Here is a 60,948-nt window from a genome sequence, read left to right on the forward strand (position 1 = left end):
GACGCATTCAATCGAAAACTGACCTATTCAACCAAAAAAAACCTCAACTTAATTTCAGTTTGTCTCTTTGAATTTCGAACTTTTTTCAATTAGAAATTCGACCCTTGAAAAATATGCCCCTTAAAACATGAGATGGGTAGAATAATGAATGTGGATAGTACAGGTATGGGACCTGTTTTTCCATAATTTGGATCTTCATACCTTAAGTCTACTAGAAAATCATGTAAATATTAAATAAACCCAATAGACTGGTTTTGCTTCCAATAAGGATTAATTATATCTTAGTTGGGATCAAGTACAAGTTACTGTTTTATTATTACAGAGAAAAGGGTAACAATTTAAAAAAAAATTTAAAATTATTTACATAAAATGCAGTCTATGGGAGACGGCCTTTCTGTAATTCTGAGCTTCCTGGATAACGGGTTTTCAGATAACGAATCCCATACCTGTAGTCGTTTAGCTTGTTTTTTTTACCAATAAGAAGCCACTGAAACACTGTTTACACTGTAGAAATCATTCCAAAAACATCTAACATGAATACAGTTTTAGAAACTAAGGCTCTGCCTGCCCCCAAGAGAAGTAAAGCAGTGAACTGTTGTGTTATACAGAAAACTCCTAATATTTAAGCACTCATGAGCACTCAAGTATTTAGCTGTATTTAAAAGGGTTCACTATGAGGTTAAGAACTTTTCAATTTGCTTACTGATGACGTGAGCCTGGGAAAGTAATTATCAATATTTCAAACTATGAATCGTTAATAAAAAATAACGTTACGATAATGTATTTTGCTTTAGGAGGAATTTGGATAAGCTGGAAAACCTTAAAGTACAGTCCAATTATATCTTGTTATTCAAAAGTGGTAATGCAAGTTAAGTAATAATAAAACCTTGGATTTAGGCACCGCCACCTGAAACTAGATGGAACTATAAAACAATACTGAAAGCAGAACACAACTATAATGTAGTGTTGTACAACAATACAGGTCGAGAGGGCTAGTTATCCTACTTAAAGGGGAAATAAAGTCTAAAATAGAATAAGGCTAGAAATGCTGTATTTTATATACTAAACATAAACATGAAATTACTGCACCACAAGCCTAATCAAACAAATGATTTATGCTTTCAAAGTTGGCCACAGGGGGTCACCATCTTGTAACTTTGTTAAACATCTTTGCAAGACTAAGACTGTGCACATGCTCAGTGTGGTCTGGGCTGCTTAGGGTTTGTCATAAATTATTAAAACATAAGTCAAATAATATGTGCCAGAAGCCAATACAGCAAGAATGATTAATAATCAGAATATACAGACTGCACTGGGTCCTGTGTTGTCATGTAATCTAATGTGGATTTTACAGATTTTGTATTGTTTAATACAAAATTTCTCCAACTCTGCAGAACCAGTGGCTGCAGCAAAATAATCCTCCAAATAGAATCCCAGTTTATTTGTTTAAATCTGGCTCCATGATCTTTGTCCCTGCAGCTGGAGTTGGAAACAGTAAAGGGGATGTAAAGGCAAAAATAAAATCCAATACAAATCTCTACACAGACGCCGACTGCTCTACAGAGAAACAAACAAAGCTGCTTGAGTTCTGCATGGCTGGGAAGTAAGGTGGGGGCTCCCTCTGCTGTTCATAAGTATGATTGTTTCCCTGCAGAGCAGTTAGGGACCGTCTGACAATTCCTATCCACAGCAGTAAATGAAGGGGGAGTTTCTTATAAAAACGGTACACTTTTGTTAATTAAAGTATATTGGACATTTTCTTTTTTAAAGTATATTGGAGGTTTCTTTTTCATTAAAGAAAGTAAAAATTGGATTTAATTTTTTTGCCTTTACATGTCCTTTAAGACGTCTGCTAACAGGATCATGTTTAATTATGATTTCATAAACAGAAATATTCAATACCCTTTCAATAGTTGGGGGCCCAGATGCTTGGAGTTCTGCTTCTGGCTGAGGTGGGTTTGTGTCCTAAATGCAACCTGGAGTTTGGGTACTGCTTTTATGGTTACAGAGTAAAAGCAAATCAGTAAAAAATAAGGTCGAATAAAAACACTAAACTACCCTCATCCATACTCCCCAAATAGCATCCCTGCTTCCACATATAGAGATATAAATAATTCAGAGTTGCACTTGGTGGCTGCCACTTGATTCCCGATCTTCTGCTCTCTTCTTGTGGCGATCACCAACTTTGGATTTAGAGAATCTGTTCAGGGGAGAAGAGCCATCAAGGGGCAATGAAAATGGAAAGAGGAAAGGGAGCCAATTGCTAAGGTTTGCCTTTTGGCCCTGCAGAGTCCTGAGCCAAAGTTTGTGCTTTAGTACAGGGAGCTAAGGTCAGATTAGGGGTGCTCTGTAGGGTCTTTTATAAGAGGCAATTTACAGTGCTGGTGTTGCATCTAGAGAAAGGCTCCTCTGTTTTCATTGCATTTGCCAAAATACACAGTCTGCGAAGCAGTGTCGGACTGGGACACCAGGGGCCCACCCAAAAACCTTTAGACCAGGGGCCCACTCTATGTATTATTTTCTTCCTCTCCTCACTCAACCTCTATTCTCCTATTTTCTTTTCTTTACATACTATAACCTATTATTCCATCTATTTAGACTCTTTATTCTCATAGAAATAGGGAATGACCATGAAATAAGTCAAATGTTTAGAAGCAGGAGGGCCCACTGACACCTGGGCCCACCGGGAGTTTTCCTGGTATCACTATGAGCCAGTCTGACACTGCTGCGAAGACTAGGCATCACTAACATAATGGATTATGTATTAAATAACACATAGCCTCTTTGTCTACGAAGCACTGCAGCGTTTTTTTGTTTATCGTCATTAAGGTAAATGCTAACAGGGGTGGCATCGCTTATCTTCTAGCTAGTCTGTGGTTTACATGGCCTTGAACCTCTTTAAAGGTATACAGAGCATCTATAAAAAGAAAAATAAATAGTGCTTATGGATGGGGGATGGAGGGCACACGTGGTCGCTCATCTCCGGTAGCCTCACAACTCACAAAGATACAATATGCACATAAACTCTCCAAATTTGCTCTCACCAGAGAAACTTCACTGTGACCGCTCTGAGAAAGTGCCGGTATGTAAGAGCACGAAACGCGTAAGCTTGAATGCACTTCATTTGCCATGATATCACTATGTGTGCTTGAATAAAGTCAGAATTGGGAGAAGATAGTGGTCTCTATGAAGTTTGTCTGGTGAGTGCAGATTCTGAGAGCTTATGTGCATATTTACTCTATAAATGAGGCTTCCATTATCTGTCGCTAGAGACATTACACTGAGGTTTTATGGGATTTTTTTCCAGGAGATTTCGAACGCTTAAACTTCCTGAGCAGATGATTAATGTCAGGGAGGGAGTATGGAGTCTGCCTTTCCCTTGGCAGCTTTCATGAGAAATGGCCCAACTGGGACACAGATCTGTAGATTTCCAGATCTTTTATGGATTTTAATTATTAATTTATGGCCTGTTGGCTGCTTTGTTGCCATATAACTTGAAATGGGGCTTATAGGTTACACATTCCATAGTAAATAACAGTTAGCTGTGTGGCACACATGGGTTTCATCTTTACATGGGAATTTATAAACAGGGGTCAAATATCATGTAAAGTATATTAATAATGTTCAAAGAAATATCACAGCAACCAAGTATCTTCCACAAAGACAGATCGAGGACTAATGCTGTGAGGCTCTTGTTTTCCTGTGCGTTGTGTCAGTCCCCCTTCCAGCCCATCATAATCGACAGCCTCCTTGTCTTTGACACTACACCTGACATGTCTTTTCACTGACCCAAACAAACAGCCATCATTTATCTCGTTACTCCAATGTTTCATCTTTTATTTGACTTTCCCTATTTCCTATGAAGCTCAAAGAGAGGTAAGAGCATTCCCTCGGGATTCCTTTTTTTGTATTTTGGGGTAAAAAAAAAAGAAACGATGGAATTGATGAAAACACAAGCAGAACTTGGAAAAGGTTGGAACAAGTTCATGCTCAGTTCTCCAGAAAGTGAGAGAGGACCCATCAGGAATTTTCCCGGTCTCCTGACAGGCCAGTACTGGTGGTTTTCCTGTTGATGCTCTGCTTGCCTTATCATTTTAAAGGAGAACTAACCCTAGAAATTAATATGGCAAAAAATTCCATATTTTATATCGTGAACTTATTGCACCAGCCTAAAGTTTCAGCTTGTCAATAGCAGCAATGATCCAGGACTTCAAACTTGTCACAGGGGGTCGCCATCTTGGAAAGTGTCTGTGACATTCACATGCTCAGTGGGCTCTGATTGGCTGTTGAGAAGCTAAGCTTAGGGGTCGTCACTAATTATGCAGCAGAGAATGAGGTTGGTCTGTAATATAGGCTGATGCTACAGGGCTAATTATTACATTCTGATGCTAATTGCACTGGTTTCTGTGCTCCCATGTAGTAATTATGTGTATTAATTACTAATCAGCCTTATACTGTGACATTTCTATTCTATGTGTACTGTATATTGTGAGTGGGTCCCTAAGCTCAGTAAGTGACAGCAGCACAGAGCATGTGCAGTGAATCTGCAGAAAAGAAGATGTGGAGCTACTGGGGCATCTTTGGAGACACAGATCTTTACTGCTAAAGGGCTGTGGTTGCCTTGGGCTGGTACAGAAGCACAAAACATCATGTACAACATTTCTGCCCTACTTCTTTAGTTAGGCTTTAGCTCTCCTGGTTTCAAGAGGAATCCCATACTGAAAGGAAGGTTTTGTGAGGGGATATGTGGGATTATGGGAATCCAGCTCCGATACTGTATATGAAACCAGCAAAATAAATCAATAAATCAAAAAAGGAATATCAGGAATACACTTAAAAAAAGATCATTATTATTATTATTACTGTTAATAATAATAATCTTAAGGAAATTCCTTGAAAATGTGGTTCACCTTTAACTTTTAGTGTGTTATTGAATGGCTAATTCTATATTGCCTCTCCTAAAACTAAAAACGGAATTAAATGCAATAAACTGAAAAATAAACTGAAAAGTAAGCTACGTCATCAAAATTATTTTCACAACATTTTTGCATGTAAAGTACAACTTACACTGATGAAGCATTTAGCCTTTATGCCCTTGTGTAATTAGTTATGCTGTAAACCAAATGGTGCTTAAATCCTTTATTAAATTGTATGGCTAGGGATTAGCTAAAGCACAGTTATATTATTCTCCGACACCAATAATAAAGTTAGAAATTTCATTTAATGCTCAGTGTGAAATTAATTTCTTCCATAATTCACAACAAATGACTCACGTTCTAAACATTTCAAGTTTAAAAAAAGATTTTTAAGTGTTTTCTTTATTAGGAAATGAAAATGTTTATGATGAGCTTAAATCATTTATTCTTTTTATAAAGAGGAAGTGTCCCTCTGGGAAAGCACGAAAAAAAGGCCAGTACAAACACCCCTATAAAGCACCTTTACCTCTGACAGCAAGATGCAAACTGCTATGCAATGTGAATGCCCATAAGGCAGATTGTGATCTAACAGGAGATCTTCAGCTGGTGAGTACTAGATTTAAAGGAGCCCAACTGTTCCATTTGATGGGGATTTCCAATAAACCAGATATTCTGTAAAATAGTTTAGAAGATGGGTGTTCTTCTTTTGAATACAAATATATATGATTCATTTTGGTATAAAGCTTACAAAAAAACTTGTATGCAAAATGACTGGGAGAAAATTCTAACAATCAAGTTCATGTCCCGAAAAAATTAGAATCGATTGAATGTGTGTCCCGAAAACTCAAATTGATTGAGTTTTTGGATAAAAAAAAAATCAAACTTTTTACATTCGAATGTTCAAATTTTATTTTCTTATTAATTCACAGACATTCGAGTTTTTGAAAATATAACTCAAATGTGTGAGTTTAGGTGCAAACAAAAAATGTGAATCTTGGGAAAAAAATCACATGACCAGCAAACACGCAATTTCCCACAATAGGGGTCATTAACCAAGATCAGGAGAAGGGAATGCAAGAGAATGCCCCTTAATCTCAGTTTCGTACGATTTTCGAGCTGTGTGTGGAGTGTCCCGAAATTTTTCGTGCCATGGTGATCAGTCATTGAGATGATTGGAGAGGTTAGAAAATTTCTGTTGGCTACCGATAACGCTGCACGTATTGCCGATCTCACGATATCAGTGGGAGACCGTCACCAGCTTTTGTCGGACATAATTTACGCATGATTGCTGTCAGGGGCAGAACATCATCTGATCTGTTCTTTTACTACTTTATTGGATCTGAATGGTTAGTAGCAGGTCGGGAGATGGCACTGAATCAGAAGGAAGGTAAATCTACATGTTTATGGCCAGCTTTAGTGCTCATTTAGGTGCAGCCAATTGCAACCTCCCTCCTCTACTGCTCCTTCACTTGTGTGTTTGAATGACCTGCAAGTTTGGGGATGGGTGGGTGGGGGGATCATGTCTCCATTCGTCGCCCCTCATGCAGGCAGCATTATATTTACTGGACACCTGGGCCCACTGGCCTAACTGTTAATTTTATTAGTGAAATGCGAATTCAAATTTAAATTCGAAAAGAGTTTGGATAATTCACAATTCTATTTTGAGAGTTTTGACCATAAAATAAATTCAAAAATTCAAATTTGAATTTTCAATTCGACCCTTAATAAATCTGCCTCTAAGTGTATGCCTTATATCATCATCATCATCATCATTTATTTATATAGCACCAGCAAGACACACAGTGCTTTACCTTAGTTATAACAAACAGGGAATAAATGGAGGATAACAAACATGGGTTACAGAGTACAATAGGATTAGAGGGCCCTACAAATTAGAGTTTACAAAGTAAAGGTTAGGGTACAATTGAGACATTAGGATTTTAGAAACAATTTTGTGATTTATGATACAGCAATGATTGATTAATTAAGGTACATTGAATAAGCTTCTTTAAACAGGTGGGTCTTTTAGGAGCGCTTGAAAGTTTGGAAAGAAGGAGAAAGTCTCACAGCTTGTGGCAGAGAGTTCCAGAGAAAAGCGGAAGCCCGAGAGAAGTCTTGTAGACGAGAATGGGCAGAAGTGATGAGGGGAGAAGGGAGGTGAAGATCAGAAGCAGAGCGTAGGTTTCGTGAAGGAGTGTATTTGGAGATCAGAGATTTAATATAGGGAGGGGCTTTATTATTAAGGGCCTTAAAAGTGAGTGTAAGTAATTTGAATTTGATTCTAGAGGAGATTGGGAGCCAGTGAAGGGACATACATATGGGAGCAGCTGATGTTGAGCGGCGAGCTAGATGAATGAGTCTAGCGGCCGCGTTTAGAACAGATTGGAGTTGTGAAAGAAGACTTGTTGGAATACCTGGGAGGAGTAGGTTGCAGTAATCAAGGTGGGAGATGATGAGAGCCTGAATCAGTGTTTTAGTTTATTCTGAACTGAGATATGGTTGTATTCGGGCAATGTTGTGCAGCTGAATACGGCAAGATTTTGCAGGTGTTTGAATGTGAGGTGAAAAAGACAGATGAGAGTCTAAGATAACTCCTAGGCAGCGTACCTGTGTGGTGGAATGAAAGGTGGTGTTGCTTACGGTGAGTGATATCGAGGGACAGGGGAAGATCTTGGAGGAAATATAATGAGTTCTGTTTTAGAAAGGTTCAGTTTCAGGTGGCGCTGTGACATTCAGGAGGAGACAGCAGAGAGACAGTCTGTGACTTGGGAAAGGACAGAATTAGAAAGATCAGGAGTAGACAAGTAGAGTTGGGTGTCATCAGCATAAAGGTGATACTGAAGTCCAAATGACTGAATAAGTTTTCCTAGTGAAGTTGTATAGAGCGAGAATGGCAGAGGGCATAGAACAGAGCCTTGAGGAACTCCAACAGAGAGAGGGAACGTAGTAGAAGTAGAGTTAGAGAAGGAAACTTTAAAGGAACGGTCAGACAAATAAGATGTAAACCATGAAAGAGCAGTGTCACGGATGCCAGCTGAGTGTAGAATGTCAAGTAGGAGTGGGTGGTCAACTGTGTCAAAGGCTGCAGAGAGATCTAGATTAGGATTAGAATGGAATAGTGACCTTTAGACTTTGCCAGTAGAAGATCATTGGTTACTTTGGTGAGTGCAGTTTCAGTCAAGTGTGTTGGGTGGAAGCCAGATTGCAGGGGGTCGAGAATAGAGTTGTGAGTGAGATGCTGGATCAGGCGTTTGTAAACAAGCCTTTCTAGTAATTTGGATGTGAATGGAAGAAGTGAAACCAGACAATAGTTAGCAGGAGAGCTGGGATCAAGGGAAGGTTTTTTTGAGGATAGAAGTGATTAGTGCTTGTTTATATAAGGGTTAAAAAATACCAGTAGAGAGTGAAAGGTTAATAGGTGGGTAAGTGCAGGAGAGAGTGTATCAGAGATTGGATAGAGTATTTGACTATCCTGATACCTGGGGTACACGAGGGTAGCTGCATTTAAATATTTAACTAATAACAATAAACTAGTTTTCCCAACCTAATAAATGTTAGTCATTCTTCATATCAAGTGGGAAAGGACGGGGGGGGGGGGGTATTCCTTGAATCATTTCTATCCCTGGAGCTGATTTACATTGCACTGTGGGTTTCCAGGATGTCTGACCACATTTCTGGTGGAAGGGGCTGTATATCTTGCGTTCATTTTGCAAAGAGTTTTGGTAAAATTGGGCTCCCTGGTTTATTTCGGAGGCTCTGATTGATTCCTGCCTGAAAGGCTTTACAAGTGTGAGTGGAAGGCTGTAGCAGGTTAGAAGCAGAATAGTCACTAGAAGGTAAACAGTGGCATTTGAAGAACTAGGAAAACATGTATTTTTAAACACTATAAAAAGGAAAATTAAACAAATGTTAGTGTCTAGGGGTTCTTCAAGTGCCATAAAAAGTTCGAAACAATTGCTTAACAAGAATATATTAGCACAGTGTTCCTTAAAACATGGATGGGGCTTTATTTGGGAAGATCCACTAGTAAATCTGGTTCGTGAGGCACAAGTGGGATATTTGCTCCTAATCTGGTAGTAACTGTTGTTTCTTGAGACACATACCAACCTTTGCATGGATATTTGTCACGACCGGCACCCAATACCAGAACAAGTGCCAAGCACCCTGGTCTCGCCTTCACCAGTAGTGTGACCACCGTTGGGCTTCGGGAGGAGCCCTCAGCTTACTTGGGTGCCACCTGGACTTAACGAGGGGAACAAGGCGAGATGTTCTGGCTGGCAAAGGGGCACAGTTGTTAGCAGAGTCTTTTGGGCCGAAGGTCACGGTACAAAAGGAGCAGGCAAGAGAATCATCAGACAGGCTGGATCGAGGCAGGCAGATATCAATAATTGTCAGGCAGGCAAGGGTCAAAACTTGGTAATCAAACAGATGAGAACAGGCAGGAAGAGTAGTCGAGATGCAGGCAAGGGTCAGAGTTCGGATATCAGAATACTCAGGGACAGGCAGGGATCAAAACCGGAAATCACAGAAAAAGTATTCAAAAACAAACAGCACAAGGCTTCAGGAACCACTAGAATAAAGATTCTATCACGGGCACCATCTGGGAGCCCTTTCAGTCTATTTATACTGTTTAAATTTGGTGCCATTGCGCGGTGGCGTCATCACGCCAGCGCACCTGCGCCTTTAAGGGATACGGAGGCGCGCGCGCCCATAGTGGGGCAAGATTGCACCGACGGTGCTGGCGATGGAGCATGCGGTGGGCGACCCCGCCGCACAGGTATTTTTATTACAATATTGCATTGCATTTGTTTTGGTAATGCTGTTTCTTTGCTTTGTCTTTGCATAAAGCTTGGCTTCAGTGGATTCCACAATCAGTGAGGCTTAGGGCATTCGCCTATCCTTGCTGTGAATGTAATAGCTGCATAAAACCTATTAAACCACCTGGCGTCCAGCAGTTGTTACATTGCTCAGACTGAATACTGAGAGCTTCCTGCACTGCTGAAACTATCGACAAAGTTGCTTGAAGGTGACTGCACTAAAGGCGTTGATGTGCTTGGGAAGAACAAGAAGAAGAATAGATCACAGACATTCTGAAACAAGAACTGAAAGGTAATGAAATTCTACCATAGAAAAACCACTGAGCTTGTTCATCAGGACGTGATAAGCTCCATTTGTGAAGTTTACAATACAAGCCACGTTTCATTGTGCTCCAACAGCTGTCGCAGGAACATTGTACAATAACCTGAGATTTCCATTCACTTCTGTAATGTTCTCATTAGCGGCACCATAACACGCCTGATACATGATGGAATTAATTAGTATTCCTTGCGATGTTGGGTCTCTCTATATTCCAAGCATGTAGAAATACAATCAATGGGGTAGATTCACTAAAGGGCGAATTCGCGACAGCAATCGATTTGCACACATCGCACCACTTCACCAGGGGCAAATTCTCTACCACTACGCGAATTCACAAATATGAGAAGTTACGCCCTGGGCGCTAAACGCTGGTGACTTTTCGGGGTAGCGTTACTTTGGCAGTGCGAACATTTCATAGCGAAGATGCGCTTGCGTTTCGCTAGTGATCTTGTGCTTAGGTCAATTTGTATACGGCGGGTAATTTAAAGTTGTATGGAGGTCTTTATTATAAATGTTGCTGCAAATGCATGAAGTTACCAATTTTTCTTACAAATGTCCAAGGAACCTTAATAAAGACAAGAGAGTTAAAATAATACACCTGAGCCCACTGTAAAATGAATGTTTCATATGTTACGTAATGTCTCGAGAACACTGGTTACCCAAAAAAGTTAAAATCAGGACTTTTGCAGGCAATTCCGTTTTAAAAAAGTCGCCAGCGTTTTTGGAACTTTAATGCATTTTCAGCACACAGGATTTGATGTAAGAGACAGAAGATTGAGGAAGACCGAGCTTCTTTTTAGCACTTTGCCTGGTCTGAGGTGGCGAAGTCAACTCTGGCGAAAGAGGTAACGTTCAGTAAAATTCGCACGTTAGTTAATTTACTGAGTAGCGCCAGTTCGCCAGAGAGGAAATACTCTTGGCGATAGGGTCCGAAACTGCGCTAGCAAAGGTCTGGTCTGCTAGCGAATTGGCGATTGCGCCTGTTAGTGAATTAGCAATGTCCCTGTGGGTGGCAACGATAGCGAATTATCGCTAGCCACTTCACTCTTTAGTAAATCTGCCCCAATGTCTCAGTCTCTCAAGTGGGAATCTTATTATACAGGTATGGGACCTGTTATCCAGAATGCTTGGGACCTGGGGTTTTCCGGATAATGGATCTTTCTGTAATTTGGGTCTTCATGCCTTAAGTCTACTAGAAATTCATTTAAACATTAAATAAACCCAATAAGCTGGTTTTGCTTCCAATAAGGATTAATTATATCTTATAGAAAAAGGAAATCATTTTTAAAAATTTGGATTATTTGGATAAAATGGAGTCTATGGGAGACAGTCATTCCGTAATTTGGAGCTTTCTGGATATCGGGTTTCCGGATAAGGGATCCTATACCTGTATTCTTAAATAACCCATGAAATAGCCATTTGTAGCAAAACTCATGGCATACTGGCTTGATGTTCCCCTTGCAAAAGGATCAACAAAACAAGAGCTGACTATAAACAGGTAAACAATGGAGGAGATATATTGTCATTGTGAAATTATTTTGTTTAAAAAAAAGTTCTAAATCTAACACTCTGCCTCTATGCGTCTGCCCCATATTCCCTTGAATTTACATATTTCATTTCCACAAATCGACATAAAAATATCAATCTATCTTGGCCCAAGAAATTCCTCTGTTCAGAGCAGATTTTTTAATGGTCATTATGGATCTGTCAATCCACAAATATTTTGAAATTTATTAAAGAAAATAGTGATTCTTCAGGAATCTGATCGAATTGGGTTCGACCAGCATATGAACTGATATGATGCTTTAAAGAGTGTTTGTTCAAAAAGTACAGCATATATTTCGGCCGGAAATGGCCTTATTAAGCGACAGCATACAACAAATGGACAATAACTCAAAAAGACTAACCATCCAAATACTATTGGCCAGCAGAAGTCTATTAGCAAATAACTGGAAGAGGACTTCACTTCCAACAACAAAGGAAATAAAAACGGAAGTGGAACGTATACAGTTATATGAAAGAACAGTCCTATAGTCCGCCTAATAATCCTAAAATTCCAGTACCTACCGCTTGGTCAGAGACGAGGAAATACAGAGACCTAGAGTTTGAACAATATATTCCTTTGTATGTCATCAACCAATGGTTTTTTTTTGGTTTCTTTTATCTAGGGTAAGCTTGGATGCCAGCACTCCCTTCAGGTTCTCCCTCTCCTTCCTGCTCCCTCCTCTTTCTTCTTCTTCTTCTCGTATTCTGAAAAGAAATATTGTTAAAAACCTGAAAATTGTTAAAAAAAAAAAAAGCACAGCACTTGAATTGATCTAGCACCAACGCAGGACCTTTTTGTTCTTGAGTCACTAGAATTTTATTTTTAGGGCCAAGCATACAGTGAGGGCGATCAAGGCAAAGTTGAGGTAACAACCCTCTTTGCCTCCATTCCTAATCACCAAGTGGGAGAACTAAGCAAAAACTAAGCAATTGCAGGTAGAAGAGGTGCAAGTTCAGCATCCCCACCTCCATTGTGCCCTACCCATACTCATCTTTTGCCTATCCCTAGTTCCAGCCCTGGTTACTTGACCTTTGGATCATTCTTCTGCTGACAGATAAGCATTTTGTTTTTTAATGACTGACACTTTATTTTTCTATTTGTATTGCTCTCTTCCTATAGTAACAAGATGCCTATTTGCTGATGATGATAAGCAACCCCAAATAACGATAATGCATCCACAATACTTTACTGTAGGTATGGGTTAACCATCGCAAATTCTCTTTATAGCACTAACCTGTATGATGGCACAAAAGAAGTCAATAATAATGAAAATAAAGGGTATATCACAGTGCTGGGCCAAGTATACCAGTCTCTGCACACAATTGTCCCCCCAACCCTGGCTCGTCACCTCCCTCTCCTGCTCACCACCCGCACTCTGCTTCTCCTTCAGCTACTGCAGGGTTAAAGAACGGGCGAAACAAGTGCAAGGAGTCAGAAGAGATACAAACCTGGTGCCCTCCTCCCACCATTCCGCCCTAGGCCATTGCCTCTTCTGCCTACCCCTACGTCCAGCCTTGGTTTATCATGGATTTAGCCTCCATAAGTGGTGTAACTGTCCTATAAAGGGGTTGTCTATTTGTTCAAGTTATTGAACCTTCTAATAAAAACCAGATGCTCGATGTTTTAGAATACCATTGTCTACATCACAGCTGACCAGCTGAAGTGCCTGGGCCAGATGTCTCCAAAAAGTTTGGAGTTATACAAAGCTTTACAACCCCCGAACTGCTTAACAGCGTGAGCTTTTATGACATTGCCATTTTATTAGAAGCTGCTGAAGACAGCTGAAGATGTGATCAATCTTGTTCTTATTAAATACTACCTCTGCCTTACAGTATATACAGTTAGGTCCATAAATATTTGGACAGAGACAACTTTTTTTTCTAATTTTGGTTCTGTACATTACCACAGTGAATTTGAAATGAAACAACTCAGATGCAGTTGAACTGCAGACTTTCAGCTTTAATTTTTTTTTGATTGAACAAATAGATTGCATACAAATGTGAGGAACAAAAGCCTTTTTTTAACACAGTCACATTTCAGGGGCTCAGAAGCAATAGGACAAATTAAAAAACTGAAAATAAAATGTTCATTTCTAATACTTGTTTGAAAACCCTTTGCTGCCAATGACAGGCCGAAGTCTTGAACTCATGGACATCACCAGATTCTGGGTTTCCTCCTTTTTAATGCTCTGCCAGAACTTTACTGCAGCGGCTTTTAGTTGCTGTTTGTTTGTGGGCCTTTCTGTCCGAAGTTTAGTCTTCACCAAGTGAAATGCAGCTCAATTGGGTTCAGATCAGGTGACTGACTTGGCCATTCAAGAATATTCCACTTTTTTGCTTTAATAAACTCCTGGGTTGCTTTGGCTGTATGTTTTGGGTCATTATGAAACGACTCCCAGTCAATTTGACTGCATTAAGCTGGATTTGCACCCTCTGTATTTACTTTCATGCAGTCTTATGGTAGACTTGGATATCAATACACCTACCTCCTGGAGAGTGTTGTTCACTTGTTTGACTGTTGTGAAGGGGTTTCTCTTCACCATGGAAATTATTCTGCGATCATCCACCACTGTTATCTTCTGTGGACATCCAGGTCTTTTTGTGTTGCTGAGTTCACCAGTGTTTTCTTTCTTTCTCAGGATGTACCAAACTGTAGATTTTGCCATTCCTAATATTGTAGTAATTTCTCGGATGGGTTTTTTCTGTTTTTTCCAGCTTAAGGATGGATTGTTTCACCTGCATGGAGAGCTCCTTTGACCAAATGTTGTCTGTTCACAGCAAAATCTTCAATTAGTGATTCTGTGTCAGCACACAACTCCATCACTGTTTCTGGTGCACGTTCAATGGTGGCCACCCCACACCGTAGAAGATTCAAAGTAGACAAGAACAGCACCTTCTTAATGTAATAAAAAGGCCTTTATTCAAACATGGCACAGACCAAAATCTTCCACATACAAGCACCCCCCCCCCCTCAAATCAACTCCAGGGCTTTTATCTGCTTCATTGATAATGACATAACAAAGGAATTGCCCACACCTGCCCATGAAATAGTCTTTGAGTCAATTGTCCAATTACTTTTGAGCCCCTGAAATGAAGTGATTGTGTTAAAAAAAGGCTTTAGTTCCTCACATTTTTATGCAATCTTTTTGTTCAACCCACTGATTTAAAGCTGAAAGTTTGCAGTTCAACTGCATCTGAGTTGTTTCATTTAAAATTCATTGTGGTAATGTATAGAAACAAAATTAGAAAAAAGTTGTCTCTGTCCAAATATTTATGGGCCTAACTGTAGGTTTCCAACAAATAGGCCGTCTTCCTTTAAAAGTCATATGATATATATTTTCTTCAAAGACCATGAGCTGGCTTATTTTTGTACTTATTTCATCTGCGCCTTGTTTTCCCCTCTGTGTAATTGAGCCATTTGTGAACATTTTCTCTAAATGGCAGCTGAAATACTATGTGCACAGATAAAGGACATTTAGACTTAATACATCATGTTTATGACTGCCTCTAAAATATGTCCCACACGATCAATAATGCCTTCACCCCTGAGAGACTCTTTATTCCACATGAAATCATTCTCTGGTTTTCTTCTGCCTCTGGAAATGTCTGCCAGAAACCTTTGAAAAGAAACTAAATGACACAGTTGGGCAAAATTGTCTATTTCTTAAGCTGTAATAGGTAACGTAGAGGATGCCATCCAGAAGCATTGTCTTCACTCCATGAAGGCGATATAGAACCAGAGAAAATGACAGATGATAGGAACGTTGTATTTTTATTATCCGTTTATATTGTTGATCTTTTTAACCCTCCAGTGAAAAGAAACACTCCTGGCTCTAAGAGAGATGTAATGGACTGTGATGGATTTTGGATTTTTATGCAAAAAAAATGAATTTTACACTTATTGACCTCACTGTTAAGTACATTACAACATTTAAAGTGTTCCTAAAGTCAAAAAGCATTGATTTTGGGATCGCTCTGGCCTTGCAACAGACAGCAGCAGATTCTATACTTTTGTGCATGAAACAAGGAGCCAAATATTCCTATTTGATCATACAGGGACAGTTAAATCTGCTGATTCAGTCCTTCTAGGCCAAATTGGCACATTATAGGCACATGTATGGGCCCAGTTTTAAAAATTCCACTGGGTACAGGACTTCATTGTCTCACTGATGCAGTCCTCATCCCGATGGACTTCAGTTATTATTGTTGTGATCCAATAGTTTGGCCCAAGGGGCAGGAAGTCATTGTTTTTCTCTTTGCCTTATGGCTGAAACCCTGGCTACACACATTTTATTGGGTCAAATCCATCTAACTGCACTTGGACATTGATCATGGAGCTATGGGTGATTATAAGTATTTAGACATCTCCAGTTCTAATTGTCAGGCCCTGCTGGGATGTGAGCCAGGGATCTTTGGGTTTCTGGCTGTGTGCCTTGACCATTGGGTCCAGGTGAGCAGTCTGCAGAGCTGCTCACTATCTATTACCTGGCCTTTGCAGCCGCAGGCTAATTGAAGGTTTGGAGTCAGCCAATCAGGGCTGACTGTGCCATATTTAAGGCCAGCCCTCCTCACACATCTTGCCTGAGCATTACCTACAATAGCACTGTGGCACCACCACTACCTAAAGCTTCCTGCTCTAGCTAGCTTCCTTATTCTGCCTTGTCTTGTATGAACCTTTCTTTGCCTTGTCCTGCCTTACCATGAACCTTGCCTTGTTTACCTTGCCTTGCTTTGACCTTGCCTGTTCTACTACTGTTACAGTCCTTGCTTTGACCTTGTCTTCCTTGCTATTCTGAATCTTGCTCTGTTCCTTGCTCCAATTCTGACCCTGCCTTGACCTTACCTTGCACCTTGCCCTATACTTTCCTTCTCCTCTCTGTATCTTGTCTGCCTAGCCTGATCCTCCTGCTATTCAGTCCTCCTGCTCCTGAACAATGCCCGCTCCATCTTTCTCCTATCTAGTCTGCTCCTGTCTCCTGATCTGAACTACGCCCACTCTGTCCTGTCGTGCTCTGATCCCTCGCCCACACCATCCTGTTCCAGTCCTGCTTTCTTTATATTCACCAACCTGTTCTTGTTCTAGTCTGACTCATCGCCCTCTTCACCCTGTTTCTGTCCTGCCTTTCAGTTCCCTGTCTGCACAGCCAGTCTCTGCCTGAAGTACTCGCCTTTCCTCCTCTGCCTCCACAGCACCCCCTTCCTAATCCTTGACACTGATGAGCTAGGCTGATAAAATTAAACTTGGTCCCAGTGGTTAGATAGCTGTAGAAAGCAAGAAGTGTGTGGGCAAATCTTCCAGTCAGTTGATGATTGAATGAAATTGCTAATCAATACAACACTTCTACCACCTCATGCTCTTCTAAATGGCATATATGAAAACATTTTGGTACTCGAAGCAATTGTACTGCCATGGTCCTCTCAGGATGAGCCATGGCAGTAAATAGAGTTCATGGGAGGTGTGCTACCTCTAGTAGTAATATATGGGATTAAGCAGAGTGGAGTAATCATTGAAAATAACCAAGAGTTAGAAGAGTTGGGGTGTCCTCAATCAAATATGTAAATTGTAAATATGCCGAAACTGGGACTTAACCCCAAAGACTCGTACTGGACAATCCTGTTAAAAACAAGCAGTACTGCATCTAGAGAGGGATCCCTTTCCCAAGGATACTTAGTCTTGCCACCTGGTGAGTGGAAATTGGATACAAAAGAAGGTAAATTACTCAATGAGCAAATTGCAACATTGTATTTATGAAAACGATTTCCACATTCTGATATGCATGACAAGGATTAGTGAGCCTGCGTGAATCCTGTTAGTCCAATGTTAGTTGGCATAAAAATGGTCACAAGCTGTAAGTTTCCTGTAGTGCTCAAAGGATATTACGCAAAGTTAATCAATAGCTGTGGCTAATAAGCCTATTGAGCTGTATGCAGCCCAAGTGCTTCCTGGTGGTACTGGTGTTGTGCTTTTCAATACTGTACTTGAAGCTTAATTTAATATGTGATGGCTGAAAATTGCTCGAATTAGATGGGCATGAGCAGGATAATCAGTCCCATAAAGTAATTCAGCGATTCAACGATCGCAATGGTGTAAATGATAAGTTCCACCCACCCTGTTAGTAGTACAGGTAATTAGCCACAAGTGCTCCCGGTATTAATGCAGCATGGTTCAAGCAGAAATAAAGTTTATATGGACCATGTGTCCTAAAGTATCTCCTCCAGACCACCTCCAGTGCATAGGGTCCGCATAGGTATTAAGTAACACCTTGGGCTTGTTCACGGATCCTCGGGTATGGGGGCCCCCTTCTCCCTGCGCCTCGACAGCCGTTTCGCTACCACACTAGCTTTGTCAAGAGGCCGAATGCAGGAAATGACGCAGTCTTAAAGAGAACGACACCCAATGGTGATGTAATTTGCCCTAGTGATTGGTTTAATCCAAAAAATGTTTTTTGAAAGTAAGTACTGTTGTGAACCTCCTTGTCCGACCATTGATCAGAGCGTCCATTAACTCCACAACGTTCATCATTACTGTGCATAAATATGAAAAAGCCTAATAAAGGCTCTGCGGTGGTTCAATATATATGTATTGTTTTAAAGCAATGGTACATGCTCCAAAGGCAACAATAGTATCACTAGGGCTATTAGAAACCATGGCATGGTGGTAATATGTTGGTTATTGCATAACTATGTCAAAATCCTGAAATGACTATAATTTCAAAATAAGTAACATTAATAATACACTGAACCTCAGTGTTCAGCCATGGCTAATCATGATATGAAAAAAATGTAAGTACAAAATTCAAAAAACCCAATAACAAAAGCAAAACAAAAGCGGAAAACAAAATAATGAAAAAACAAACAAAAATATCAAAACAAAAGCAAACCACACGAATGAAAACGCAAATGTAAGTGGGAGACATAAATTGTGAGGTGGAATAAGGTAAATCATCTTTAAAATACCACCTCATCGTAGTTATTTATTTATTTGTTAATAAATGCCTGAAAATTTAAATGTCCATTTCGACCAAATTCGGATTTGAAAGTATCCAAGTAGTTTCTAATTGTATTAATCTGTTATCAAGGTCACCGCCCCTTGGATCACCATGGAGGTGGTCTATACCCTGAAAGTAGGAACCTGCGAATTGCCCCTTATGCATAAAATGAATGTGCTTAGCAATGCTGGACAGTAGATTACAATTTTTATATCTAGTAGATGTTCATAGATCCACCTCTTAAACAGTCTTTTTGTCTTGCCTACATATAGACACAATGGCAGGTGAACTGATATATTACATGAGTGGTGGTACAAAAACTGTAATGTTGCATGTCAAAGCTAAGTTCACCCCTTCCAAATGTGTTAGACAATTTAATAAAACGACATTGTTCACAGGAGCCACATCTGAAGCTGCTCCGTGTCTTGCAGCCTGTCTTTTTTGTGTGTTTCTGGAAATGACTTTGGGTCAGCATGTCCCCAATACTGGTGTTGCGTTTATACGTAAATAGTGGGCGTGGAGGGACCAAATGGGATAAAGCTGAATCTTTGGACAAAATGTCCCAATGCTTATGTATTATAGATCTAATATCTCTGTCGTTCTCATTATTGGTCAAAATGAGTCTGGTTTGACCCTAATTAGATAAACTTTCTTTATGGTTTCTAAATTTTTTTCGGCTGTAGATTAAGTAAGTCCTCCCTATTTTGTGCCAGGACCCATTGATACGCTTTATGAAGGTACCGGGTTTTATAACCCCGTGTTTTAAATCTCTGATATAATCTGTAAGCCTCCTGCTTGAAGTCCTCATCCGAGGAACAAATCCTCCTCAATCTAACATATTGGCCCTTCAACACATTTGGAAGGATGTATGGACTTAGCATGCAAGAGACTGTTGCTTGCTGTTTGTTTCCTGAATAAATTGGTGGACACAAGACCCCGTGAATCCTTTTTAATTTCTATATCCAAGAATTCAAGTTTAGAGCTATCATAGTTCATTGTGAAAGATAAGTTAAACTTATTCACATTGAGTTTTGTCACAAATTCTTTTAATAAATGTTCAGGACCCTGCCAAATCAACATAATGTCATCGATGTACCTGTGCCATCTGTTAATGTGGCCCAGGTACATGTCATAATCGTCAGATGTAAATATGTGACGCTCCCACCCACCCAAATATAAATTTGCATAACTCGGGGCACACTTGGCCACGCCCTGTTTTTGCAAATAGTGAATACCGTCAACCATAAACACATTGTGATATAAAACAAAATTTAAAGCTTGTAAAATGACATTGTGATGTGTTGTGATTGGTTTATGAATTCTTTCAAAAATCAGCCTGATGGCTTCTTATCCTAACGAATGTGGTATACTCATAAAAAGGGCCTCCACATCTAGTCCTACTAGTATACAGTCTGAATCCAGGGTTAATCCATCCATTTCTTTCAATAAATGGGATGAGTCTAGTACAAAGGAGTCTAGTTGTGTCGATAGTGGTTGTAGTACTAGATCTATGAATTTGCTGATTGGTTCAGTAAGTGAGCCATAGTCGGAGACAATAGGTCTCCCCAGTGGGTCCCTGATGGATTTGTGGAGCATAAAAGGTTGGAATTCTTGGATATTTAACTTTTAAAAAGTCACATGTATTCTGATCAATAACACCGTTTGAATGCGCTTGGTCCTCCAAAGTGAATAATTTATCCCTGTAGTTCTGTACCTGGGGCAACGGAATAGGTTGGTACCACTGTTTATTATCCAAAAATACTTACACATGCTGACATACTTGGAAGAATTCAATATTGGAGCCTTTGTCCGAGGGTTTCACAAAAATGTTCGGGTTATCCTTCAATTGTTTGATATCTGAAATTTCATTTCTAGTGAGACTGGGAAATTTGAATTTTATTGTGATCTTAAGAATATCTTCTGTCACTGTGCGGACAAAAATTTCAATGGCTCCGTTTTCAGTAATATTGGGATAACGGCAAGATTTATTTCTGCAGGAAGGTAATTTGGTGTGATTTCCCAAATTCTCTAACCACAGAACGTCTGTCAGCCTGGTCTTTCTTGATTCTGGGGTCATCCCACAAATCCAGTAAAATTTTCAGAGTTTTGAAACCATTTTTATCAAAATGGCTGAAATCCAAACTATCCCTCGGATTATTTTTCATCCACTGAAGTTGGAGGAGCAATTGGCGAGCAAATAGATGGGACATCTTTGATCATAGAAAAATGATCAATAGGTTTAGAGGACACAAAAGAAAGGTCCTTTTTAAGTACATTGGTGAGAGTAGGAGAAAGCTGTAAGTCAGATAAATTGATGATTTGTAAATCATCATCGTGTGAATGTGCACGTGAAATGGAATTGTCAATATGTGTTAAAGATTCAGTGACTGAAAAACTCAACCCCCCCTGTAGGGGCTGTGTCCCTGGATAAAATTAAAGAGAGAGGGAGCTCTGTGGCTCCTCTCTTCTACCAACTGAAGTAGTAGAAGTGAAATACTGTTGGGAATTTTCACTTTTTTCGATCCATGTGCTTCCGTGCCAAAAGATGTGTCAGAGCCACTCGTATCACTTTCCGAGTGGATCCTCTCCTGGAGTCCCCACCTTGAAATTTTCTTGTACACGCACCTTTATCATGAGTGTTATTGAAATTATATTTTTTCTTGTTCCATAAATAAATACGTGTATTTTCATAATCAGAGATGTCCCTCTCAAATTTCCATTTTTTTTGTCTGTATGATTTCAGTGTTGAGGTTTTCCATGAACATTTTTAAATCATTATCTAATTTTTTGAATTCTTCATTATGTTCATGCACCCTCAATTGTTCTCATCGCTGTTTTTGTTGTCCCTTAATGAACTCCAATTCCTCCATGTTATGTTGTTTTAGAAGACATAAGTTTGAGAGAACATCAATGTAATGCTTGTTCCCACTGTGATTTGAATTCTTGAGGTGTATCTTCAAAAGAGGGGAAGAGTTGTACCCCTAAACCCGATGTGACGTGTCATGTATTCCTCAAAGCATATTACATTCCAAAATATACTCAATCTCCTACGTAGTAGATTCTTACTTTTGACCATTAAATGTGAAAGTGAAAAAGGAGAGCTTGTGTCCCCACTACCTCTAGTAGTCTCTTGTACCAGGCAAGGATCACTTGCTTGGACTCCCTAAATATGTTTCAATAATGTAGAATCCTGAGCAGGTCTTCTGCAGATCTTCTCCCATGTTGTTGGGAGTCCCAACCGGTGACCTCCTCTTCAGCATCTTAGCCAGGCTATCCATATCAAAAAAGCATCTAACTAGGCACATGCCATGTGACTGCAAATTACATTACACTTCGGCAGATCACCCAAAGGAAACTTCTCATTTCTTCCTCTTAACTACAATTTGCACATAATACACTTGCTGGTTCAGGAAAGAAATTTTATATTGTACAGTGAATTATTTGCAGCGTAAACAGTGTCACTTAGAAATAAAAACGACACCATAAAAATCATGACAGAATCCCTTTAATCGCTAGTTCTCCTTTAAATCTATTAAAAAAAATAATTTAGCCATTAATTAATCTCATTAGAATTGTCTTGCTTCCAATAAGGATTAATTACATTGTAGTTGGGATCAAGTACAAGCTACAGAGAAAAAGGGAATCACCGAATCCACTATTTTGGATTTATCTGAACCCCCCAATCCTTTGGGAAAGATTCGGCCGAATCTTGAACCGAATCCTAATTTGCATATGCAAATTAGGGTGGGAAGGGGGAAAAAAATGTACTTTCTTGTTTTGTGACAAAAAGTCACGTGATTCCCCTCCCCGTCCCTAATTTGCTTATGCAAATTAGAATTCATATTCGGTTCGGCCAGGCAGAAGGATTCGCCCGAATCCGAATTCTGCTGAAAAAGGCCGAATCCCGAACTGATTCCTGTATTTGGTGCATCGCTAATTTTAATTTTATTAATGGAATACAATGGAATGTAGAGGAGATAGCCTTTTCTTAATTCGGAGCTTTCCGGATACGTTCAGTATATATAAAGTAGTATCTATTCTGATTCTCCCCACCCCAAAGAGAACCAAGTGCCTTTAACCTCCTTTTCCAGCATATGTCAAACGGGATTTCCGCATGGCTGTCAGACCCAGTGTGCTAAACAGATTGTCATGCATGTGCCAAGTGACTTACAGGAGATTTCATGCTGCTGCCAAGTTACAGATTACAATGTCAGGAAGACTTACGATCAGTGGTGTAACTATAGAGGAAGCAGACCATGCCCGTCACTGGGGGAAACAGGGGGCCTGGACTGTGGGGTCTGCTTCCTCTATAGCTAATAGAAAACCCCCTCATCCCCAGTCACTCTCTTACCTGAGGCAAGGGGGGCACAAGTTGGGGCAGGAGGGTTGCACCACTTTTTCTCGACCCGCCAGGCCCGGACTGGCAATCTGTGGGTTCTGGCAAATGCCAGAGGGGCTGCTGTATGGTTCCATAGAAAGTTACCATATAGTGGGCTGGAAGGGGGCAGTTTGGGCCTCTGTGGACTTGGAATGGCAGGGCATATTTTGACTCCCAGTCCATTCCTGCGACCCACACATCACTCTTGGGGATATATCCTTGAAATACACAAAAGCCATGAATATCTCGTAAATTATATCCTTATAAACAGTGATGTCATCAGTAATAAACGGTGAGTAGTGATGTCATTTTTGTCCCATGACTCACTTAAACGTGTGTATTATAATAAAGTACCCCTTGTTGGAAAATATGAGGATATTAGAAGTAACCTTGGGAGTTCCTTGACCTTCGGCCTCATGCTTTTATATGGTCATTGAACTCCTCAGTGACTTATAATATCCTTATATTTTACAATAGGGGCTACTTGATTCTCTATATATTTTACAATTGAGTATAAAACCCCTTGTGATAGTTTATGCCATGGATTTTATAGTTCAAAGGGAAAGAGGAAAAACTCTTTCTAAACAAAAGGGATCCTTGAACATTTCAACCACTCAGGGGATTAGTATTCATTAATTTAGAAAAAGAAAGAAAAAGCATTTTGAGAAAGCTACTGGCGAAATGCGTCAGGTCAAACAAATCAGCTTACTTCCAATTCTTTTATAATTCTTTGGCGCCCAATTTTTAAGGCGCACTGCGGGTATATTTTAAACATTATTGATGTGTATGATTCCTTGGCTCTTTTACCTATTCTATTTTCTTTCCAAGAACTGAAGGGTTTCCTAGGTTATTATCAGCCTCTCCAACATAAGATTAGGGAAGTTAAAATCCGAGACCTCAGTCTCTGCCTTCTCCCTCTGCGTGGTGTTCCCAGGGATTAGCCAGCAAATAATCAGACAGGAAATTAATTCGGGAACAGCTCCACCATCTATTTTATTTCCATTTTCTAATCTAAATTAATTCAAGGAGTTAATAGCGGTGTCTGGGTCAAGAGAACTCACGAGTAATTTGGAAATAATCGCTTGAAGCACTGGTCACTTTTCAATTAAGTATTTATTTAATGAATTGTGGTTGATGTGGGTTAGACAGTGAAAAACACATAGTAAATATTGAAATAATTGTTGGTTTTAAAATACACTATGAATTGAATCACTGCAGCGATTTAAAAAGCACATGCCACTTTACATTCATGAATTGTATGCGATCAAGTTATGATTAATTAATTGGAAGCTGTTTCAGTTTGGAATTCAGCCCAAACTTCTTGTTTTAGTTCCCAAAACAGCTGATCCCAGTGGGCAACCATTAAGAGGTTATAACCTTACTTTAACAAGTAATCACTATTCCCTGCTGTTATCTTATCCCACCCAGACTATTGCAACCTCCTATTAAGTAATCTCTCACCTCTCTCCTGCAATCAGTCTTTAATTCTTATAGGGGAATGTAATAAAAGTTGCTAACTGGAAAACTGGGAGGTGTGACCAAAGGAGGGGACGGTGACAGGAGGGAGGGGAGAATACATAGTAAGTTAGGTTGATAAAAGTCACATGTCCATCAAGTTCAACCTTTTAACCTGCCTAACTGCCAGTTGATCCAGAGAAAGGCAAAAAACCCATCTGAAGCCTCTCCAATTTGCCTCAGAGGGGGAAAAAAAATTCCTTCCTGACTCCAAAAATGGCAATGGGACCAATCCCTGGATCAACTTGTACTATGAGCTATCTCCCATAACCCTGTATTCCTTCACTTGCTAAACACCATCCAACCCCTTCTTAAAGGAGAAGGAAACCCCCAGGGCGCTAAACCCCTCCCCCCCTCCCCTGTGCTGCCCCCCCTCCCTCCTCCCCCCTGGCCTACAGTCCCCCTGGGCAAATGCCCCTAACTTTTTACTCACCCCTCTGCGCAGGTCCTGTCCACGGAGTACGCAGTCGCCATCTTCTCCCACGCGCGTCTTCTTCCTGCTCTGATCGGCGTTTTCTGGCGCATGCGCAGTAGGAACAGGTACCGGTACGGCTCTACTGCGCATGCGCCGAATGTCACGAAGTGAAATCGGAAACTTCGTGACATTCGGCGCATGCGCAGTAGAGCCGTACCGGTACCTGTTCCTACTGCGCATGCGCCAGAAAACGCCGATCAGAGCAGGAAGAAGACGCGCGTGGGAGAAGATGGCGACTGCGTACTCCGTGGACAGGACCTGCGCAGAGGGGTGAGTAAAAAGTTAGGGGCATTTGCCCAGGGGGACAGGTAGGCCAGGGGGGAGGAGGGAGGGGGGCAGCACAGGGGAGGGGGGGAGGGGTTTAGCGCCCTGGGGGTTTCCTTCTCCTTTAAAGCTATCTGATGTATCAGCCTGTACCACTGATTCAGGGAGACAATTCCACATCTTCACAGCTCTCACTGTAACAAACCCCTTCTGAATATTTAGGCGGAGCCTCTTTTCTTCTAATCGGAATGGGTGACCTCATGTCAGCTGGAAAGACCTACTGGTAAATAAAGCATTAGAGACAGGCCGGATTTGTGGCAATGCCACAAAGGCCCGGACCTAGGGCGGAACATTTGTAGGGGCGCCATGCCGCCCAGCTGCATCTATATTGCCGGGTTCCAAAAGGACACCCGGAGCAGAGCAGAGGACAGAGCTGTTAGTTTTCATTGTGAGCTGAGGGTAGGAGGCACACACATGTGCATTGGTGGTGCGTATCGTACCTTCTTTGCAAATCTGCCACTGATTAAGAGATTATTATATGATCCCCTTATATTTTTATACATATTTATCACATCACCCCTTAAGCACCTCTTCTCGTGAACCTTTATGTCCTATGTTCCTTGTGTGTGCCATACTCTCTTTTCCCTATGCTCCCTGTCTGTGCCATACTCTGCCTGTCCTATGCTCCCTGTGTGTGCCATACTCTGCCTGTGGGTGTCCTGCTCTGCCTGTGGAACATAAGCATGGTATTTGTTCTGGGGGTTTGTTAGCATTTGAAAATTCTTGTTAGGGACCCCTAAGGTGTTTGATCAAGTGCTGGGGGTGCTGTGTTATCCACAGGGGAGGAGGGGCATGAGGATGCGGCATATGGATTTAAGGATATGTCTTAACATGACAACTTTTTTCACATATGAGTGATATCCCTGCAGTGAGCACCAACTATTTGGTTTTTTGGTGTGCTACCACAATTAAAATTGACATGGTCTTGTGGTAACATGGGTGTGGTTTAAAGTAGGTGTGGTTTAAAAAACAGGAAGTGGTTAACACTGGCTTCCATTATCGGCCTCCACCCTGTAGGCCAGAAAATTTCCGTCCTTCGGTACCACAGAAGTTGGACAGCACTGCCTTTAATATTAAGAACATCTCTGTATGGTGAACTTGGCAATGGGTTTACTCACAAATCCACAAACACAGGTGTCTTTGGTTTCCATGACAGGAGCCCAAGTGTCATACTGTCTCACCTCTGAGATATTTGTAGTGAAAGCCATTACACCGTCGTGTTGTTCTCAAGTGACAACAGCAGGGCCTGGAACAGAGCAAATAAATACCCGTCTTTGTAGGAAAATGAAACAGTTCTCTGTTTTGTGCTTTTTCTTTTTTCAGTTCTACACAAAATTCCAAGTTTCTGCAGTCAAATGAAAGCCAATGAGGCAGTACAGACTAGTACCGCACCCTGATTGACAAGAGCAACACAACTACTACGAAGAGTTCAAAGGGATCACTCTGTATATCTATACTGAAAGGGGTTGTTCACCTTTGAGTTAAGCTTTTAATATGACGTAGAGAGATATTCTGAGACAAATTGCAATTGTTTTTCATTTTTATTTGTTAAAAAAAAGTTACATCCACAAAAATATTGTCGTACGGCGAAATTGTTTTGACGCGCGTCCTTTTTTTTTACGCACACTGCCATATAAGTCTATGGGTGTCTTTTTGGCGAAACGAGACAAAAAATTCGCTCATCCCTAACAATGACAAGATAAAATCGTCTGTGAAAGAGCTGCTGTACCATGATACAAGCATCATCATTAGATACCACAACAGTGAGCTTGGTATATTGGGATACATATATCTGCTCCACCAGCTCAGTGCTCAGATAAAACTCTCAAAATAAAGCTCATATAGAATGACTGATAATGACACTCCACCCCTGTTCTTTCCTATCGGTATAACCAACAAATTCTTATTTCATTGGCCTTAGAATACAGGCAGCACAGGGAACTGGAAGATGCTCATCACCCTGTACTGACAGTAAATAAGAAAGCTCTCACCAGTGCCTTCCTATATTCAGTAGGGAATAAGAAATAAAAGAGTTCAAGCCCCATAAGCCAAGTTCAAATAAATAGCCATAGATACGCGATCATTAAAACAGGCGGTGTACAGATAAAAATATGTATATATTGCCTCTGCCAAAGGAAAACTGTCCCACAATGCCATTTCATTGCTTCTCCAGGACGACGCACCAATTTCCCTGATCGTAGTAACTGTGTCGGATCACAACGTTGCTCAGTCGGTTGCACATAGCTTCCAGCTCCCCTTCACAGAACACATGGTAAAAGCGATGGTAGACAGAACTAGGGTCATGTTCCTTATTTTCATGTGTCCCAGTGACTTTATTCTTATTGGTCTGTTTCAGGTGCCAGGGAACCAAGAGATCTTGGGAATGAAAGGACGTCCTGTTAGTGTGAATGGGTAAAGACTCCTTTGCTTCAGGATTTGCAGCCGCTGCATCTGAGCTTGCCGCTTGGCTGATTTTGCTTTCCTTTAGGTACTTCGATTTGTTTTTCTTGTACTCCTGCTCCAGGGCCCAAACATAAATGAGTGCTTTGCCTCCGTCCCTGAGTAGCCGGATCAGTTCCTGCAGGGCAGCAATTCTTCTCTCCTTTGCAAAGATAAAGTTTAAGGGGACAATTATACCAATGTGTCTCCGTCTATACCATCACCTATAGCATTATCATCTATAGCATCATCATCTATAGCATCATCATCTATAGCATCATCATCTATAGCATCATCATCTATAGCATCATCATCTATAGCATCATCATCTATAGCATCATCATCTATAGCATCATCATCTATAGCATCATCATCTATAGCATCATCATCTATAGCATCATCATCTATAGCATCATCATCTATAGCATCATCATCTATAGCATCATCATCTATAGCATCATCATCTATAGCATCATCATCTATAGCATCATCATCTATAGCATCATCATCTATAGCATCATCATCTATAGCATCATCATCTATAGCATCATCATCTATAGCATCATCATCTATAGCATCATCATCTATAGCATCATCATCTATAGCATCATCATCTATAGCATCATCATCTATAGCGTCATCATCTATAGCGTCATCATCTATAGCGTCATCATCTATAGCGTCATCATCTATACCATCATCATCTATACCAGGGATCCCCAACCTTTTTTTACCCATGAGCCACATTCAAATGTAAAAAGAGTTGCGGAGCAACACAAGCATGAAAAAAGTTCCTGGGGTGCTAAATAAGGGCTGGGATTGGCAATTTGGTAGCCCCCTACGTGGACTGGCAGCCTACAGGAGGCTCTAACTTGCACTATACTTAGTTTTTATGTAGTTAAACTTGCTTCAAAGCCAGGAATTCAAAAATAAGCACCTGCTTTGAGGACACTGGGAGCAACATCTAAGTGGTTGGAAAACAACATGTTACTCATAAGCTATTGGTTGGGGATCACTGATCTATGCCATCATCATCTATACCATCACCATCATCTATACCATCATCTATACCATCATCATCATCTATACCATCATCATCATCTTCTATACCATCATCATCTATACCATCATCATCTTCTATACCATCATCATCATCTATACCATCATCATCATCTATACCATACAAAAAGTTTGTTTGTGCTAAGCCAGACCTGTAGCAGGTGATCACAGGAAACAATGAGAAAGATATCTGCTCCTGTCCTGCCATTAAATGCCCAGGCCCTGGGCGACTTTTAAGGAATTGTGTGCCAGCCCGGGGTATAGGGTTAATAATTACAAAACAAATTTGTTCCTTCAGTTACTTTACCTTTATTTGTCCTCTAAATACTATTGACCGGCATATTTCAATCTAAAGGAGAACATGTTCTGAATAACTGCACATTCCTATGGCTCTCGCATTTTACTTCCATCTGAAATTACTATGTGATCATTTTCAGAACCAATGGGGCAGAAGGATTTTTTTCATGGCCTTCATCACACAGAACAATTATAGGTCATTTAACCTGGCACAACACATCTTCATGCAAAACATATTGTGCAAAAAATTAATGTCTGATTCAATTCTGGTGCATTCCCAGCAAAGGCCTTTCTGATGTAGCATTCCAACACATGGGGCTAAAACATACTAACTAGTGTGTCTATACCATATCATTTTATTTTCTAAATATTTTTTCTACTGAAGAACGGGCAAGACAAGAATGAGCATGTGACTACATACACCTCTGCTAAACATCAGCACAATTAACAAGAACTGAGAAATGCATTCTACACTCCCCTCTCCCCTGTAAATAGGCTCATTAAGACATAATAAACTGTGTATAAGCAAACTCTCTGCAGTAGCCTTTTGCTGCAGCCTTTGCCAGGCTTTGAGATAGGATAACAGGTATTTCTTAAAGGAAATGTAAACCCTCAAACTAAAGGGATTCTGTCATGATTTTTCTGGTGTAGTTTTTATTTCTAAATTACACTGTTTACACTGCAAATAATTCACTCTATCCTGTAAAGTTTCATTCCTAACCCGACAAGTATATTTTTTAAAGTTGTAATATTGGTGTGTAGGCGCCATCTCAGCTCATTTTGCCAGGTCATGTGCTTTCAGAAAGAGCCAGTGCTGCACTATGGAACTGCTTTCTGGCAGGCTGTTGTTTCTCCTACTCAATGTAACTAAATGTGTCCCAGTGGGATTTTACTATTGAGTGCTGTTCTTAGATCTACCAGGAAGCTGTTATCTTGTGTCAGGGAACTGCTATCTGGTTACATCCCCATTGTTCTGTTAGGCTGCTGGGGGGGGAGGGGGTGATATCACTCCAACTTGCAGTACAGCAGTAAAGAAAGACTGACGTTTATCAGAACACAAGTCACATGACTGAGGACACCTGGGAAACTGACAATATGTCAGATTTAAAAATGACATCAGTTCACTTTTGAAAAATGGATTGCAGTGCAGAATTCTGCTGGAGCAGCACTATTAACTGATGTGTGTCCCTTTAATATAGAATTGGTCAGAGCATTTTTTTTCTCCCTAGATTTCAAGATAAGCGCATTTTTTTACACTGCTAATATAATGACATTGAAACTATGGTGTCACCTGCTGGGCAATCTCATCTGACTCATCTGAGTGGTGAAACATTTAAGACGACTCAAATATATAGAGCCACAGAGCAACAGCCTTGAACATGAAGGTTTCCATTCATAAATGATATACACGTGTGATAAGTGTATAATAACTACTACTTACTGAATATCTTGATCCAAATTAATAAAAACTTTGTTCACCTTAAACACACAACACCACTCATCCGAGAGAAGAAACATTTTCAAGTCCAGTTGCTTCAGACTCACCGCTTCTAGAGAAGTCCCATGTGAAATAAGAATGGGTCTCCTACGAAGCCCCCCAATACAAGAGGAATGAACTTACTTCTGTGGCAAAATGGTGGATCACAGCTATGGAGATACAGGCGTCGAACGAGCCGTCCCGGAAAGGGACAGATAGAGCGTCACAAACAAAGGCCTCAAATTGTCTCTCTCTACAAATGTCCACCAGGTTGTTGCTGCGATCACAGCCAATCTGTCAAATGTGCAAAGAAAGTCAGGCAGATATGCGCAGTTGTACTGAGCGAAGGGTCAAAGTGTATATAATCGCTTACCTTAAAGGAGAAGGAAAGGCTTTTTACTTTTCTATCTATTGTAATCTATTTAGGGCCCCAAAATATTGGTAAATTGACCTATTCTACCAAGTTATATTGAATTGCTCATTAATTAGGGCCTTTCCTTGCAACCACAACAGTATCCCTTTAACAGTCAACCTGCTCTTGTTTAATATCCTATCCTACGCTAGCTCAACTCTGTTCAACACCACTGGGCCCCACTAATGGGTCCAGGAATGCAGTTGGGCCCTAACCCGTGTAACCCAATGCCGTTAGACTGGGCACTAGGCACAATGCAGACTATTATACAGGTATGGGAGCTCTTAGCCAAAATGCTTGTGACCTGGGGTTTTCCGGATAAGGGGTATTTCCATAATTTGGATTTCCATGCCTTAAGGGCTCTTACACACGGGCTTTTTTTTGCCTGCGCTCCCCTGCGTTGCGCTTTCTTTGGTTCACCCACAGGGGAGCGCAGGATTAGATGCAGTCAATTATTTTGAAGGGGGCTGTACCTGCGTTTGCCGCTTACATGCGTCTGTGTGAGTACAGCCCCCTTCAAAATAATTGACTGCGTCTACTCCTGCGCTCCCTCCTGCGCAAAAACGTCCGTGTGTAAGAGCCCTTAAGGAGAAGGAAAGCTACTGAAGCAGTTTATTGCCAGTAGATTAGCCACAATAGTGCAAGTTATAAGACTATATTTATTCTGCAGAATTCTTCACTATACCCAAGTAAACAGCTCTAGAAGCTCTCTCTGTTTGTTTAGGATAGCAGCTGCAGTATTAGCTTGGTGTGACATCACTTACTGCAGGAGTCTCTCCCTGCTCACTCATAGTTCTGGGCTCAGATTACAGCAGGGAGGGGAGGAGGGAAAAAAGAAGGGGAAAGAAGAGCAAACGGAGCATGCTCAAGCCCTAGCCCTCGAGGTTTAAGTAGGAAGTCTGATACAGAAGTCCATGTGTACGCAATAAAAGGAAAGAAATGTGATGTTGCTTTTGACAGAGGACTCCGAGAAGCATTACATTGAGGGATTACTGGTGTATTTATATAGACCCTTCTGATAAAGCTTACTTAATTTTAGCCTTTCCTCCTTCTTTAAGTCTACTAAAAAAAAATGTTAACATTAAATTAAATAAATTGGATTGTTTTGCTTCCGATACGCATTAATTATATCTTAGTTGGGATCAAGTACCAGGTACGGTCTCATTACTACAGAGAAAATCATTTTTAAAAATTTTAATTATGTAATTATAATGGAGTTTATTGGAGACGGCCATTCCTTAATTCTGAGCTTTCTCTAGAACAGATTTCCAGATAACGGATCCTATACCTGTATTTATTTATTTATATTACTTTAGAAAATGAAACGCCTGTAGCTGACCACCAAACACAGCGACGCGCCTGTCGGCACAGCAATAATTCAAATTCTATTCACAAGAGGGAGTGGGTAAGTAAATGGAGACATTGTACAGCATTTGCTTGAGACTCGTGCAGAAAATGTTCCTATTATGTGAGCCGAATAGAGGAATGACCTTGAGGCTGATCTTAACACGCTGAGAAATGTTAATGGATTGTAAACTAATTGAAAGGTACAAAGCGCATTAGCTTTAATTTGCATCTAAATTGCATGGAATAAAAATTCAGGCCAGGCAATATTTCTGTTTCTTATTTTTTTATTTAGATAGAGGCAAAAAAATATAAAGATAATGATAGAGCAGGAGGGGGTGATTTATGCGCCTTGGTTAGAGTTCACCGGAGCTGTTAATTACAGGTTAGTGGCGGCCATTTCTCTGCCGCTCACAAAAAAACATGGCCCTCGTCCTTCTTTATTCTAAAATTCCATTTAAAATTATTCTGAAATGGTGGTGGGAAAAAAAGCACATGGGGAAAATGGCACTTAAAAGTTGTCAGTGTTTCTAGCGCTACTAGATTAGCAAAATACAGCTAGGCCCATAAATCTTTGGACAGACAACTTTTTTCTAATTTTGGTTCTGTACATTACCACAGTGAATTTTAAATGAAACAACTCAGATGCAGTTGAACTGCAGACTTTCAGCTTTAATTCAGTGGGTTGAACAAAAAGATTGTATAAAAATGTGAGGAACTAAAGGCTTTTTTTAACACAATCACTTCATTTCAGGGGCTCAAAAGTAATTGGACCATTGACAAAGGCTATTTCATGGGCAGGTGTGGGCAATTCCTTTGGTATGTCATTATCAATGAAGCAGATAAAAGCCCTGGAATTGCCTTGTATGTGGAAGATTTTGCTGTGAACAGACATTTGGTCAAAGGAGCTCTCCATGCAGGTGAAACAAGCCATCCTTAAGCTGCAAAAACAGAAAGAAACTGATCCGAGAAATTGCTACAATATTAGGAGTGGCAAAATCGACAGTTTGGTACATCCTGAGAAAGGAAGAAAGAAATCACTGGTGAACTCAGCAACGCAAAAAGACCTGGACGTCCACAGAAGACAACAGTGGTGGATGATCGCAGAATCATTTCCATGATGAAGAGAAACCCCTTCACAACAAACAAGTGAACAACACTCTCCAGGCAGTTTCATAATGAGCCAAAACTTACAGCCAAAGCAACCCAGGAGTTTATTAAAGCAAAGAAGAGGAATATTCTTGAATGACCAAGTCAGTCACCTGATCTGAACCTAATTGAGCAGCATTTCACTTGACTAAGTGACAGAAAGACCCACAAACAAACAACAACTGAAAGTCGCTGCAGTAATGGCCTGGCAGAGCATTAAAAAGAATCTGGTGATGTCCATGAATTCAAGACTTCAGGCTGTCATTGCCAGCAAAGGGTCTTCAAACAAGTATTAGAAATGAACATTTTATTTTTAGCTTTTAAACTTGTCCAATTCCTTTTGAGCCCCTGAAATGAAGTGATTGTGTAAAAAAAAGGCTTTAGTTCCTCACATTTTTATGCAATCTTTTTGTTCAACCCGCTGAATTAAAGCTGAAAGTCTGCAGTTCAACTGCATCTGAGTTGTTTCATTTAAAATTCATTGTGGTAATGTACAGAACCAAAATTAGAAAAAAAGTTGTCTCTGCCCAAAGATTTATGGGCCTAACTGTAGCTAATCCTTTATATTAGAACTTACCATGCACAGATCTTTGTTTATACCAAGATACTTCCCATTGCCGCAGCCTACATCTGCCACGAGGGAACCTTTGGGCAGACTCTGGAGGAATTCTGAAATTCTGGGCCATGGGGTATGCCTCGTGCTGCTGAAATGGCCGGCTATATCTTCATAGACCTTATGTACATATTCTCTCTCCAAGGTTGAAGCTCCCAACTCTCCAACCTGAGGAGGTGATTTTTCTTCCCGCGTTTGTCGGCTGTCGCATAATAATGGGAAGGCTGAGGGGAAGGCAATACAAACTTGCTATATATTATGCCATATTTGAGTATGACCATTTACTAATGTATCATTTAGTTACATAGTTAGTTACATAGTTAAATTGGATTGAAAAAAGACAAAGTCCATCAAGTTCAACCCCTCCAAATGAAAACCCAGCATCCATACACACACCCCTCCCTACTTTTAATTAAATTCTATATACCCATACCTATACTAACTATAGAGCTTAGTATCACAATAGCCTTTGATATTATGTCTGTCCAAGAAATCATCCAAGTCCCTCTTATAGTCATTAACTGAATCAGCATCACAACATCACCCGGCAGTGCATTCCACAACCTCACTGTCCTGACTGTGAAGAACCCCCCTACGTTGCTTCAAATGAAAGTTCTTTTCTTCTAGTCTGAAGGGGAGGCCTCTGGTACGGTGATCCACTTTATGGGTAAAAAGGTCCCCTGCTATTTGTCTATAATGTCCTCTAATGTACTTGTAAAGTGTAATCATGTCCCCTCGCAAGTGTCTTTTTTCAACAGAAAACAACCCCAACCTTGACAGTCTCCCCTCATAATTTAAGTCTTCCCTCCCTCTAACCAGTTTAGTTGCACTTAGTCTCTGCACTCTCTCCAGCTCATTTATATCCCTCTTAAGGACTGGAGTCCAAAACTGCCCCCATACTCCAGATGAGGCCTCACCAGGGACCTATAAAGAGGCAGAATTATGTTTTCATCCCTTGAGTTAATGCTCTTTGTTATTTATTACTGTAATAGTACACAATAGCTTTAACAGAACAGTTTGGTGTTAAAATAAAAACTGAGTAAATAGACAGGCTGTGCAAAATAAAAAATGTTTCTAATATAGTTAGTTAGCCAAAAATGTAACGTATAAAGGCTGGAGTGACTGGATGTGTAACATAACAGCCGGAACACTACTTCCTGCTTTTCTGCTCTGTAACTCTGAGTTAGTCAGTGAGCACATGGGGGCTTATGGGACATAACTGTTCAATGAGTTTGCAATTGATCCACAGCATTCAGCTCAGATTCAAAAGCAACAGTGATAACCCATGTTGCCCCCCTCAAGTCACTGATTGGTTACTGCCTGGTAACCAATCAGTGGAAACAAAGAGAGCTGCAAAGCAGGAAGTAGTGCTCTGGCTATTATGTTAGACATCCAGTCACTCCAGCCTTTATACATTACATTTTTGTCTAACTAACTATATCAGAAACATTTTTTATTTTACACAGCCTATTTACCTAATTTCTATTTTTACACTGAACTATTTCTTTACCATTTCTTCTGCACTACCCCTTCACCGCTGTGTTACTGGGAAGCAGAGACATGTCCAGTGGACTCTGAGGGACGCTGGAGAGGCGCAAGAGAGACACAACTGCTGCAAAGCTGCCCTTATTGATTTTAATGTGGATTCATACCATACGCTTGTGATTGCAAATTTTATTTATCCATTAAAAAATAGTAAACCCTTTCTCCTTCGTGGGCAATAAAAAGTGTAGAAGTGAGTGTTGGAACTTGGGACAGAATGCCCATATTTGATACATGCTCTTAACCATCTGTTGTCTATGAGTAGAATACAGCACCGAGACCACCGCAAATTAGTGTGTGGGTATCAACTATACCCCATTCTCTCTCATCACCAAAAATAAGCAACACTTTGATGTGTTTTTTTTTCACTACTTACCACAGTAAAAGACAATGTCTGGAGTGCACTAATCTAAGTAAAACTAAACACTTGTTTGGTGGCAAATTAATTAAGAATACTACACTATATTACTTTTCTGTTTTTTTCCCCCTCAAACTTTTTTGAGGTATACAGCGATTTATTTTGGAAATCGACGAATTGTTCATCACTTACCGCAATCACAGGGGCTGTGCCTTATTTTCCTGAAAGTGAAAGATGTCCTTGTACTCCTCTTGTTCAATGTTAATGCCTCTGAATTTTCACTAACTGTCCCGACTGTTTGCCTTTCTGATACCTGAATAACATCAAACTTTCTTGGTGTGATCCTAAGTATGAAAAGAAATTGATTGCTTAGCACGTGGTCCGAAGACTGGCGTATCTAATTCATTTCTTGTTTTAAAGGCATAATCCACTGGATAAAATGGCAATGTGTTTAGTCCAATCCTAGTTGTTATAATGCAGCTGTTGAAAAGCAAGGAGATAAAGTGACAATATAATGTACTGTTGCCCTGCACTAGTATAACTGGTGTATTTGCTTCAGAAACTCTACTACAGTTTATATAAACAAACTGTTGTGTAGCCATGGGGGCAGCCATTCAAAGCAGAAAAAGGAGAAAAGGCACAGGATACACAGTAGCTAACAGATAAGTTCTGAAGAAGAATTCCATTGTATACTACAGAGCTTATCTGTTATCTACTGTATATCCTATGCTTGAATGGCTGCCCCCATGGCTACACAGCAGCTTGTTTATATAAACTATAGTAGTACTTATCTGTTATCTACTGGGTATCCTTTGCTTGAATGGCTGCCCCCATGGCTACAAAGCAGCTTGTTTATATAAACTATAGTAGTACTTATCTGTTATCTACTGTGTATCCTGTGCTTGAATGGCTGCCCCCATGGCTACACAGCAGCTTGTTTATATAAACTATAGTAGTACTTATCTGTTATCTACTGGGTATCCTGTGCTTGAATGGCTGCCCCCATGGCTACACAGCAGCTTGTTTATATAAACTATAGTAGTACTTATCTGTTATCTACTGTGTATCCTGTGCTTGAATGACTGCCCCCATGGCTACACAGCAGCTTGTTTATATAATCTATAGTAGTACTTATCTGTTATCTACTGGGTATCCTGTGCTTGAATGGCTGCCCCCCATGGATACACAGTGCAGCACAACAGTACATTATATTTTCATTAATTTAAAACACTTATTGGTGAACTGTTCATTCCTTTTTTTTTTTGATTTTTTGGTGAACTGTTCCTTTAAAAGATCAGCCTAGAAAATAATGACCTATGAATGCCATATCTTGTTCTACCTTGGTTACTGTAAAATATAAATGTACAGGGAAGCGAGGATGCAATATGCACTGCCTACCTTGTCGGCACTATAAATAATTGATGATGAGTTGTCCTACTGTAAAACCATCTCCATGATACTTACCCATGTGTCCAGAGATATCTAGATTCTCCACTCATGATTAGAAGGCTCCTTCGGGGAAGCATCACAGACACAACAGAACCGTCGGGGTGTTTGAAATCCATCACAATCTAAAGTATAAGAAAATCTGTTTAAGAGATTTTCCTGGCAGAACAGAACACGCACTGAAAATGACACGGATACAGATAGGATATTGCTTGTAGACCTCCATCATGCAGTTTTAAAGATAAAAATGATATCTTTACCACCCTGTTTAAGTAAAATATAAAAATCAGTTAAATGTGATCAAAGTTTTCCTTAAATCTATTCTATTTCAAACAAGTGAAAGACATATCTGCCAAATAAATCCAGATTTACCGCAATTAGTTTGATTGAACGAAAAATCGTTCGATCAAACGATTAAATCCTTCGAATCGAACGATTCGAAGGATTTTAATCCATCGATCGAACAATTTTTTCTACGATCAGAAAATTGCTAGGAAGCCTATGGGGACCTTCCCCATAGGCTAACATTGCACCTCGGTAGGTTTTAGGCAGCGAAGTAGGGGGTCGAAGTTTTTTTTAAAGAGACAGTACTTCAATTATCGAATGGTCGAATATTCGAACGATTTTTAGTTCGAATCGTTCGATTCGAAGTCGTAGGCGAAGGTCGAAGTAGCCAATTCGATGGTCGAAGTAGCCAAAAAAATCATTCGAAACTCAACGTTTTTTTTTTTCTATTCCTTCACTCGAGCTAAGTAAATGGGCCCCCAAGTTTCAATTCCACATGTTAGTGGCTCAAACCAACAAAATCCCAATAACGGAATCGAAATACATTAAGCACAAATAGTGGAATTAAAATGTATATTCTTTAATTTATCACACCAATTTATCAATATATTAAATAGCTTCAATTATCAGTGACTGGCCAGTCTACTAATTAATAAACAATTAAAAATAGTGAATCAATACAACATAAATAAATGGATAAAAATAATCAATGAGGGAACCTCATGTGTTGTTATTGTAAATTTTATTTACTCATCTTTCTATTCAGTCCCTCTCCTATTCATATTCCAGTCTCTTATTCAAATCAATACATGGTTGTTAGGGTAATTTGGACAGTTAACAGATTGTTGAAACGGCAAACTGCAGAGCTGCTGAATAAAAAGCTAAATAACTCAAAAGTCTCATAAAGTTAATTTGAAGGTTGAACAACCCCCTTTAAAATTACTGGGGGGTGCCAAATGTTAGGCACCCCCAATGATTATAACTTGGATTTCTGCAGCAATACCCAATGCCGATGCCGTTTTTAGTGAAAAAGAGTACCAGCCTGGGGTATCAGGTAAGCTTTTTAAAATTTGGGGGGTGCCTTACATTTTGGACTGTTAATTCTCATTTAACCTAGGTATGGTAAAGAATTCTGCAGAATAAATATGGTGCTATAGCTTGCACTGTTGTGGCTAATCTATTGGCAATATACTGCTTCGGTAGCTTTCCTTCTCCTTTAAGAAGACCCTAGTGAGAAGTGAGTGTTAAAGGAGAACTAAAACCTAAAAATGAATATGGCTAAAACTGTCACAATTTATATACTGAACTTATTGCACCAGCCTAAAGTTTCAGCTTGTCAATAGCAGCAATGATCCAGGACTTCAAACTTGTCACAGGGGGTCGCCATCTTGGAAAGTGTCTGTGATACTCACATGCTCAGTGGGCTCTGAGCAGCTGTTGAGAAGCTAAGCTTAGGACTCGTCACTAATTATCCAGCAGAAAATGAGGTTGGTCTGTAATATAAGCTGATGCCACAGGGCTGATTATTAAATTCTGATGCTAATTGCACTGGTTTCTGTGCTGCCATGTAGTAATTATGTGTATTAATTACTAATCAGCCTTATATTGTGACATTTCTATTCTATGTGTACTGTATATTGTGAGTGGGTCCCTAAGCTCAGTAAGTGACAGCAGCACAGAGCATGTGCAGTGAATCAGCAGAAAAAAAGATGGGAAGCTACTGGGGCATCTTTGGAGACACAGATCTTTACTGCTAAAGGGCTGTGGATGCCTTGGGCTGGTACAGAAGCACAAAACATAATGTACAACATTTCTAGCTACTGCTTTAGTTTTTTTTACTTCTTTAGTCTTTCCATGGCCTTTAGGGGTACAAAATACACAGTTTAGTGCTCATGCTGACAGCACTTCTGTCATGGATCTGGCAGCACTCTGCCCCTTCAGTCAGATTAAAAATCCGCAGCCTGTCTCTGCACCCGCTGGTGCTGCATTCTGAATGATAAACATGTTAGAGGATGGGTAGGGTTCGGGAGGGGGGACGCCTATGTGCCTCCCACACAGAGAGAGAGAGAGTGTGAGTGTGTGTGTACCCATTTTAGCTGAGCATTTGGGTAAATGTTAAAGTGCTAAACACTGTGCATAGTGCTGTACAATGGTGAGAATACTTTGTATGCACGGAGCATTCACTCCTGCTGAGTCCAGGAAATTTCCATATAATGGACTTAGTCTAATAGCCATATTGGCATGCAGAGTGTCACACTGACACAAAGACTCATTGCTTATCCAAGCAGCCTCTAGTGCATCCAGACTATTTATATATGCTCTCCAGCGAATAAACACTTCCAAACGTCAGTCAATCTGAATCCCATTTAAAGGGAAAAATACACTAGTCAGCAGAAGTTAGATTTTACTCCATTCCCTTGGTTATTAATGAAGGCAATGAAGCTTTGTGTATGGCGTGAGTATGACTTCTTTCCATTTTTGTATATGAGTAGAAACAGCTATAAGATTTCCCTTGGCTCAGGTATTCTATCTGAGTGGCTCATTCTGACCATTGAGCAGATATTTATACAGTAGATAATGGCTCAACAACAGGAAACCAATGGGCTTTTAGAACAGAACTAAAGATGAATGTTACCTAATGAACTAAAGGGGATGTAAAGTCGTCTCAGTTAAGAGATTTGTAACATTTCTATAAATAAGCAATTTTATTATAGATACTGTAGATAGATGAAAGATGTTACCCATTACTCTGGCCACCTAAAGCAGCTGAAAGTGAGGAACGTCACTCTTAAAGGAGAACTAATCCCCACCCCTAGCAAAAGACCCCCCCCCTAATCTTGCAGGCATTGTCCCCATCTCCTCTCCCTTTCCGCAAATTGCTTTAGTGTTAAAAAAAAAAAATCTTTGAAAAATTCTGACCCTTAAATACAGAGAAGTGCAGCGAAACTCCCGGTCGCCATCTTCCGGATCTTCGTGTAGTCTTCAGGTCTCAACGCCGATTTGCGCATGTGCAGTTGAAGCCAATTCCTGATTTGGCACAACTGCACATGCGACGGGCGAAGATATGCGAAGATCCGGAAGATGGCGACTGGGATCTCCAATGCATTTAAGGGTCAGAATTTTTTAACAGTTTTTTTTTTTTTAACACTAATACACATCGCAGAAAGGGAGAGGGGAAGGGGGTCAATGCCTGCAAGATTAGGGGGGCTTTCGTGGGGGGTTTAATTCTCCTTTAAAGGAGAAGGAAACCCAGTCGGCGCAAAAACCCTCCCCCCTCCCTTGTGTTGCCCACCCTCCCTCCTCCCCCCTGGCCTACCCGTCCCGCTGGGCAAATGCCCCTAACTTGTTACTTACCCTTCTGCGCAGGTCCAGTCCACAGAGTTCACAGGCACCATCTTCTTCCACGCAATCGTCTTCCTGCTTTGACCGGCATTTTGGCGCATGCGCAGTAGGAGCATTTCGCCGGTACGGATCTACCGATTTCACTTCGTGACTTTTGGCGTATGCGCAGTAGATCGTACCGGCGAAATGCTCCTACTGCGCATGTGCCGGTCAAAGCAGGAAGAAGATCTCGTAGAAGAAGATGGCGTTGGTGAACTCCGTAGACTGGACCTGCGTAGAAGGGTAAGTAACAAGTTAGGGGCATTTGCCCAGCGGGACGGGTAGGCCAGGGGGCAGGAGGGAGGGTTGGCAACACACGGGAGGTTGGGAAAGGTTTTTGCGCCAACTAGGTTTCCTTCTCCTTTAAGCACCCTTACTTGCTTCCAATGTGATCTCATGTAACTGAGAGGTACGTCTGTCTGACCCCAGAATCGCAGATACAATCAAAACACCCAGTTTATAAGAAGAAAGAAGATCAGAGTCAGGGGATGAAAGTAGAAATGCAGTAGCCTTCTACCAACAAGAATAACTCATTCCTTTGCTCAGCCCAAGCTATAATAAGGGATCTGTGAAGTTGTGAAGTTCCTGGCATCAATGTGTAGGGCATTTTAACAACTCTATTTTATTTAATTAAGGTTCCCTGGGCTTGTGTAGTGTAATGTATTCGCTGCAACATATACGTCCATTTAACTTTAACTTTCTGCCGTATGCAAATTAGGCAACGCTAGCGCAACTTCGCTTCACTTGGCTTCACTTGCTAGTGCAACTTTGCCAGCGTTCGGCGCCCTGGACGCAACCTCGGATTTTAGTGAATTAGCGTTGGCCTGGCAAATCTACGCCTGGCGAAGTGTTGGGATGAGAGCGAAGCCTTCGCTGACGAATTTTATCAAAGTCTTGTCGTTAGTTGCATATTAGAAATCAAAAATCACAGAAGCCAAAACATTGTCAGGCTGGCTAAAAAATATATCTTGCAGTCGGCTTTTATTAGCAAGATCTGTGTTGTGGGGGGAAACTAGCACCTGTGGGTCAAATTAAAAATATATAAAAATAAACTGTGAATTTCTTCTTGGAGACGTGGTACTATTTGTATTCTACTGGTCCCCGAAGCATATGGCTGCATAGCTAACACATTTACAACAGCAGACGTTGACGTCAAAGCTCAGCCGAAATGAGATTTTATGATTGAATTCTCCTTGCTGAAGTCTGGCAAACACCTCAGAACGAATTTGGCTCCTTGCGATTTTCTGACAAGCCCCAAACGTGGGCATTCTATTCAAAGACACACACCACCGAAAGGGAACGGAGCTCCCTCAGAAACAGGCTTCCTTACGCAGCCCCTGATAACGGATTCATTCACGCCAAGTATTCAGAGAAGAAGAAAAGCTCTCGGGGACGCTGAACAAAATTATACACGCTGTCAGTTCGGCTCCTTTTTATAGAAACACTGAATTTTACATCAAGGAACCACATGGGCCATGTAAGTGAGCAATTTTAACTCAACTCAAAGCTCAAGACTATGGCCCAGTAAAGATAATTACAAAGACTTTACTGCAGTTCATTTTAGTGTGTAGCGTGCATATAGGGGCAAATTTACTTATGGTCGAATATCGAGGGTTAATTAACCCTCGATATTCGACTGTCGAAGTTAAATCCTTCAACTTTGAATATCAAAGTCAAAGGATTTACCGCAATTCGTTCGATTTTTCTTCGACCAAAAATAAAAAAAAATAGCAAAGCCTATGGGCTTTAGGCTAACATTGACTTCGGTACGTTTTAGGTGGCGAACTAGGGGGTCGAAGTTTTTTTTTAAAGAGACAGTACTTCAACTATCGAATGGTCGAATAGTCAAACAATTTTTACTTTGAATCGTTCATTTCGAAGTCGTAGTCGAAGTAGCCCATTCGATGGTCGAAGTAGCCAAAAAAAAACATTCGAAATTCTACGTTTTTTTATTCTATTCCTTCACTCAAGCTAAGTGAATGGGCCCTGTAATGTTTCCTAATCTAGTGCCTGGTGGACTTTTTTGGTTCAAGCCCCATGTGGAGGTGCAACCTTTGTTTAGGGCACCCCTTAAAGAGGTGGTTGAACTTCAAGTTAACTTTTCATATATTATAGAATGGCCAATTGTAAGAAATGTCATTATTTATTTTTTTAATCATTCGCCATCTTCTTCTGACTCTTTCCAGCTTTCAAATGGAGGTCACTGACCCCATCTAAAATCATCAAATGCTCTGTAAGGTTACACATTTATGGTTATTGCTCATTTGTATTACTCTTCTTTCTATTCAGTCCCTCTCCTACTCATATTCCAGTCTCTTATTCAAATCAATGCATGGTCGCTGGGGTAATTTGGACCCTAGTAACCAGATTGCTGAAATTGCAAACTGGAGCTGCTGAATAAAAAGCTAAATAACTCAAAAACCACACAATAAAAAATTAAAACCAATTGCAAATTTTCTCAGAATATCACTCTCTACGTCATACTAACAGAGTATTTAAAAGTGAACAACCCCTTTAACACATAAAAAGATTACAGATATAGGAAAACATTGCTGTTATCAGCCATTCAAAAAGTGGAACTGTCACCCAGACACAAAAATCTGTATAATAAAAGTCCTTTTCAAATTAAACATGAAATCCAAATTCTTTTTTTTTTTTATTAAAGCATTCATAGTTGTTGTAAACTCATTTAAAAATCTCAGCTGTCAATCAAATATTGCCTGCCCCTCCTCCATGCCTTGGGCATAAAATTACTTTCACTTTCCATTCAGCACTTCCTAAATGTCACTGCTCTCCCCACATTCCCCCAGTTCTCTTCACCATTTAATTGTGTAACCAGGGCATGGGGATGGACATCAGGTTCCCTATTCTGGTGCACAAACAAGATTCTGAGATGATACAAGGCTTGTCTTAATAACAGTGTCCACAAAATGGCTCCTACCTGCTTGCTGTTATTATGAATTCCTAGACTGATGGAAACAATATTCAAATAATTTAAACAGTGTAATAAAAGTTAATTTTGCTTGACTAACATGATAAAATAGGATTTGGAATCATTTTTTTGGGTGACAGGCCAAAGGTTAGGATGAGAGCAGGTTAGGATGAGAGCTACTCCACATCTCATCCTAACTAACCACCTAGCTGTTTTTTTAGGGGTACTTAGGAGAGCTAATAGAGATTATTCCCAAACAGAAGCCTACCCTGCCTTCGGGCTCAGTGCTTGTGTTAGGGTAAAATATACTGGGGTCCCTGTATAATGTTGAGGTTCTTACAAAACTGAACACTGGAACCCATGGGGCTCTTTGTGTTTTTCAATGGTAGCTATAAAGCCCCTCTGACACCGGGTCCCACGATTTGCCAAATACATTTATTAATTTATTCTTGGTTACCACAACATGGCCAAGTTTCCTTTAGGTGACCATTTCCAAATACATTATTTTAGTTCAGTGTTGATGAACAAATTGGGAAAATCACACTTAAAGGGATACTGTCATGGGAAAAAAAATGTTTTTTTTTTTTTTCAAAATGCATCAGTTAATAGTGCTGCTCCAGCAGAATTCTGCACTGAAATCCATTTCTCAAAAGAGCAAACAGATTTTTTTATATTCAATTCTGAAATCTGACATGGGGCTAGACACATTGTTAGTTTCCCAGGTGCCCCCAGTCATGTGACTTGCTCACTCTTTACTGCAAGTTGTAGTGATATCACCCCCTTTTCTTCCCCCCCTCCAGCAGCCTAACAACAGAGCAATGGGAAGGTAACCAGATAGCAGCTCCTTAACACAAGATAACAGCTGCCTGGTAGATCTAAGAACAACACTCAATAGTAAAATCCAGGTCCCATTGCGACACATTCATGTACACTGAGTAGGAGAAACTACAGCCTGCCAGAAAGAAGTTCCATCCTAAAAAGTTGGCTCATTCTGAAAGCACATGACCAGACAAAATGACCCGAGATGCAACTACACACCAATATTACAACTAAAAAGAAATACACTTGCTGGTTCAGGAATGAAATGTTATATTGTAGAGTGAATTATTTGCAGTATAAACAGTGTAATTTAGAAATAAAAACTACCGTACATGATAAAAATCATGACAAAATCCCTTTAAACACACCCATTGGCCACCGGCCAAAACTGAACTGCAGATATTTGGTAAAATAATATGCCACTTTTTTTTAGTGGTCATCCGAAAAGAGGTTTCTGCCTCTGGGGCAATTTTGCCTTGTAGAAAACTGCCACTCTCTATTTTTCATCATCCCTTGTATTTCCTCTGTTAATCTGATAACTAATTTCTTGTAAGAAATGTGTATGTGGCTTTTCCATTGTAAAAAGCACACTTCTGCATGCCATTGTCAGGGTACAGTGGGCATACATACTATGCACCTGACAAATTTGCACCTGAACAGATAAGCTGATTGTCCTACTGTAAAATACAGACCAAGAAATAGCCCTTTACAATGGCATCAGCCTTCCTCCTTGTCTGTACCCGAAATATATGTGTCGGATCAGGTGCAGGTGAATGTGCTGGAATTCTGCACTGAAACACAAATTTATGCACTCGGTGCTGAAATTGTGCCTACACCCAGGCCGATGCAATGGTTTTTGGTGCAGGCAAGGAGGAAGGCTGATTCTTGGTCTATGCCTATACTACTTTACTTGCAGCTGATGTGCAATTACTGACTGTAATTGTGACATATCATTGATTGTTAATATTTTTGGTACACCTTATGCAGAACATGTTTGTATCCTGCTGGACATCAAAACTAAAAGCTTGTACATGTAACGCCCCCACCCCCTGAAAATGAAGGTGGAAAGAATAAAATTAGACACATCTACTAGGTGAATGTGCTCCCTCACTTCCATCCTACCTCAGCTCCCAAGCTAAGGGATAGAATCTCATCTTCAAATGCAGAATGGGTATCAACGTGAGGCGGGATTCCTGCAGAACACAAAAAGGAGATAATATAAATATAAATCATCTAGAGTATAACCCCAAAGAAATAAAAGTAGATGTATAAGCAGATATAATACACAAAAGCCATGATTATCTTGAAAATTATATCCCTATAAACGGTGAGTTCTGATGTCATCAGTTATAAACGGTGAGTTCTGATGTCATTTCTGTCACATGACTCACTGAAACTTGTGTATTATAATAAATAAAATACCCCCAGTTGTAAAATATAAGGATATTAGAAGTTACCTTGGAGTTCCATGACCTGTATAAAAATTTGGTCATGAAACTCCTCGGTAACTTCTAATATCCTTATATTTTACAAGAGGGGGTACTTTATTCACTATATAATCACCTCTATAATAGGAACTACAGGACTGCACAAAGGCCTGTAAAGCAAATGTATGTGTACACCCACATGCATGCACACACTGAGGGGCACATTTATCAAGGGTCGAATATCGAGGGTTAATTAACCCTTGAATTCGACCCTCGAATTTAAATCCTTCGAATATAGAATTCGAAGGATTTAGACCAAATCCTTCGTTCGATCGAAGTAAAAAGACGATAAAATCCTTCGAATCGAACGATTCGAACTAATTTAAGTGATCGATCAAAGGATTTTTCTTCGATCAAAAAACGGTTAGTAAAGTGCTGGGGAAGGTCCCCATAGGCTAACATTGTAGCTTGGTAGGTTTAAACTGCCGAAGTATGTAGTCAAAGTATTTTTTAAAGAGACAGTACTTCGACTGGTCGGATAGTCGAACGATTTTTAGTTCGAATCATTCGAATCTAAGTCGAAGTCGAAGGTCGTAGTAGCCTATTCGATGGTCGTCCAACCCAATTTAGGAACGAATGTGGATGTCCAAGGGTAATGGTACAAAGGGAGATTTGTCACCCGTAATTAAATCTGCACTACTACGGCCAACGAATCTCCCCCAAATCCTTTGTCACAGGCAATAAGTAGTGAGTAAATTGGAGATGGAAAAAAAATATTCCCCACTTCGTTTTCAAAAGTTGCCTCATGGAGGAACTTTGCACGACTTTGGAAAACAAAGCATTGTCTACATTTTCCCATAATCTATTTTCTTTATTGCCCATGGGAAAGCATTTCGGGGAGCTTTGTTACCTGCAGTAGCACAGATTTCAATGTGGCCAACAAATTCTGTGAGGCAATACCCTAGATGTAGAGACAGCTACATGGATGAAGAGGAAATATACACCTGTGTTCAATAGGAGCAAAATAAATAGGGCTTGTGTTGGAAATTAATTATTCCTATTTTATTGATTCAGTATTGTTCGTATTGTATTTATTATTTGGCACTAGCAGATCCTTTCTTCCTGCCCTCACTATCCCCACCCCCCATTAATCTGCAATGCTTGCTTAAATAGTAATAATGAGCTCTGTAGAAGGGAGTGGCTCCCTTCCCTTATTGTCTGTGTTTATGGCTTACATTTAAGGAGGAGTTCATTATACTTAACTGTAAGTTTTATATGTAATTTTCTGCTTTCTTCTCCTCCCCCTATCATTGCTCTGAAGAACTAATAGAGTTGTAAAGTTAAACTACTTTAAATTTTACAGATATATTAAAAAATAAAGCATATACAGTGAACCCTGATTTTAAGTTTTCCCGCATTTTACATTTTTTATTTGTGGTCCCACCAATTTATAATGCATTTCAACTGGTGCATTTCCCTGATTTTTAGTAATGTTTTCCCAAATTTTACATCAAAATTTGTCCTGATGTTCCCAAAAACTGCTTTTTTTCCGCTATGAATGTTATTATTTATGAAATAAAGAGGTTTAAATACTAACCAAATGTATATTTCGCCATGGTTCTGCTTGTAAATGGTCAATTCCAATGAGTCTGTCCCTTATACAGTCCTGCACCAATCACGTATTGCTTTAGGTTGTGTATGTGACTGACAGAGAGACTTGCACATGTCCCCCATAGTTTAGCAATGTTTAACCCTTGTTATGAACACAGTAAATATTGTATCTCAAAGTAAAACTGACTCCTGTGCTTATATCCTTTCAGTACTTGACGAAAAAGTTACTTTAAAACATTTCCCTGAGTTTACATTTTTCCCGGATTTTACATAATTGATTTCCTGGTCCCCTGAAAAACTACAAACGGGGGTTCTACTGTATATTAGTTAAAGTATATCAAGCAGAAGTCTTATCCATTCACTGCATTACACTGCTACTACAACGAACGTGAAACTAGAGCACCACCTGCTGTTCACGTCTGCTGACCAGACACAATCTTCATAAAAGTAAGTAAAAAAAATAAGTTTTGTAATGTTGCTCTGCTTAGAAAATGCAGTTAGTGAGCAGAGAAGAGTCATCTGACGTTTCTCTGGTCAGTTCTAAGCAGAGCAACATCACAGAACTCATCTAGAAATTCTAGGTCAGCTAGTGACCCCACACAAGAGCAGATGGCAATCACTTGCCGTTTTACTGGGTAAATACAATGCAATGGTTGGTTAGAACTATCAGAGTGGTCCTGCTTATGCATACTGATAGATGTACACACAATATAAAGGTGATGATTTAGCCACATTTTCTGGTGATTATTTTCCTAGGAACAAAGGCATTCAAACCCCTCCATGATTCATTTCATATAGAAACCAACGTAATGAAGCTCATACCGATATTTACCTTGGCCGGGCTCATATTGGTTGATTGTCAGTTGATCATGTTTATGCTTTGCAAGTCCTCGCTGTAGACATTTTCCTAGTGCTTCAGTACAGAAATCAGGGAGACCTGCATGCATCAACAGCAGGTTGAGTCATTTGCAATGTTCATAAGGAATCTTTATGTTATCAGACTTGGCAAAGATTTGTGGGAGGAGTGAGGGCACCAGCTTTGGGTTCACTCAAGGCAGTTACATGAAAGTTGCAACCACTTCAAGTGGAGTCTGAATTATTTTATAAAATGTTTTTTTGGGGGGGGGGGGGGGTAGGCTCACTAAAGCAGTTTCTGCATTATGTCTAGGTCTGCTTTTATGGGCAGACCAGTAATTAAAAGCAACCAATGTACTGATCTCAGTTAAATTTCCAATACTGGGTAATGTACTGTGATAATCCATTAAAGGAGAAGGAAAGCTATGGAGGCATTTTTAATTTAATAGATTAGCTGCAATAGTGCAAGCTAGAATTTATATTTATTCTGTAGAATGTTTTACCATACCTGAGTAAAAAGCTCTAGAAGCTGTTTTTAGGATAGCAGCTGCAGTATTAGCTTTGTGTGACATCACTTCCTGCCTGAGTCTCTCCCTGCTCACTCATAGCTCTGGGCTCAGATTACAGCAGAGAAAGGGGGGGAGAGGAGCAAACTGAGCATGCTCACGCCCGGGGCAAGAAGGTTTAAGCTGAAGGCAGGAAGTCTGATACAGAAGCCCATGAGTACACAATAGAAGGAAAGAAATGTGGTGTTTCTTTTGACAGAGGACTCAGAGCAGCATTACTTTGAGGGTTTACTGGTATATTTTGGTGGACCTTTCTGATAAGGCTTACTTAGTTTTAATCTTTCCTTGTCCTTTAATAGAAAAGTAAATAGAAAAACCACTAACCTCCTGGCAATGGTTTGTCCTTATCTACATTATTGTTGTCGTATCGGAACTCGTATCCGTAATGTTTCACTCGTCGGTGCTTTAATGATTTCTGAACTGCAAAGAGAAAAGGTTTGTTTTGCATGTGTTACTGAAGTTTGAATAACATGGTGGTATGGGCAGTGACTTTTGCAGTTAAAGCCCAATAGAAGGATAAGCTTCAGTCAGGGCCACCCTTAGCTAATAACAAAGTTGCACATGTAGAAAAAAACATGAATTTATCAGTCATGCAGCCACAGTTCCAAGAATATCGAGATATGTTTTCAACCTAAATCCCATCTAATTGACATTCAAGCTGGGCTTTCAGGGGTATCTAGCAGAGGAAATAGGCTCTCCCTTTCAAATTTGACCCTAAATGGGCTTCAGGCTGAATCCCACCTCACTTACCGCTCATAGGCCCACTGTTTGGGAACAATCCCTTCTACTGTAACCTTTTTATTTTCATCTCTGTGTAACCAAATCTCAGATGAGCATGGAGAGACCCACATCACATGTACACAGCATATTAAACCATCTATATTAGCTCAATAAATAGTGACATGGCATCTAAGAGCAGCCCTGTAAGAATGGACAGATTGCCAGTCCAGGCCTGGCCATTCAAAACTTACACTATATATATATATATATATATATATATATATATATATATATTTTTTTTTTTTTTTTTTTTGAATTCTTGGGTGACATTTTTTGTTTGACTGCATAATTATTATGACCAATAACTGAAAAGCCAGATGACAGAAAGATAATGTTTTATTTCTAAAGGAAGTATGGCAAATACTTACTGGATGGATCAGTGTCCCAGTCAATGCTTTCTAGCATGGTTTTTTCCTGCTCAGGAGAGACAAAGTCTTCTATAACGATTAGTCCAGGGGGTAATAAAGGTGGCGACACCTCTTTCACGTCAACTGCAGAAACAAATGTACTCGTTAGCCCTTTAAATGTTTGCATTAGATATAAAAGCAATTTGCACCAGTTTTGTGTCTTTTACCAGCACTACCTAGCTGTATGTATGTCCCACCAGAACTGTCTATGGGTATTTATGTCCCTTCAGAACTGTCTATGGGTATGCATGTCCTACCAGAGCTGTCTAGCGGTATGTATGCCCCAGTAAGAACTATCCATCAGTATGTATGATTCTCTAGAACTATCCAGCAGTATATGTCACCATGTGCCTTTAAAAGTGGCTTGGATGAGTTCTTGAACAAGCATAATATCCAAGGCTATATTGATCTTATCCATTGGCTTCCCCTCACACCTCTGCTGATCTCTGCATATTGCTGTATGAGGTAAATGGCAAATTGCACACAAATGCGGTTTATTTTTTAAAAATACTGTTTTATTATTACAGAGAAAAAGGCAATCAATTATAAAAATATGGATTATTTGCTTATAATGGAGTCTATGGGAGACAGCCTTCCTGTAATTTGGAGCTTTCTGGATAACGAGTTTCCGGATAATGGATCCCATACCTGTAAAAGTATCAGTATATACAGTTCATATATGTGAGTGTATATATAGGTCTGTGTATTTGGATATATGCACTTTGGCTTGTTTGGAGGGGTAGTACTCAAATGGACTTTTGTCGTTTTTTCAACCCAAATTAACTCTGTAACTATGTATCCCTTCAGGATATCCAGCAGTATATGTTGCACATTTCTCCAGCTCAATGTACAGTTAGGTCAGACAGCTTTTTTTTCTAATTTTGGTTCTGTACATTACCACAATGAATTTTAAATGAAACACCTCAAGCTTTAATTCAGTGGGTTGAACAAAAAGATTGTATAAAAATGTGAGGAACTAAAGCCTTTTTTTCAACTCATTATCAATGAAGCAGATAAAAGCCCTGGAGCTGATTTGAGGGGGGGGGGTGCTTGTATGTGGAAGATTTTGCTGTGAACAGACATTTGGTCAAAGGAGCTCTCCATGCAGGTGAAACAAGCCATCCTTAAGCAGCAAAAACAGAAAAAAAAACATCCAAGAAATGGCTACAATATTTAGGAGTTACATTACATTTTGAGAAAGAAAGAAATCGATTTGCTGGTGAACTCAGCAACGCAAAAAAACCTGGACGTCCATGGAAGACAAAAGTGGTGGATGATCGCAGAATCATTTCCATGGTGAAGAGAAACCCCTTCACAACAAACAAGTGAACAACACTCTCCAGGAGGTAGGTGTATTGATATCCAAGTCTACCATAAAGAGAAGACTGCATGAAAGTAAATACAGAGGGTGCACTGCAAGGTACAAGCCACTCATAAGCATCAAGAATAGAAAGGCTAGATTGGACTTTGCTAAAAACATGTAAAAAAGCCAGCACAGTTCTGGAAAAACATTCTTTGGACAGATGAAACCAAGATCAACCTCTACCAGAATGATGGCAAGAAAAAAGTATGGAGAAGGCGTGGAACAGCTCATGATCCAAAGCATAGCACATCATGTATAAAACATTTGGGAGGCAGTGTGATGGCTTGGGTGTGCATGGCTGCCAGTGGCACTGGGACACTAGTGTTTATCCATCATGTGACACAGGACAGAAGCACAAGAATGAATTCTGAGCTGTTCAGAGACACTGTCTGCTCAAATCCAGCTAAATGCAGTCACATTGATTGGGAGGCATTTCATAATGACCCAAAACTTACAGCCAAAGCAACCCAGGAGTTTATTAAAGCAAAGTCAGTCACCTGATCTGACCCCAATTGAGCTGCATTTCACTTGGTGAAGACTAAACTTCAGACAGAAAGACCCACAAACAAACAACAACTGAAAGCCGCTGCAGTAAAGGCCTGGCAGAGCATTAAAAAGGAGGAAACCCAGAATCTGGTGATGTCCATGAGTTCAAGACTTCAGCCTGTCATTCCCAGCAAAGGGTTTTCAACCAAGTATTAGAAATGAACAGTTTATTTTCAGTTTTTTAAATTTGTCCAATTACTTTTGAGCCCCAGAATTGAAGTGATTGTGTTAAAAAAAAAAAGAAAAAAAAAAAAAAAAAAAGGCTTTAGATCCTCACATTTTTCTGCAATCTTTTTGTTCAACCCACTGAATTAAAGCTGAAAGTCTGCACTTCAACTGCATCTGAGTTGTTTCATTTAAAATTCATTGTGGTAATGTACAGAACCAAAATTAAAAGAAAAAAAAAAGTCTGTCCAAATATTTATGTACCTAACTGTATATCCATTCAGCAGATCATAGTTCCTACCAACAATAAGGTACATTTTAAGCCAAATTGTTTTCTTTGTATGCCAATTTTTTTTAATGAGTGCTGGATATCTGTTTAAATGATTGTGTGTATATATATATATATATATATATATATATATATATATATATATATATATATATATATATATATATATATATATATATATATCTCCGTACAAACTGATGTGGAGCGGTATCCCAGTCCGTGACTTAGTCCAAATTATGGACAAAACATATATCCAAACAAATAAGTCCAGACTCCAATTGCAAGTAAAAATTACCGGTTCCACTTCACTTCCAGTGTGCACGACATACTGCAGCAAGCCTGAGATTTTTGGTGATAGAGTCTGTTGCCCCCCCACGTCGGGGGGGCAACAGACTCTTGTTAATCCAAAGAAGGGAGAAATTTTGGATACATACATTACAGACACTGCATCCTAGAGGTCTCAATAGGGAATACGACTTGTATGCATTTATGTGAATATGAATTTTGTGAATATGGGGTGGGCAAAGGGACTTTGTATGTTAACACACAGGGAGATACTGTTACTCTTTTCTGACCCTATTAGGTTTGGCTCAGTAATGTTACAAGATATAATATGTTAAGATGTCCATAGTGCCGAATATGTACTACTGCCTGTACTAGTTAATTGTATTTAGTACAGCAAGGGTTAAACCTTGTGAGACATTTTTTCACCTGTTGAGTGTGTTAATTAGTTACCTTTAAAGGAAATGATGACACAATGTTATGTGATGCTTGACAAAGAAGCGGGAGCTTCGAAACGTTGCAGCAATTTTTGCACATAAAGGACTTTTTTTTACTTGCAATTGGAGTCTGGACTTATTTGTTTGGAGATATATATATATATATATATATATATATATATATATATATATATATATATATAGATATATAGATATATAGATATATAGATATATAGATATATAGATATATATATATATATATATATATAGTGCAGGCATGGGATCTGTTCTCCCGAAACCCGCTATCCAGAAAGCTCCGAATTACAGAATGTCCATCTCCCATAGACTCCATTATAATGAAATAATCAAAAAAAAACTAAATTATTTCCTTTTTCTCTGTAGTAATAATAAAACAGTAGCTTGTACTTGATCCCAACTAAGATATAATTAATCCTTATTGGAAGCAAAACCAGCCTATAGGGTTTATTAAGGGGCCCATTTACTTAGTTCGAGTGAAGGAATAGAAGAAAAAAAAACTTTGAATTTCGAATGATTTTTTTGGCTACTTCGACCATCAAATGGGCTACTTCAACCTTCGAATCGAACGATTTGAACTAAAAATCGTTCGACTATTCGACCATTCGATAGTCGAAGTACTGTCTGTTTAAGAAAAAATTCGACCCCCTAGTTCACCACCTAAAAGCTACCGAAGTCAATGTTAGCCTATGGGGAAGGTCCCCATAGGCTTAGCAATCTTTTTTTGGTCGAACAAAAATCGTTCGACTGATGGATTAAAATCGTTCGAATCGAACTATTCGAAGGATTTAACGAATATCTCTAAATCCTTCGACTTCGATATTCGAAGTTGAAGGATTTAACTTCGACAGTCGAATATCGAGGGTTAATTAATCCTCGATATTCGACCTTAAGTAAATTTGCCCCCAAATGTTTACATGATTTTCTAGTAGACTTAAGGTATGAAGATCCAAATTACGTAAAGATCCATTATCCGGAAAACCGCAGGTCTCGAGCATTCTGGATAACAGGTCCCATACCTGTATATGAACATTGAACATTAACTACCAAGAAACTGTCTGATAGATATGCGTCAACTACACAGAGATTATCATATTCATAAGTAATAATATTTATAGAATGAATGGCCCTGGATTATCTTGAGTCATTAATCATTGGCTGTCAGCCTGAATGAGAATATGCTAATGTCACCTTGTAGGAGACAAGTGGAAAACATGAAATAAATTTCTCGCTTCTTAATTAAATTTAGCACAAGTCGAGAGAACAGGTGTTTTGTGTTGGATGACTGAGAAAAGTTCAGCTTTTGTCTTGCTAAAAAGCAGGTAATTTTGCAGCCGACAGAAATGTTATTTCATGCTGATTTAGACAGACCGCTCCACGCTGTGCGTCTATTTCATGTAGGAAGCAGAGTGGAAACAACTGCAAATAGCTAAAACATTGGCCTATAAAACTGTTCTACGCATTCCAGTTACATTCTAATGTGGTGATTTATTTATTAGAGGGCATCCCAGGAGAACAAAATAGAAGAAAAGCAAAGCAAATACACAGTCTGTGTTCCATATATGGAAAAATACACACAAATATATTCACTAGGTGTCACGGTCGGCACCCTAAACCAGAACTAGTGCCAAGCTCCCTGGTCTCGGCTTCACCAGTAGTGTGACAACCTTTGGCTTCGGGAGGAGCCCTCAGCGTACTCAGATGCCACCTGGACTTTTCGAGAGGAGCAAGGCGAGGAGTTCTGGCAAGCAAAGGGGCATGACACTTGTTAAAGTCAGTGAGGCCGAAGGTCGCGGTACAACAGGATAAGGCAGAATGGTAGTCAGGCAGGCTGGGTCGAGGCAGGCAGATAACTTGGATCGTCAGGAAGGCAAGGGGTCAAACCGGGTAGTCAATCAGATAGGCAGATCAAGCAGAAGGAGTAGTCAAAATACAGGCTGGGACGTAGTACGGATATCAGGATGGTCAAAACAGGCAAGGTCACAACAGGAGATCAATAACAAACAGGAACAGATGCACAAAGGCACCAGGAAAACAAGTCCTATCACGGGCAATGATCAAAGTAAAACTGTCCCTTTAAATGCATTTAAAATTCGCATCATTGCGCTCTGACGTCATATGTCAGCGCGCCTGCGCCTTTAAGACGCAGACAGACACGGCGCGCGCGCGCCCTAGGCGCAGAAGATCCTTGCAGGCGTCCCCGCCGACCCGCACCACCCCTGCCGCGGTAAGTTATTACACTAGAGATGCATTGAATCCAGGATTCAGCCGAATCCTTGTGTCTGGCCGAACTGAATCCTAATTTGCATATGTAAATTAGGGGAAGGGACAGCAATCACGTGATTTTCATTACAAAACAAGGAGGTGAAAACATTTTTTACACTTTTTCCTTTCTTTTTCTTAGGATTCAGGTCGGTATTCTGCTGAATCTTTCACAAAAGATTCGGGGATTGGGACGAATCCCAAATAGTGGATTTGGTGCATCCCTAATATTCACAGACTTTTCCTCCATTATTGCTCATTTTGTAACATTTCCCAATAAGTACATGCTCTTCTTACATATGTATATATGCTTTGTACATGTGTAAGAATATTTAAATTCAGATTACACATTGTAACAACTACTCCACAGTTTACAGCATGCAGGAACTACATAACTCACAATGCATTGCACTGTGATGTTCCTTTCCTTATTGAAATCACGTGTGCAGGGAATTGTGGGATTTGGAGGATGCAGGCTGAGGACAGATTTCTGTTGATACAAAGTAACAGTAGTCAGCCAGCTCAGCAAAGTAGTCAGGCAAATCAGGAGAACAGGGGACTAGGATTAGGGAACTGTTCCAAACCATTAAAAATAAGTCTGCATATTTTTTTAATTGATGTATATTGCAATGTTGCTTAAATTAGGTTAACTTTTCAAAAAGCTTAAGTTATGTTTGTGTGGAGTTCCCCTTTAATCAAACACAAAAAAATTTAATTTTATAAATAATAAATTCCCTAAATTATTCTTAATATGTGTAAAGAGAAAACAGTAGCAGTGCCACTCTGTATTAGAATGCCATCCTTCTCACCCCCTCCCTCTAAAACCAGCTAAGGTGTGGCCCCGAAGTGACTGATACCTTTTTCGACAAAACTCAGGTACAAGGTTATTGGCTGTTCCGAGTCACCACCGCAGATCTCTTGCCCACTCAGCGAAGTGTAAGCTTTGGTAGCCTCCTCTGCACTGCTGTAGGTGACAAAGGCATAGGGCTTGTTTGGGGGCATCAGAAGAGTTTCCACCTGCCCACACCTTTCTAGTACGGCAAGCAGATGCTGCCTGCTTACTCCGTTCCCAAGTCCTCCATTGGCAACCACCAGGCTCTAAATTTAAAAAAAAAAAAAAACAGGATACAGACTGGTATAATCATACCGTAATCTTACTCATAGCTCTTCATGAAAAAGCCATCATGGAAAACAATAGGATTGCTATTAACATCAGGAAATAAAGGGACAGCTGCCCCCAGTCATGTGACTTGTGCCTGCACTTTAGGATGGAACTGCTTTCCGGCAGGCTGTTATTTCTGCTACTTCAAGTAATTGAATCATTCTCAGTGGGACCTGGATTTTACTATTGAGTGGTGTTCTTAGATCTACCCAGGCAGCTGTTATCTTGTGTTAGGGAGCTGCTATCTGGTTACCTTCCCATTGTTATTTTGTTAGGCTGCTGGGGGGAAAAGGGAGGGGGGTGATATCACTCCAACTTGCAGTACAGCAGTAAAGAATGACTGAAGTTTATCAGAGCACAAGTCACATGACTGGGGGCAGCTGGGAAACTGACAATATGTATAGCCCCATGTCAGATTTCAAAATTGAATATAAAAAAATCTGTTTGCTCTTTTGAAAAATGGATTTCAGTGCAGAATTCTGCTGGAGCAGCACTATTAACTGATGCGTTTTGAATAAAACATGTTTTCCCATGACAGTATCCCTTTAAATCATTTAAACATTAAATAAACCCAATAGGCTGGTTTTGCCTCCAATAAGGATTAATTATATCTTAGTTTGGATCAAGTACAAGCTACTGTTTTATTATTACAGAGAAAAAGGAAATTGTTTTTAAAATTTTGGATTATTTGATTATAATGGAGTCTATGGGAGACAGCCTTTCCGTAATTTGGACCTTTCGGGATAATTGGTTTGCACATAACCAATCCCATACCTGCACTGGTGAATGGGGAGCCAAAGAGCACCCAACAAAAAGTTACCGTTTGCAGAATACGGGGTGCCCTGATCTAAACTTGCCTGGGATGGATGTGACACAGTCTCAATGCCTTCATGTTTCAGTAGAATGTGCTTGGCCTTCGCTTGTTTCTTTAGAAGCTTCTTTTCATCTTTGCTCAACTTCGGCCTTGTTCCATCAGTGCTGCCAATATTCTCCTGGCACTGTCAATACACAAGAACATGTAAAAACACGTTGACATTCAGGTGAACTAGAACATATTTGTAGAATTAATGTTGGGATGCTGGGCTGTAACTAAAAAGACAGACAAAGTCCCATGGTCTGTGATGATTTGTCTTGCAGTTCCAGTTTTGGCTAAGCTGCAAATATCTAAGTTGGTCCACCAACAGCCATATCCCACCCCAAATCCCAGCTATTGTGTATACAAAGCTAACACGAGAGAATGGCCTTGAGGCATCATAACCAGCTTTCTGTAAGCACAGCATTAGCAGTAATAATCTTTCATTCAATCTCCTCCTTTATACTGCAGTCTATAAAGAGGACACCGTGTCTGCACCGACCTATGACAGCAGCTTGCATTAGCCAATAAAAGGTTTTTAGCCAATAAAAGGGATCACTAGAGAAAAAATAAAGAAAAACTACAATGAATTGCAACTTGCTGCCACAGGGTGGTGATATAGGAACAAAGATAACAAAAATTTGTCATCAACTGTGCTAAATGTACTTCTCTGTTAAAATATTTTATATGTTCTGTTAAAATTTATTATACAAACTCAGGGGAGATACATAAATACATAGAACTAGTATCAAGCATGGATTGAACTAGTATCAAGCATGGATTGCAGGGGGTAGTTAAACAGCTCAGTTCTTTTTATTTCCTATATCCAACTGAATACTGCTGAATTACAGGAAAGAAATTACAGCTTCTTTATAACAGAGTTTCTGTAACCAGGGACCCAGATGTATTCTATGAATTGGCTTAGTGACGAACAAATTGATTAGAATTACTTATGCAGTTTGATTGAATTACTACAGTTGATTGTAGGGAGCAACCGCTCTGTTTTAAAGGGGGATCATGGAGACCCACCCTGAACAGCATGAATACCCAGCTTTGGTCACTTACTGGTCAGTAGAAGTGCAATGAAGCTCTGCAGTCTCAAGTTTGACTGGTAACCAATGAGTGAAAACCAAGAGAGCAAAAAGCAAGTAGTCCTGGCTATTATATAAGACATCCTTCACTCCAGACTTTATACATTACTTTACACAAGGCATGTCCAAAGTGTGGCAAGGGGCCAATTGCGGCCCTTTTTTAAATTTACACCGGCCCTCAGCCACCATCATGAAATTAATAATAATGAGGCCCCACAGCACGATCAGGAATCTCATTGCAGTAATATTAAGGCACATTAGTGAAACGATCTGCCACTTGGTCTATACTGCTGCCTGTGTGCTGAAGGTGTTAGTAATAGACACGTACTGGACGTAGAGATGCACTGTTTTCACATACTTCATTAGGGCTGAAGGTGTCAATAGACGTACAGACGTGCCAGTACAGTAAACTAAAGAAGTATGGCGTCACTACGTTCCAGTACGTGTCTATTACTAACACCTTCAGCACACAGGCAGCAGTATAGACCAAGTGGCAGATCATTTCACTAATCATATGTCCAAATATTACTGCTACGATTTCTTGATTCTTGTAATTTAATGTTAATGGTTTAAAAAATGTCGGGTTGAATGGTCGGCCCCCACACATTTTCACCTCACCAAATCTGGCGCTCGTTGCAAAAAGTTTGGCCACCCCTGCTTTACACTGTACGAACTCTTTTACTGGTCATTCTTAAAGGAGGCATTTTGTGTAAAAAAAAAAAAAAAAAAAAATAAGAACGTACCAGTACATTTAGATATAGAAGAATTGTGCTTGAAAAAGTAGTGTTTCAGCTTGACTTACTGAATATTTCTGCATAAACCCTAATAATCTCTTCCATTTCCTGCTTCCAGGTTTCCAGGCTGTGCACCATGTAAAAGCAACACCATATATGGCTTATAATTGCCTACAAAATTCCGTTTTTTTTTATTTATCCTATGTGTCTCCTTTAATGCCAGGGCAGGATTAGCATCAATCTGCTCCAGTTTACTAAAGGCGGTCATAGACGCAAAGATCCGCTCGTTTGGCAACGAGCATTTCCCCGAAATGCCATTAACGAGCATGGCTATATCGGGGGTAATCTGAACGTTGGGCGTATGGCCGAACGATCGGATTACGATGCGTAATGGGCTCCGGCAGGATCGGTCGGGTCAAAATCAAACCTGTCCGATCAACCAAACGACCGATCTCCGCCGGACGAAAGATGTCGGTACTCTCCACACACAATCCGAAAATCAGATCAGATAAACTACCATAGTGCAGATAGTTTCCAAACTGTTTAATTTATGTATTAGTTACCCTTTAGCCTAAAGTGTAAGGAATGCCTCCAAATAAATCTTCAGTTGTGCAATATCCCTTGCTAGGGGACCCAGCTGAACAGCAGCGCTAGCCTGTCAAGGTATATTGCATGACTGACAGGTGACAATGCCCAAGCAGTGCTGGGCCGCAAGGATTAATTAGAGCCATGCATTAACCTACATAACACAGCGTGCACTGCATGTAAAGTCACTATACAATACCAGTTGCACGCTCCCATCCGCACTGCCACTACACAAGAACATAAACCGCATCACACGTTTTACCTCACTGCAGGCAGCCATTGCCAGGAAGTCTCTACGCTTCCCATAATGCGTTGCTCGCTAATAGCGCTCCACTTCCGCCCTTCCTCTGCGTACGTCGGATTTTGACCACGAGAGGGCGGCGTGAGCCAACGTGACTTGCCTTTCAGTAACTAGAAAAAAAAAGTTACCTCACAAAAGATTCGACTTTCTCTTCGCTGTATGTTATGAGTGTCTGTCAGTATAACTCGTGGAGCCCATTAAGTCAAATAATTTGGGTACAAACAACATTTTTACACAAGTGAAATGAAGTCACACTTTGTTGGACGAATGTTTTTCCTTTTTAGTTTTTTTTTCTACAAAGAAACCCCATATTACTAAAGGGGTTTTTTAAAAAAATGTCCTCAGAATTATTTTTAGTATTT

At 40.0% G+C, this 60,948-nt stretch overlaps 1 protein-coding gene across 2 annotated transcripts; it reads right to left on the reverse strand.

The window, feature by feature from the left end:
* Positions 1–26,809: 26,809 nt before the first annotated feature.
* alkbh8.S (alkB homolog 8, tRNA methyltransferase S homeolog) lies at positions 26,810–60,653 on the reverse strand. 2 transcript variants are annotated; one of them, XM_018250322.2, is made up of 12 exons: positions 60,548–60,653; positions 57,880–58,020; positions 56,718–56,958; positions 50,442–50,564; positions 49,618–49,713; positions 48,705–48,809; positions 45,957–46,027; positions 37,436–37,542; positions 36,164–36,315; positions 34,036–34,295; positions 30,698–30,847; positions 26,810–27,883 (listed from the first exon to the last, which is right to left on the reverse strand). In XM_018250322.2, exons 1-12 carry the CDS (start codon positions 60,563–60,565, stop codon positions 27,440–27,442), a joined length of 1,908 nt encoding a protein of 635 aa, XP_018105811.1. In that variant the 5' UTR covers positions 60,566–60,653; the 3' UTR covers positions 26,810–27,439. The 2 variants fall into 2 exon arrangements, with proteins under 2 accessions (XP_018105811.1, XP_018105810.2); XM_018250321.2 differs by having other exon boundaries at positions 60,485–60,554.
* Between the last annotated feature and the right edge of the window lie 295 nt (positions 60,654–60,948).

The sequence above is a fragment of the Xenopus laevis genome, chromosome 2S (genome assembly GCF_017654675.1).
Source record: "Xenopus laevis strain J_2021 chromosome 2S, Xenopus_laevis_v10.1, whole genome shotgun sequence".
Lineage (NCBI taxonomy): Eukaryota > Metazoa > Chordata > Amphibia > Anura > Pipidae > Xenopus > Xenopus laevis.

Excerpts from the sequence above, each read along its gene's own strand:
- alkbh8.S (XM_018250321.2), bottom strand. The coding sequence starts at position 60,535 with ATGCGGTTTATGTTCTTGTGTAGTGGCAGTGCGGATGGGAGCGTGCAA. Across the intron at positions 56,959-57,879 it reads CTGTGTCACATCCATCCCAG|AGCCTGGTGGTTGCCAATGG; the intron begins GCAAGTTTAGAT and ends TTTTAAATTTAG. Across the intron at positions 37,543-45,956 it reads CCCTTAGCTTGGGAGCTGAG|ATTGTGATGGATTTCAAACA; the intron begins GTAGGATGGAAG and ends CTTATACTTTAG.